At 39.6% G+C, this 72,089-nt stretch overlaps 2 protein-coding genes and 2 long non-coding RNA genes across 4 annotated transcripts; 3 read left to right on the forward strand and 1 right to left on the reverse strand.

Moving 5' to 3' along the window:
* The first annotated feature begins 1,222 nt into the window (after positions 1–1,222).
* On the forward strand, positions 1,223–41,649 carry LOC113018008 (Fc receptor-like protein 5). Its single transcript, XM_080295461.1, has 11 exons — positions 1,223–1,259; positions 1,697–1,732; positions 1,906–2,172; positions 2,861–3,127; positions 6,350–6,616; positions 6,932–7,195; positions 7,394–7,660; positions 8,523–8,798; positions 36,191–36,358; positions 37,199–37,465; positions 41,456–41,649. Exons 1-11 carry the CDS (start codon positions 1,223–1,225, stop codon positions 41,647–41,649), a joined length of 2,310 nt encoding a protein of 769 aa, XP_080151587.1.
* Positions 3,238–6,267, forward strand: LOC145426236 (putative high affinity immunoglobulin gamma Fc receptor IC). Its single transcript, XM_080299828.1, has 3 exons — positions 3,238–3,292; positions 4,657–4,917; positions 5,888–6,267. The coding sequence occupies exons 1-3, from the start codon at positions 3,238–3,240 to the stop codon at positions 6,265–6,267; spliced, it is 696 nt and encodes a 231-aa protein (XP_080155954.1).
* Positions 41,650–46,290: 4,641 nt separating the features above from the next.
* On the reverse strand, positions 46,291–49,927 carry LOC145425432 (uncharacterized). Its single transcript, XR_013906115.1, has 5 exons — positions 49,825–49,927; positions 49,284–49,361; positions 48,399–48,435; positions 47,677–47,772; positions 46,291–46,905 (listed from the first exon to the last, which is right to left on the reverse strand). It is a non-coding gene; the product is annotated as an uncharacterized LOC145425432 (long non-coding RNA).
* A 13,211-nt stretch (positions 49,928–63,138) lies between these two features.
* Positions 63,139–71,065, forward strand: LOC145425431 (uncharacterized). Its single transcript, XR_013906114.1, has 5 exons — positions 63,139–63,399; positions 63,654–64,043; positions 64,189–64,239; positions 64,327–64,383; positions 69,892–71,065. It is a non-coding gene; the product is annotated as an uncharacterized LOC145425431 (long non-coding RNA).
* Positions 71,066–72,089: the final 1,024 nt, after the last annotated feature.

A 72,089-nucleotide genomic window follows, 5' to 3' on the forward strand; every position in this document is an offset into this window, starting at 1 on the left:
TAAGCCGGCTTATGCCCACTCACATCAGACCACTGGCTCGTGCCTGTCCGTTCGACAACCTCGGACCGTCCAAACTTTTAAATTCCACCCCAATACCACAGGACGAGCCACCAAAATGTTAAGGTTCAAAATATCGGGGATGGAAACAAGAGAAAAACCACAATAACAACACTGGTCCGGTCGGGTTGAGTCAAACGATGATTTTTAATGATCACACACGTGGGAGATGGACACTGATGCAGACAGCCTCAAAATCTCAAAATGGTGGAGCATTGCTCAAACTTTTATAGCCTCTGGTGCCTCCACCTTATCATACAAAGCATAAACATTCACATGCTCTCTCTCACACAGCGCCTGAGCTACGACCTTGGCTCCCCGTTTATCTGCTCCTGCTGAGATGGGGCAGAAAACTCTAGTATATTCTGTTCTCTTCTAATCAGACAAATAAGGCGATGACTTTCTGCAAACAGTATTTCTTATAACTCAGCAGTATAATGCATCATAAAACAATATCATTCATTCACAATAAATCAACAGTTTAATATAATGCACATCAGTTTAACTAATGCAATAGTTATCAGCTTCTTCTAATTCAGGAGAATAATGCAAACTAAAACTACATAATAATTCACAATCTTTAATTAGGGGTATAACATGGCATAAAATAATATTAGAATCTAACAATATATTTATTGATATTTACTGTCCTTTATTCATACATCTGTGTGCTTGAGGTTTGGAAATATTTATTAAAATTATAAATAGCCTTTGAAATAATGTAAGACAAATGTTTGATAATACTTACAGTTTATGACAAAGATGATGATGATGATGATGATGATGATGATGATGATTATTATTATTCTTTTTTTAATTTGAATAATATTTAAATAAAATAAAGGTTTTTCACATTTAAAACAAGTCTTGGACTTGTGTTCTCCTCATTTCCTCTTTAACCCTCAGTCAGCTCACATATGTGTAATGAAACTTACTGTCTGTCTGTTATTGGTCAGTTTAGTCTGTGTGTTAAAGGCCTTTTCATAAAAATCTTGTCAGATCTTGTTAAGTTGTTATTTCTGTGTAAAAGGAAGGAAGCAGAGAGAAGTTTTAAAACCTCTTTGTTTCCTTCTCAGCTCTTTGGTATCTGCTGTGCTGCTGCTTCACTCTCTCTCTTTACAGAAAGTTGTAGAAGTTTTCTGACGTGTCACTGCTGGATGTGAGGATGGGAGCCACTTTGCTCTGTGAGCTGGGCCTATTCTGTGAGTACATCACTGACTTCTATTGTTTGATTCATACTGATCCATAAACATGTTTTAGTAAGAAGAACAGAGCATCAGTCATTTGTACCATTGCAGGTCATGTGATCAGAGGACTCTCATGTTTGTTACCAACGTGGTTGTTTGTAGACTGGATTAGATTTTAGTGCACTGACTCAGATCAGAGTGGAGCTGCTTTAGTTTATCTAAGAAAGGTTTGTTTCTCCATCAGTGATAATTTGATGCTTTTGACATCCTAATATAAAATGTAATCAATCATAGTAGACACTGATTAAACATATAACGGCAGTGATTAAAGCCAGTGCTAGATTTAAACAGCCTTTTAACATGTTACATTTCAAATCTAACATCAACAAAACACTCACATGATTTGAGTGTCTTTAGTTTGATAATGTCTGAAGTTTCTGTCTTTATTGTAGTGCTCTGTACGCTCGTCTGCAGTGGACACGCTCAAGGTGACTGAACAGTTTTCACTTTTTCTATTTCTTCCTTTTTATTTAGCAAAGATTATTCTCAACCTGTATGACTCTACATAAATAAAGTATTAATAATCAATCAACATTCTGCCTTGAGCATAAAGTGTTTCAGATTGTCTGTTGTCTGATTGTTTGTTTGTGTTGGATTCTAGTTGCTGTGCTAACTATTGAACCCAGCTCGTCCAGTTATTTCATTGGAGAGTTTGTTACCTTCAAGTGTGACATGAATGAAGGAGAAGACACTGACTGGTATTACACAATCAAGAAGGATGGTCGAGAGTATGCCCCCAACAGGGAGAACAAAGACTGCACATTAGAAATTATCTCAACAGGCCACAGTGGTGAATATCAGTGCTCTGGTAGCAGGAAGGAGTCACATTATATAAAGAACAGTAATACTGTCTTTATAACTGTATTAGGTAAGTCCTCAGTGATTAATGCTGTGATGATTCCTGATAAAATACTCATCTGAATTATAAAAAAATATGTGTTTAATAAATGTTTCATTGAAAGTATTGTATTTCTTATGTGTTGGAACTTTAACAAAGATCCTTGCATTTTACCTAACTTTGTTCACAGTACACACTGCAACCAAAATACTCAGACAATATGTCATTACAGCATGTGCATGTTTTACTGTATAACAAGAATAACTGTGGATGAAACTTAATTTAAATAATGAAAAAAAAAGAAACATCAAAAGATCCATATAATTTAAGGTGACGATGTTTCTGTTGTCTAAATGTGTGTGTGTGTGTGTGTGTGTGTGTGTGTGTGTGTGTGTGTGTGTGTGTGTTTCCTTCAACAGTGAACTGCATTAGTTTACATTCAGTGTGACTTCTTCAGGCCTGAGATTGAACAAACATTCATACTGTGCTTATTTAGAAATCTACAACCTGAATTACTGCAGCTCTGTCACCATGTTGAGACAGAAATCAGAAAAATTTAAAGTGACTTAAACTGTAGGAAAAAAAAATATATAATGAAGACATTTGTAGATTTTATTGGGGGGGGGGGGGGGGTGATTTAAAAAAATGATTTTTTTTAACCTTTTATACATTTATATTGTATCAGGTGTGCATTTTGTTCTCTTCTTTTTCATAACAGCAGATAGACCCAGGGCCACACTGACAGCAGGAACAACAATCATACCAGTAGGGGGCAGTGTGACACTGACCTGCTCTGTGCAGAGCTCTGATGGATGGAAATATGAGTGGTTCAGACGAACCCAAAGAACCTCTGAAGGTAAAATCAGAGATCAACAAAACAGAGATATCAGAGTATCTCAAGGAGGAATCTACAGCTGCAGAGGAACAAGAGGAAACCCAGTTTACTACACTGATAGAAGTGATGATGTCACCATTGAGATAACCTGTGAGTTCAGTCATTTAGTTTGAAATATACATTCACTCATGATTATCAAACATACAATGTGAAGTTTTCTGTGTTGATTTCATGTTTGTTGTGTGATCTCCATTTGACAAATGTCGTCATGGTCAGCACAGGATGAATTCAATGGTCTACAAAGCATGTTACATTGTTAGTCAGACAAAGAGCTGCAGCTGATAGTAGCCTCATTGTAGACAGTTTGTCACCACTTTGTGTCACGAACTTTCAGCTGGTATAGAGACGCCAATGCTGACCTGCTGCTCCATCACCTGAGGACAATAATGACACAAACAGGATAAAATATAGTTCTTCAAACTCCCTCAACAAATGAAAACAAATATGAAACTTCTTTAAAAAAAGAATAAAAGTCATTCAATCATCTCATCAAATACTGGCGTAGATTAAAATTAATCTGAAGCACACACACACGAGTGGGTTTGATAGAAAGGTTTTTGATTTTATTTCTATTGAACTCATTGATTTGCATGTTAACCTCAAAGTGATTTTATGAAAGCAAATCAAACTCATTCCAACTTCTTCCTGAAAAAGTCTCATTTGTACAGAAAACGACTTTGTGGAGAAAAGTGTGTTTATGTTCATTCTTTAAAAATAAGTTTCTGTCTGTGATTCAGCTGTTTTACACTCACTTTATTTGAAAACAAAATAAAATAAAACAAACAAACAAACACAGGTAAACAACAGAAGCTCAGATGTCCCAGTTTTACTGCTGGGCTCAGATCACTAACAGTTACCAGTTCACCCATCTCTGCATAAATAAAAGAATTAAAACAAATAATGTGTTATAATTTTAAAAATTGTACAAATACATGAAAGTGATGAACGTCAGCTTAACATTTTATTTTGCTGTTGTAGTAGCTGTGTACAACATTTAAAATGAAATGTTAAATGATAGAAAATAACTTCCAGTCAGCTTTTGTGTGTGAACTTGATTTTTTCAAATAACTTTTTAGTAATATTTGTAGTAAGACGACTTTAAAAACACACACATACTTCTCTTTCAAACACTCTCCTCCCACTCCGACAGAAAGTAAAGAAGTTGTTCACGGCACTGTAACTATTAAAGCAGTAATGAAAAGAAAACAGAGATGAGGCGTTCAAACTATTTTTGATTTGAAAAAAAAAAAAAAAACTTTTCTAGGCAGTCGAAGTCTCACATGCAGAAAAATTACACGTTGTTTCCTAAATTGGTCAATGTTTAACACATAATCAGTGCTGTAAGAAATTTCTTCCTTAGACAACCAACAATTTAAAGATTAACTTTTTCTGTATCTTATACAGCAAGTAAACCCAGAGCCACACTGACAGCACACAGTTCAATCATACCAGCAGGGGGCAGTGTGACACTGAGCTGCTCTGTGGAGGGCTCTGCTGGCTGCAATACAACTGAAATTTATAAATGAATTAAAGTAACACTATAACTATGATTTTTGTTATTTGTTTTGTGGTTCTTCTTGATATATTTATTTAAATTTTTATATTTGTTTGTTGAACAGTTTGGGCTGCTGTGAATCTGCAGCACAGCTGGTCTCAGATATTCACTGGTGAGACAATCACTCTCAGATGTGAGATTCAGGGAGGTGAAGGAAAGGTGTGGAAATATGAATGGACAGCACCCAACACAAACAGCCCTCCAACATCCAGTGAATACAGGATCAGCAGAGTTTCAGTGTCCCACAGTGGAGACTACAGATGTCGGGGTAGCAGTGACTATCTCTTAACAGGATGGAGTGATGCCTTCAGACTGACAGTTTCATGTGAGTTGGACCATGATTCATGCTGACATTTCATGTTTTCATGTTTACACCTGTCTTAACAGGAAAACTCCAACAATGATCCAGCTGTCTGCAGGCAGCTCAGGACAACAGTTTTTCTCACTGTGCAAACAGAAAGGAGAGACACCATGGAGGCTCTTAAAATATCAGCAGTTTAAAGAGGAATGTACAGAGATGACAGTTTGATAAGAGAATGATAAATCAGTGAAATCTTTAGTTTGTTAGACAGTCTAATGTGTCACATGCAGGTAGGGATGGGAATTGATAAGAATTGATTGATTCTCATTGGCTCCACTTTGAGAGTCGCCACCATCTCTAAGCAGAATATCAAAGACATTCATGCAGATTAGAGGCTGTGAGGTCAAATGTTTGTGCATGTTGGAGGTATTTCCCCTCTTTGTTGTGATCAGTGTTGGGATCATTTCTCAAAAAAAGTAAAGCAAAAAAGTTCTTACACAAAAGCAGCACAAAAAGACCTTAAATCAGTTGTCATGGTGATTCTACAGTAGAAACATGAACAGGTAGAAACGGAGCTGCAGCCTGACTGCTCATCAGTTTGTTACCTGTTGAATTTCAGCAGCAGCTTTGCTGTAAATCACAACTCATTTCTCACAGTGCTGGTCTGGGGTCAGCATTCACTCAGCTTTAACGTCACTCTGGGTTCTTGGCTAGCTTAGCGTTAGCATGCTGTGCTTTAAAGAGCCAAAGTTGTGTTAACAGGTGATTATTTGAATGCAGTTGTTTCTGTCCTAGAACAGTTTCCACTTTACCATCACTCTCATCCTGTATGCTGTAATCCGGCTCTCTACTCCCATCCCTACATGCAGGATTACTAATTACTGTTTGTGTTTGTAGATAAATTAATCAGTGAATGGTTAAAGTGTGATCAGTACTGTAGCAAGTTTATTCTTCATGATGTTTTAATGTTTTACTTATTTTGTTTCTTCAACAGCAAGTAAACCCAGAGCCACACTGACAGCACACAGTTCAATCATACCAGCAGGGGGCAGTGTGACACTGAGCTGCTCTGTGGAGGGCTCTGCTGGCTGGAAGTTTGACTGGTTCAGACGTGATTCAGTCTCTTCTAAAGCTCAGCTCATGAGAGGAAATGAAGCAAACAGAGTCTCACAAGGAGGTCTGTACCACTGCAGAGGAGGGAGAGGAGATCCAGTTTACTACACAGAGGACAGCAGTGACGTCACAGTTACAGAAACTCGTGGGTTCAATTATTTTATTTCTGCCAAACTGAGAGATGTCATTTTGTGTTCTGTGCTAACAATTTCATTCAACAACTATGAGTTTATTAAACCTGAAATGAGAGACAACTCCTGACAAATAGAAGAATTTATTCCGTCTTATTTTTTTTATCTTCATGTTTCTATTTGTCTCTAACTGGATATTTTTCTGTGAACAGTTCCCAGTAAGCCCACTGTGACGCTGCAGCCATCCTGGCCTCAGATATACAGCGGTGAGACAGTCACTGTCAGATGTGAGATTCAGGGAGGTGAAGGAAAGGTGTGGAAATATGAATGGACAGCACCCAACACAAACAGCCCTCCAACATCCAGTGAATACAGGATCAGCAGAGTTTCAGTGTCCCACAGTGGAGACTACAGATGTCGGGGTAGCAGTGACTATCTCTTAACAGGATGGAGTGATGCCTTCAGACTGACAGTTTCATGTGAGTTGGACCATGATTCATGCTGACATTTAATGTTTTCATGTTTACATCTGTCTTAACAGGAAAACTGTTACTGCAAACTGAAAGCGAGAGTTAAAGAACCGATAAGTTGGATCGATAAGCAGGCAGAGACTAATGATTCCCAGGACTTTGACTACTGGGAACCAGTTCCTTACTCCCATCCCTACATGCAGGATTACTAATTACTGTTTGTGCTTGTAGATAAATTAATCAGTGTTTAAAGTGTGATCAGTAGTGTCACAAGTTTATCCTTGATTATGTTTTAATGTTTTACTCATTTTGTTTCTTCAACAGCAAGTAAACCCAGAGCCACACTGACAGCACAAAGTTCAGTCATACCAGCAGGGGGCAGTGTGACACTGAGCTGCTCTGTGGAGGGCTCTGCTGGCTGGAAGTTTGACTGGTTCAGACGTGATTCAGTCTCTTCTAAAGCTCAGCTCATGAGAGGAAATGAAGCAAACAGAGTCTCACAAGGAGGTCTGTACCACTGCAGAGGAGGGAGAGGAGATCCAGTTTACTACACAGAGGACAGCAGTGACGTCACAGTTACAGAAACTCGTGAGTTCAATTATTTTATTGCTGCCAAACTGAGAGATGTTATCTTGTGTTCTGTGCTAACAATTTCATTCAACAACTGTGAGTTTATTAACCCTGAAATGAGAGACACCTGCTGACAAATAGAAGAATTTATTCCGTCTTATTTTTTTTATCTTTATGTTTCTATTTGTCTCTAACTGGATATTTTCCTGTGAACAGTTCCCAGTAAGCCCACTGTGACCCTGCAGCCATCCTGGCCTCAGATATACAGCGGTGAGACAGTCACTGTCAGATGTGAGATTCAGGGAGGTGAAGGAGCTCAGTGGACGTATGAATGGAGAGCAGCCAAGTTAAACACACCTCCAACATCCAATGAATACAGAATCATCAGAGCTACTGAGTCTGACAGTGGAGGATACAGCTGCCGGGGCAGAAGGGACTATTTCTTCTCAGAGTGGAGTGATATCATCACACTGACTGTGTCATGTAAGATCTTTCATCCAGAGTATCTAAATAAGGAAAAAGCACTTCTTCTTTCTTACAGCTTTATAACTGTCTTTCATGTTGGTCAGTAAAATGTTTAGTTTTTATTCCAACAACAAAAACCTGAACAGCAGCTTTTTATTCACAGTGAAGAGAACAAAACATATGAGAGTAACTTCTCTGCTGTGCAGCTCTAATACATGAAAGATGAAATGCAGAACAAATGCTGAATCTGTCTCAGCTGCTCCACCACATCCACTAAGAAACATTAAATCCACTGATTGTTCCTCATGTGTGTTTTTAACTTAGAAATGCAGCAAATTAAATATGAAAGATTAGTGTTGTATTTGTGTGATAGTTGTACAGTTTGTTGCAGCTTCACCATTAAAGTTATGTGATATTTATTATTTCCATATTTCCACCAAGTTATTTCAACTGGTTTGATTCAGTCATTGACTTTTGTTCTTTTTCTAAACTGAACTGCAGATAAACCAAAGGCCAAACTGAGAGCTGATAACACAGCTGTTCCAGTAGGGGGCAGTGTGACCCTGACCTGCTCTGTGAACCCATCATCATCATCTGGATGGAAATACTACTGGTACAGAGATGAGAAATCCTCTGAAGCCCTGACCACACAAGATGCAGTTTTCCACTCAAATGGACAAATCAGTGTCTCACAGGAAGGACTCTACAGGTGCAGAGGAGGGAGAGGAAACCCAGTTTACTACACAGAGGACAGCCAGTCAGTCAGGATTGGGAAAACTGGTCAGTTCAAAGTTAATGAACCCCAAATCACTACCTGATGAAAAGTATCTGATGGAAATTGACCCCTTTTTTCATTCATTTGTTCAATTCCTGAATACAGTGTCAAACAGACCTGTTGTGACTCTGTATCCAAACTGGTCTGAGATATACAGAGGAGAGACGATCACTGTCAGATGTGAGATCCATGGAGGAGACACTGAGTGGGATTATGAGTGGGAAACAAACAGCATGATAAAAGCTCCAAATCAAAATGAATACAGGATTAGATCTGCTTCATCATCCAACAGTGGAAACTATCGCTGTAAGGGCAGAATGAAAAGTTCACAGCATGAAACAACAGAGTGGAGTGATTCAGTCACACTGACAGTTTCTGACAGTAAGTAGAGTCATAGTTCATTTAACCTGGAAATAGAAACAGTTTGTAAAAATGTGTTTTTATTAGTACATGTTGAGATATTTGACATGTTTAGATAGTCTCACTCTTAAAGTTCATCATAAATATTTGTGAGTCAACATTTTAGTGACATTGAATTCAGAGTTAAGAGACGAAAGATTGAGAGCAAATCTTTGTTGAACAGATGAACCCCGTCCTGTCCTCACTGTGTCTCCATCATGGCTGAGTCCTGGAGCCTCAGTAACTCTGAACTGTGAGGTTGAACATCCGTCTGCAGGATGGAGCTTCTACTGGTATAAAGCTGTTCCTGATCTAGCAGAGAAATCCTCCAGTTATGAGCTGCTACCTGATGGCAGTGGGACTGCACAGGACTCCTACATCATTCATGGACAGACACACACAGCAGGATATGTGTGCAGAGCTGGAAGAGGAGACCCAGAGTATCACACTGATCACAGTCAACCAAAGTTTGTCTGGTCTGCAGGTCAGTTTGAGGATTTATAATCTTCATGTTGATGATTTGAAAGTCTGTAAATCTGGCTGCATGACTATCAGGACTCCTGTGAACCACAAAGAAGTCAAACGTAGATGTTCACTGTGATATTTTTAATCCTAACATCTGTGAGCTTTGTCTCTTCACTGCATGTCGTTTCCAGATGTTCATTCATCAGCGTCTCTCACAGTGAGTCCTGACAGAGTGCAACACTTCACCTCTGACTCTGTCTCACTGACATGTGAGGGAAACTTCACTGAGTGGAGAGTGAGGAAGTTCTCTGAGGACGGCCGACTCTCTGACTGTAGGAGAATGACTGGATCCACATGTGACATCAACACATCAAAGTCAGATACTGCAGTGTACTGGTGTGAGTCTGGATCAGGAGAGTTCAGCAATGCAGTCAACATCACTGTACAGAGTATGTTATTATACATTTACTACTTGGATTTGGATGATTTAAACGTCACATGAACATTTGTCCCAGCTTTGCTGTATGTGTGTAATTTATCTGGAGAAATAGCGTTTTTTTAAATACACGAGATCAGATCTTCATGATGAAAAGCATTTGTACAATCTGTTCTTATTACTGTTTGTCAGCTTTTTCTAAAAGTGTGCAGCAGCTGATGTGACTGAAACAATTGTGTGTGATTGTGTCACAGATGATGGTAATGGTCCTATCCTGGTGAGTCCTGTTCATCCTGTGACTGAGGGAGCTTCTGTTAGTCTGAGCTGCAGTTTGAGAACACAAAAAATACTTTCCAATGTGTTTTTCTATCACAATGACAAACTTATTCAAAATGATCCCCGAGGGGAGCTGAAGATCTCTGCAGTGTCAAAGTCTGATGAAGGTTTCTACAAGTGTCAGTACTCAGGAAGAGAGTCAGCACAGAGCTGGATGTCAGTTAAAGGTGAGCAGGATCAAAATATGTGATGGATTTTTATGAGTTTGATGACTGAGAAGCAACATTAGATTTTCTGATTTAAGTCTCAAAGTCGCCTGGCTTAATTTTGTAAAATTATATATATAAATACATATAATTCATCAATGAATAATTATTGTTTCTTGTAACTGTGTCAGGAGCTGACAGCTCTTCATCTCCTGTGTGGTTGATTGTTGGACTGGTTTGTGGAGTCTCTCTCGTTATTATTCTCCTGCTCTTGTTGTATCGCTGCAGACAGTCCAAGTGTAAGAGCCTCTTCTTTTCATGCTGTATTACAGAGTTTATTTACTACACACACTTTAATTATTCACACATATACATATATTCTGATCGAACAATTTACATCACAAACATGTGTAATAACATTTGTCTCTTTCACAGGTTCCTGCTTCACCAGGTTGGGAAAATACTTTTTATTGTTATTTTAAACAAACATCAGTTACTTTTGAGTTTATTGTGTTTATTTCCTGTTTCAGGTGGATCCAGTCTGAGAGTCACAGTCCGGGCTCCTCCACAAATCATGGAGTCAACCAGGATGAAACTCATGAATACAACTCTGTTCATCCTGGTCAGCACTTAAACCGATCTTTATTATCATTATTAATATTGACTTTTCATTCAGTCTCCATTAACAGGAACATTTCTTAGGTTCAGTTTGTGCTCAGCAGCTTTTCAAAGAACATTTATCAAAATCCAGTTGGACAAACATCCAAATAACCAACTGACTACATGCACAAAAGATCAGAAACAAACAGGATTTTACAACCTGATTGTTTCTTTAACTCGACTGAAAGAATCCACAAATGTTGTTGTTTCATATCAGATCAACACAAACAGTAACACCATGATGGGTTCATGCTCTGAAAATATCTGACAGTCCTGGATTTGACTTAAACACAACTAATGAAATTGAATGTGATGTGTTCACAAACATTTTTACATTTCAGGTGCAGATGAACCGCGAGACGTCACATACTCTCTTATTAAACTTCAAAACTTTGGAAAGAAGAGTGAGTACACAAAACACACAGTGTAGAAAAAAGCCTGGGAAGTTTTTAAAGTGTTTAAAATTTTCATTAATCTGATCATCTTAACAGGGAAGCATCATAAACCAGAGCAGAGTGCTGTTTACTCTGAGGTGAAGACAGGAGCTGCAGGTACAGTCACAACAGTCTCATTCAGTGTTTGTACTTGAACGTGTCATCACATCATTATATTGCAGGTAATTATAGGTCAACATGGAGTTTAGTTATTCACTTACTAATCAGTGTTTCAGCTTTACTGAATCACAGCATCCACAGATGCTGACCCAGACCTCAATCACAAAACACACACATGCAAAGCTGAAGTGTCACAGGCAACAAATGATTTCACTCTCTTTCACTGTAGTTGTAAAAAGTTTAAAGTCCATATGTATCCAAAATCTTTGTATCATATCTGTGCTGAACAAATGTGTGCTGAGCTCTGACGTCTCTTTTAGAGGACAGTCTGATGTATGCTGAGGTCAAACAGCCCAAAAAAGAAAAAGCCAAGAAAAACAAAGGTGAGCAAAGTCTGCCATCATCTCCAAGGGACAATCCATCAGCTGATTAAAATCTGTCATACTCAATTATCTTTGCATTAGTGGACACACCCAGTTTCCTCCTGGTTAATGATATTATTGTTTTCAATGATCTTCTCTTCATTCACAGGAACATCAAGTCCTGCAGCTGATGCAGCAGTTTATTCTGAAGTCACATCAGGAAGCTCTCTCAGTAATTCTGCTGCCATGCAGGCTGATTTATTCTTCACATTATTAAATGTCTTCAGCTCATAATATCTTTACATGTTGGAAATCACTTTGTCTCTTTGTGCTTGTCTTACAGGTCAGTGAGGAGAGCTGTAGCAGCAAAGCCAAGAAGAAGCTTTTTATGAAGCCACTCTTGCTCCTCTGCTGCCCAAATATCAGACATGCTCAGCTTTATGTACAGTTACAATATTACATCATAATATCAGACATATTGCTCTCTTATAGCATAAATAAATGCAGGTGTATTCGTGCTCTTTATATTCAGTTTTTTATTAAAGATTTTGTAATAAACCTTGAATGTATCTAACATGTTCCAACAGCAGTGAGAACAAAGTGTGAAATATGTGATCTTTAGTATCTGACAGCACAACTTAAAGTCAGTGTTTGCAGTGTTTCACAAGTAAATACTGATATGGGCACCAACAAATACTTTAACTGTGTTTGTTTACATTATATAAATAAGAATTATATCATAGGCAGTGAATATATTTGAATGTATTTCATGTATATTTTTGTGTTTCTGATCATTTTTCGCATCTTTTAGTTAGAAGGTAGAAATAATTTTTTTTTACATTTGAACATTTTATCTTTGATTTTTGTTTCCTGTATGAGATTATTGACAGACTAACAAAACAAGCGGGTTGTAACTGCGTTATCATGCAAACCTGAAATAAGCAGATGTGAGTATTATTTGCAAAGCGGTCACTAACAGTTCAGAGCATGACAGCAGTCTGCATGTATCTGACCAGAGGTGTGGACTCGAGTCACATGACTTGGACTCGAGTCAGACTCGAGTCATTAATTTTATGACTTTAGACTTGACTTGAAAAAATGTTCTAAGACTTGTGACTTGACTTGGACTTTTACACCAATGACTTGGGACTTGAATTGGACTTGAACCGGTTTACTTGAAAAGACTTGATATTTTACCCCAAATATAAAATTTAACATGCATATTATATAGAGATTGAAAATGTGACGTCATTCACAAGGATTCTGGGAACTCGTGGCAAGCGGTAGTAGCGCACGCAGGCTTTCAATTGAAATCAGTTATACAGCGATAAAAAGAAACACAAAAATGTCAAGAAGCTGTTGTATTATTAACTGCAATAGCCGGTCGCATGACAGCCACGGGAAGCCGACGGGTAAAGAGATCGGTTGTTATCGGATTACGTCGTTGAAGAGAAATTGTTCAAGCCATGTTTCCGAAGTAACAAAGACGCGACGGATGGCCTGGATTGCAGCCATTCAAAGATCAAATATAACGTCCCAGAACACTCCAGCTCACAGGTTAGTCTGCTCCAAGCATTTACACGAAGGTCAGTGTTTTGTAGTAGTTAATACGTCATTTTCATAACATAATTAGTGATATAGGTTACAAGCAAGTCTGGCGCTGAACAGAAATTGTCGCGCTATGCTCCTTTGTTTATTGTGCATAAATAGTGAATTGTCCTGACACAATATTGTGTTTCGCTTCTGTTATTATGGTACATTAACAAAAACATATACTTTTATTCACAGGATAAAACAGTTGTTTTGTATCACTAATTGCCCAGTACGATTACAGCATACAATATTGTTGTCACTGCTACATTTCTGTGATGCTACCAGAAATGATTTCCACTACTAATTAATTACCCTTGAGCTCAAAGGTCCTATTAATAAACGGTTAACGAATGTGTATTTATGACGACGATTTGTGAGACTGGTAAACTTATGATACGTACGATGGTCTTTCGTTCTACACGGTGCATTTCAAGGTCCTGCACCCATCCGTCGGTAAACTGTACCTGGGCTTGTTGCAGTGACCGGAAGTTACTAAACTTCACGAGTGTATGCACTCACTCCAAGAACCGTATGATTATAAATATGCATATAAATATGCTACAATGAGATAGCTGACTTCATCTAACTAGCAAATGTTGTCCAGGCTACGTTGGTGATGCAGTTCTTTTTAATGTGTATGATATTTTTGTCATGCGATTTTAAAGCTGGTCCTACAACCGCATCCAAGAATAACATGCAGCTTATCTCAGAACTGTCGGTGAAAATTATTCTAGGAGCTAGGTTTAATTGAGCTGCATTTTAAAGAGGTGCAATTTCACAATTTGTGTATATTTTCCAAGTTCACTATTTTGTCATGTGTTGAGAAAAACACAGATTTTAAAATTACATGGTCTAATATTTACATTTAGCATAACTGCAACATTATTTTTTCGTTTTTTTTTTAAAGACTCGAAAGGACTTGAAATTCAAAGTTTCAGACTTGTGACTTGACTCGGACTTTTACACCAGTGACTTGAGACTCGACTCTGACTTGCCTGACATTACTTGAGACTTGACTTGAGACTTGAGGATAAAGACTTGAGACTTACTTGAGACTTGCAAAACAATGACTTGGTCCCACCTCTGCTAATTGCCCAGTACGATTACAGCATACAGTATTATTGTCACTGCTACATTTCTGTGATGCTACCAGAAATTATTTCCACTACTAATTAACTACCGTTGAGCTCAAAGGTCCTATTAATAAACGGTTAAGGAATGTGTATTTATGACGACGATTTGTGAGACTGGTAAACTTATGATACGTACGATGGTCTTTCGTTCTACACGGTGCAGTTCAAGGTCCTGTACCCATCCGTCGGTAAACTGTACCTGGGCTTGTTGCAGTGACCTGAAGTTACTAAACTTCATGAGTGTATGCACTCACTCCAAGAAGCGTATAATTATAAATATGCATATAAATATGCTAAGATGAGATAGCTGACTTCATCTAACTAGCAAATGTTGTCCAGGCTACGTTGGTGATACAGTTTTTTTTAATGTGTATATTTTTGTCATGCGATTTTAAAGCTGGTCCTACAACCGCATCCAAGAATAACATGCAGCTTATCTCAGAACTGTCGGTGAAAATTATTCTTGGAGCTAGGTTTAATTGAGCTGCATTTTAAAGAGGTGCAATTTCACAATTTGTGTATATTTTCTAAGTTCACTATTTTGTCATGTGTTGAGAAAAACACAGATTTTAAAATTACATGGTCTAATATTTACATTTAGCATATAACTGCAACATTATTTTTTCGTTGTTTTTTTTTTAAAGACTCGAAAGGACTTGAAATTCAAAGTTTCAGACTTGTGACTTGACTCGGACTTTTACACCAGTGACTTGAGACTCGACTCTGACTTGCCTGACATTACTTGAGACTTGACTTGAGACTTGAGGATAAAGACTTGAGACTTACTTGAGACTTGCAAAACAATGACTTGGTCCCACCTCTGTATCTGACACAGAGGACTGAAGTAGAACATTTACAGAGAGAAGCTCTCTGTGTGCTGCTGTCACAGGATGAAGTCAAAGGAAAAGATAACTTGTAGATGTGATAAATCTCATATGAAAGATGGAGACAGAACATCACAGAGCTCTGCATCAATCATGGTCAGCACGACTCAGAGAAGTCGCAGTATTATAATTTTGCACTCCACTCCATTTACATCATTAACCCTTTACAGCCGATCGGAGCGGGCACGCTCTGTTTTGCGTAACTATTTTTAAATCCCAGTAGCACTGCAACCACGTAAGCTAGCGCAAAAATTTTTTTTGCATATGAAACCGGAGGAGTTGTACTTACATCTGATGCCATCAGCTTGTCCTAGGTCACGGTTTCCTTCCACATAAAGCTTTGCAAAACCTGCATAAAAAGCGCTTGCAGCAACAAAAACATAATATTCCAGAAACACGCTTTGCCGATCCGATCAGCTGTTCATAACACTTCCTACGTTGGAATAGATGTCAGCGCGAACTTTTGCATTTCCGCCATTACCTGCCCGAAACCGGAAGTGACGTCATTTTCGCGGAAATGTAGTCTTTTTTACCATCAGGGCCTCAGGGCCTATACTGCTCTTTTTAAAAGTTATCTTTGACTTTATGACTTTCTGTGTCGTTTCTGGGATGCTTAGGACTCATATTGCACTGCTGGAAATAGTTTATTTTGATGCATATGCTGCTTTTTTGCAAATTTGCAGTATAATATTTATTTTCGTTTTTCCTGCAGTGTATAAAAATTGGTGTATTTCAAAAATAAAACTATGAAGACACTCAAAATAAATTTCCTGTGGTGGGAAACTATTTTGTGCAACTTTTTTGTATTTACAGTTTTGAGGGATAAGCCTCTTAAATTTCTCTAACTACAAATATATGTTAAAAAAGCAAAAACGATTTTTTTGTAGTTTCTTGCACTTTTTTGCAATTTATGTAATTACTATGCACTTAATGAATACATATTATTAAAATCTGGGCTATAATGGTTGTATTGATGTATAGCAACTTAAAATGCTCCCAAAAATGGCTGCACAGCATGTAAAAATATAATATAAGCTCTGGCGGACTTGGTTCTATGGTAGGTCTTAAAGGGTTAACTGATCTCACAAGAATTTCAGAAACATCAGACCTAAAACATTCATTTAAGCTTATCATTGTACTTACATTGTACAACAGGCACATTACTGCTCTACTAGCGCAGAGACACCTCCTACTTTCTAGCAAGTGATGAGGAGAAACAAAACAGCATCTAAACACTAGTGATGCCCCACTGGGTGCCAGTGTGGTCACCAACACTCCTCCTATAGATTAGTATTTATTTATACCTGCTCTGTGCTGTGCTGAAGGAAAAGACTTTCCAACACTTCTTTCATTTCAGCTGACTTCACCTGTGTGAAAACAGAGAAACATGCACGGCATTAAATCAGACTCATTTGTGTTCCAGCACATGTGGATATTAAGGGAAATAAAATGTCAGACACTTTGGCAAAATAGACACTTAAACAAGACACGGTGGGCGTGGAGATGACACTATAAACTTGAAGTAAAAGCACTAAAATTATTAAATAAATGTCAGTAAAGGTGGGACACAGAGGCAGACAGAAGCAAAGTGGATCAAGTGAAGACAACAGGGAAACAAGAAAGAAAGAAACGTTATTTATAGATTAAGAAATGGTCTCATTAAGTGTGACGTTTATAGGAAAGTGTAGGAGTCTTATTTACCATTTCAGCTGCGTAGGTGATAATAAAACACCCTCATATTGGTTTTCAGGCACTAATGAAGGAGAAACAGAAGAGGTGAACGGCCCAATATTGTTTTCACATGCAGCTCTTCACAGCTTAATGTTATTGTGTATTTTTATGTAATTTTTCTCAGCAATGATTCAGGTCATTAAAGATTTTTTTAATGCTGAAAGTGTTTTTATGTGTTTACCCTGAGTGTGTGATTATTGTGCTGCTGTTACAGCCCTCGTTCTGTTTTACTTCGCAGCACAGACATCATGTGTCTGGACACACAGTGTACAGTCAAAATCAACACCCTCAGTTAAAGATGTGAAAACATTTTGAGCTGTTAGGGACCTGTGTAGGTTGCTTTGGACTCATGTTTGTGTCTCTTAATTCATCTTTTGAAAGGTTTTACACGTTACGAATGTTTTATGTTTTTAATTTATTTAAAACTTTTAAAATGCTGAAATAAAACTCCAATAAATTCACACCAGTAAAGTGACTGTTTCATTCAAGCAGCAATACCAAACAATAATAACACATCAAACTGCAAATGTGACAATACAGATCAACATTTTATTCCTCCTGTGCAGCTACGATGCATCTGTATGTGTGTGTGTGTGTGTGTGTGTGTGTGTGTGTGTGTGTGTGTGTGTGTGTGATCCGTGGTCCTTGTCTATTCTGTCACAGGTTTATATTTATCTACTGGCTGACCTCATGGTTTGTGGCTGTATCCCCATGAAAGGAGGAAATGCAGCCTGTGGTTTCAGCCTGAAGTCTTCAGTTTAGCAGTTGTGTAGTTTTATGTTATCAGCTCACAGCAGAGAGTTTTCAGACAAGGAATTCAGACAAAGAGCACAGTGGAAATTTCACTTTGATCTTTGTGTGCATGACACATGTTTATGTGACCTGCCTGTACTGAAATAATAGCAATAGTTATCAATGCTACATTAAAGTATGCATGGCAGTGTGTGAAAACAGACAAAAGTAGCATCATTGTGGTGATGACACAATAAAGAAAATAAAATCTTTGTGGGAAAATATGAAAAGTTTGTTTCTCACACTGGAAAGCAGCTGCCTTTCAGTCTCTGTATGGATGTGCTGTAAAAATGCATCTATGTGTGAATTAAATAAAAATAATTTCTATTTCTACCCTCAAAATCGTAACTTGTAACACATGATGGTTTTGTAACCAAACCTTTATGCTTCACTCATATTTATCTGTCTGCTGGACTCTGCAGTTACATTAAGCTGCTCCATCCAGGAGGAGTTTGGTCTGTGATGGAGAAGCTGAGCCTTTCAGTAAAATCAACATCATCATTCTTCATTAACAATGTAATAAATCTGTAAATCAAACCAAAGTTAAATTATTCAAAACTGATAACTGAAAACCAAAATTTGAGAAGGTTTAACAACAAGCTTACATTTCTGTATGTTTTTGTTCAGTTTTTGCACTTTAAGTACAAGAAAGGTACTTCAGTACTTTTTTTTCCAAAAACAGAGTTTCTTGGATATGTAAAGCAAAGTAAATAAAATTAATTTAAACAGAAACTAACTGAGAAAAAAAAGCAAAAACTTTGTTAAATAGGGTTGAAAGACACTTGTGTATCACAAAACAAGAAAAAGTTTGAACATGAACACGTCACATGACTGCTGTGGTCAAAGCTACAGGAGCTGTTTGAGGTTTGTATAAAAGGAAGGAAGCACAGAGAGGTGATAGAAGGAGGCGCTGAATATAAACTCTGGTCTTATCGACATTAAGTGCAGCTTCTCTTTATCAATGCAAAGTTGAAACCTTTGAGATTAGATGCAGATCAGCGTGCAGGGCTGGACGTGAGGATGGGGCACTCTTTGCTCTGTTTGCTGGGGTTATTCTGTGAGTACAATACACACCTTTACTGTTTGAATGGCAGTGATGAAGGAAAATGTTTCTCACTGGTGACAATTACAGTGTATCACTGCTTTAACCTGTTTACCTGACAGCTTCAACACAGCAGACTAGTTTTTTTTCATGTTTCCAGCCGGTTTCACAGCTAATAGAAACATAAATTTGATGATAACTGTACCATGTGAAGATTTAAAAAGCCTCAGTTTATATATTTATTGTGATTTTGTCAGTTGTATAATGTCTGATGATGTTTCATTCATTATTTTAGTGCTCAGTACAGTCAGACATGGAAACACTGAAGGTGAGAAACAGTTTTTTCTTCCATTTATATCATACGTGTTGATCTTAACTAGTATTTAGCTTCTCCTGTTTTGCTCGTCTGTGTTATATTTTGTATCATAAATCAAACATTTCATTGAGATTATTGGTTAAAATGTTAATATAACCATGTTAACTGTGTGAGCACTCAAACACACACCCACGATGCAAACTGTATATTTGCTGAAGAGCTGTGGCTTCATACATGTGGATTTTCTTTTCATGTTTATCTGATCTGAAAATATCAACAGTGTGTGTAGTGCAGATTATCTCACTGAGTTATGTTGTTGGATTGTATGCTGGATTATACAGCTTTTTTTTTTGATTACCTTATGAAGCTGTAAATATGATACTTATCAAAAGCTCCACACAGATGACAAATTAAAGGAAAAACCAACATGAACATGGTAACCAAATGCTGCTCTGAGCTCAGCATAGAGTTTGTTACCTTCATCCCTCATTTGGTGTTTTGATTAGAAGCTGTTTAACACGTCACTCCAAAGTCTCTGTAGATGTTCAGTGTGTTGAATTGTGTGGCTGCAAAAGATGATTCACATTATTTAAGTTTGCATCAAACATTCAGAGCAACAATTTCATTCTTTTGATCTTTTTCTAAATTACAGAGCTTGGAGTGAAGGCCACTCTGACAGCAGACAGATTAACTATACCAGCAGGGGGCAGTGTGACACTGACCTGTGATGTGAAGTACTCTGCTGACTTTGAATATGACTGGTTCAGAGAACCCAGTTTAAACTCTAACCAGAAGTTCGCAGTAGCTGGTGAATCAAAGAGAGAACTGGTGACCTCTAAAGGCGGCATCTACAACTGCAGAGGATGTATAAAAGGGACAAATTTACTCATAGTAGAAAGTGATCCAGTCACCATTCAGGAAACTGGTGAGTTTAAAAATGTCATAAGAAATAAAACAACATGGATTCCCCAAAGTTTGGAGATCAGAGGGGGATAATATTATGACAAAAACTTATGTTACAAAGTGATTTACGGCCCCAACCTGCCAAGTTATTTCTGATAATATAAACTGTTGTAAAGTTAATAAATAATAAACAATAATGGGGTTATAATATTTGATAATACTGTTTTTTATTTGAAATGAAAATGTTAATTCATTCCTTTTGTGTCCTAATTGAGGAATTTTGCTGTGGAAAGTTTCCAACAGGACTGATGTGACGCTGCAGCCATCCTGGTCTCAGATATTCACTGGTGACACAATCACTCTCAGATGTGAGATTCAGGGAGGTGAAGGAAAGGTGTGGAAATATGAATGGACAGCACCCAACACAAACAGCCCTCCAACATCCAGTGAATACAGGATCAGCAGAGTTTCAGTGTCCCACAGTGGAGACTACAGATGTCGGGGTAGCAGTGACTATCTCTTAACAGGATGGAGTGATGCCTTCAGACTGACAGTTTCATGTGAGTTGGTCTATGATTCAAACTGAAGTTTCCTGTTTCCTGTTTTAAACTCGACATCAAGAAACAATTCAGACCCTCCAACAAACTCACTGTGCAAACAGACTCACAACTGAGTGCACTGTGACTCCACAATGATTCATTAAAGGAGAATATAAAGAATGACATTTTTAATGAATAAATAACAAATCAATTGCGTCTGTTGTGTAGTTTTGAACTAAGACAGATTACCTGTGTGAGATTATAACCTTGTGTTTGGTACCAGTCAGAGTCAGAGTCACACTGAGAGCAGAAAGCACAATCACAGCAGTGATACCAGCAGTTCTTCAGTCTGTTTGTCTTTCAGTGAGGTCACATTAAAACCACCAGGACACAGTTTATGAAATTTGCGGGATCAAGGCCAAAGAAAGAAGCCATTTCATTTCACTGTGTGTAGCTGGTCTGGCCTCACACTGTTGCTGCAAACTCAGCAGCAGAGTTAGCAGTTGCTTTGCCTGCTGAGGCGAGTTTATTCTCCAACACTGTTTAAATGAAAATTAATTAAGTTCAGCAACTTCATGTGATTGGGCTTCTACATGCACAGCTTTGAAAAAGAGAGCAGGAAGGAGAGCAAACAGCCACCTGCTCAGTATAAGGCAGTGTCTATGAGTACAGCAACAAAGATTAGAACCATTTAGCACTTTTACTGTGCTTAACCTCTGTAACAGGATCATTAGCATAATCTCATCTCTCCCCAGCAGGGCCTCCTTCAAAACTACAGGAAATGACATGTGTGGGAAGTCAAAGGTCACAAAGAAAATAAAAGCTTTCAAATACAAAATAAATACACAAAATAACTACATAGATATTTATGACTTCTGTATAAAAAATAATGACAAAACCAAATAACAGACAATGGATTCTCTGTGAAATATAAATAAATATATTTTAATGCATGTTTTACATGTGGATACAGATTACTGTTTACAAATTGTACAAAAAAGTTTCTTTACTATAGAAAAACTTTTGTCCATCGAGTTTTGACTTTCTTAGGAAGCTGTTTAGATTTTCCTTTATCCCTACATTAAGGCTTTGTGTTTCCACTGGAAGTAAACGTCTCTTTTTAAAAATAGCACAGTGTTGCATTCTGGGAAATAGAGTCAAATTTGAAGCTTGGGTTTAAAATGAAGAATTGTAATTATCAGGGGCTATGCTTCTGTAATTGTCGCCAGTTCTTTTTATGTATTTTGGTTTGAGGTTTGTGCAGATTTTCAGGAAAGATGTTTGGCCTCATGAGCACCAGATGCTGCACCTTTATTCAGGTCATAGAAGCCGAACCAAAGACCAGAAAATGGCCTCAGTTTATTACAGACACATTACTACAGTAATTTTTCTCATTACAAAGTTTTGCTCTCAGGAAGCACTCAGGTGTAAGACACTTCACCCGTTGCCTACTGGTGGTGGTCAGAGGGCCCAGTGGCGCCAGTGTCCGGCAGCCTCGCCTCTGTCAGTGCGCCCCAGGGTGGCTGTGGCTACAATGTAGCTTGCCATCACCAATGTGTGTGAATGTGTGTGTGAATGGGTGGATGACTGGATGTGTAAAGCGCTTTGAGGTCCATAGGGACCAAGTAAAGCGCTATACAAATACAGGCCATTTACCATTTACCAGGCCATACACACACACACACACACACACACACACACACACACACACACACACACACACACACACCGCGGGCCAAGGAGGAGTGAGACGGCGGAAGAGTTTTTTTCTTCAATACTTTTACAATAGGTTTTCTCAATAGATAGAAAATGATGACGCTGAGGAGTCAACAGCCGATATTATCATTGCTTGTAACCCGGTAAATAATTTCGTACATCTCCCAATAAAATAAGTCTTAGTGGAAAAAAGCTCATTTTCGAATAAGTTTATTAAAGCACCCCCCCTCTGTGGAAAAGAGTCAACCATGAGGCGAGTTTTGTCAACAGCAATTGTCCATTTGGTAAAACAAATATCCGCCTCAAAGTCGTATTTTACCGTTGCAGAATGTGGAAAACAGACGGCGTTCGCAAGAAGGCAATCAAAAAAAAAAAAAAAAAAAAAGGAAATTTGGTACCTCCAACTCTCCCGACTGCGCGCGCGCGCACACACACACACACACACACACACACACACACACACACACACACACACACACACACACACACACACACACACACACACATACTCATGCAACTGACACAGACACACACAGACTGCTCTCCTAGTGGAGCCCAGTCTGAGTAGAGTCCTTTTTTTCTCCTCCTGTCCCCGATGTTGTGTATTTTCATTGTTTTTCTTAAATGCTACCTATACTGACCTGTAATGTGATGTTTGTGTAATATATGTATGGTCGGAAGAGGTCCATTTTGACTGCAGGCAACAGCAAGTGACAAATATGAACTTCATTCATTCATTCATAAACAGGGAGTCACCAGACCATGACAAATTACTTTTTTAAATACAGCTAAGAAAACTTTCACAGTGTTGATAAAAATGAGTTTATAGTTTATTTTATCTTGTCATCAAAATTTGGTCATGTTCACCATTTCCATCTAGTTTTTTTAAATTATTTAGATTCAGTCATTTATTTGTTTGTTCTTTTTCTAAACTGAACTGCAGATAAACCAAAGGCCAAACTGAGAGCTGATAACACAGCTGTTCCAGTAGGGGGCAGTGTGACCCTGACCTGCTCTGTGAACCCATCATCATCATCTGGATGGAAATACTACTGGTACAGAGATAATACCACAGTGGATGTTGTCTCCCCATCAAATGGACAAATCAATGTCTCACAGGAAGGACTCTACATGTGCAGAGGAGGAAGAGGAAACCCAGTTTACTACACAGAGGACAGCCAAGAAGTTCACATTAACACAACTGGTGAGTTTGTATTCAGCAACAATGTTGAATAGATAGATGATTGCGGATTACTATGAAGATAAACAGCATTATATCTCATGGTAACCTCTTTGGCATTGTAATAATGATCTTATTGGAAATGGTTGAACATGAATAGTCATGTAAAATGTGGAGTCTAGAGAATCAGTGTCAGGAATGTGATCCAAGGAGGGGAGACTAGGTGGGATTATGAATGTGAAACAATCATTTTCAGCAAATCTCCAAATCAACATAAATTCACAATTAGTTCTGTTTGACTGTTTGACATGTTTATATAATAAAAGTTTGTAAAGCCGATTTAATGAAGTCAACATTTTAAGAGGAAATTTAAGAGACTGGGCTTGTGTTGATGTGTTCATTGTGCGGAGTAAAGTCATAGGAGACGCTGATTCAAAGTGATTTCTAGTCAAAGAAAATAGATGAACTAGATATTTTATAAACTGATGTTATGAAATATAAAATATAATTAAGCTTTATTGTTTGTGTTACAGTAACTGTGTCAGGAGCTGACAGCTCTTCATCTCCTGTGTGGTTGATGGTTGGACTGGTTTGTGGAGTCTCTCTCATTATTATTCTCCTGCTCTTGTTGTATCGCTGCACAACGACCAACAGTGAGCACTTTTCCTTTACTTACTACAAACTCTTTATCATTCAAAGACACAAATGCATCATGAGCTTCATGTAAAAGTAAAAGTATTATTGTATATTTTAATAAAGGTGAAGATCAGCAGCAAGTGTACTCCTCTCTTCTTCATGGTTAGTTTGTCATGTAGTTTTAAATATTCTGATCCTATTTGCAACAAGACTGTACTTATTACATCTGCTGCAGCTTTTAATATAAACGTTATTTGCAAGAATATTTGTGTTTCAATTAGTATCACAGACATGATGTGACTGATTTTCTCTGACCTGCAGGTGGTCGTTGTGTCTATGAGACAGTCAGAAGGTGTGAAAACACTGAAAATGGTAAAATTTACACTTTCATTAATATAGAGCTTGTGGAAGCTGGATGATTATACAATAACTCTGTTTATCATTAAAGTCAATCAGATTATTATTTCAGGTCCAGCAGAAGGTGATTACACCAATGTCACATCTGTGATTCAGCTCGAAGTCATTAACAAGACAAGTGAGTGCACAAAATGTGAGATTTGAAATGCAAAATATACATTGGTAATTATTCTCACTGATAATAAATGCATTTGTGGACAAAACAGAGGGAGTTTGTTTTGAAATGCTTTCATTTGATCATCTCAACAGGGCGATGTGGTGACCCAGAGGAGAGCTCTGACTACAATAATGTTAATCCAAATTCAGCCACAGCTCTAAAATCTTAACAGCAGCTCTTTAGCTGTTTTTCTCTTTAAAGTCTCTTAAAAACTCGAAGTCACTTTGAATGAAAAGGAGAAGATTTTGAATTCAAAGCAATAATCCTGATAGTCTGAGTTTATATTTGCTTCAGAAAGAATTTCTCAGTGGGTTTTGCTTTTTTCTCTCCCATTAGATAATAATTTTAATGGCCTTTAATGTACTGTATATCTGTTTTTTATGGTAAATGGCCTGTATTTGTATAGCGCTTTATTATTCCCTAAGGACCCCAAAGCGCTTTACACATCCAGTCACCCACCCATTCACACACTGGTGATGGCAAGCTACATTGTAGCCACAGCCACCCTGGGGCGCATTGACAGAGGCGAGGCTGCCAGACACTGGCGCCACCGGGCCCTCTGACCACCACCAGTAGGCAACGGGTGAAGTGTCTTGCCCAAGGACACAACGACCGAGACTGTCCAAGCCGGGGCTCGAACCAGCAACCTTCCGATTACAAGGCGAACTTCCAACTCTTGAGCCACAATCACCACAATTGTTATCTTTTTAACAATTTCCTTTATTTTTATATATTATAATTTTCTTTCTGGGAAGCACTTTGTAACATTGTTAATAAAAGTGCAATATAAATAAGGTGTGTTGTTGTTGTTGTGTGTCTGTCTGAGAGTACATGTTACAGCTGTTCAGTGTTGTGCATGAATCTAAAAGAGAACATTTATTTAAAGGCACTCATTGTCATTTAAAACAAAGTCAATTCTGGTTTAAGCCCAACAGGTGGAGGAGATGAAATGCAGATACAAAAGCAGATGTGGAATGACAGATAATCTAGTCAATGGGACAGCTAAAAGTGGAAACTACTTGAAATGATTCTTATCAGCAGCATTTGTGACACATATCTCAGGTAGAAGCTAGATTGAACAAACAAGATTGAAATGCATTTTGAAAGTTCCCTTTAAAAAAAATACTATGGTGACCCAGACACATCTTAAAGTGCATTTAACAGAATTAAAATAGAACAGTCAATCCTATCAAAGCTATCAGTGCTCAAACCCAGAGCAGTAACTCATAAGAATACAACATTTACTACTGCACACTGAGGTAATACAGTTTTGTTTTATATGAACCCCTGTAATTAGTCATGGCCTGTTAGACATTCCACATTATGTTGATATGTAAGTTACAGTTACCCTGACATTATTAATGGGAGAAGTGACTTTTTTTTCTGAACAATATCACCAACTTTTGGCTCATAAGATGTCAGTGCAGGTTCGTTAGGATGACTGCATGTCAACAAGTTCCAATATGAACTTCCCCTCGTCAGTGGAAGGACGGCCTCCTTTGCTCTGACGGACAAGTCGCCTTCTGTTGAAACACTAAATGGGTCTCTGGAAAAACTCATCACCTCTGTGGGTAAAGCAAGTCCATCTAATCAACCAGAAAAGTTCTCTTTCAACCTCGCAATGAAATCAGTCATCACATCAGTGACTTGTGCCGGTGATGAGATACGTTTGCGGAGTGTTGGAAAATGCAGCTACCGGCCTGTGCTCAAGTCAGCTGCGAAAAGGTTCAGCTTGACTTGGAATGCACGCATCTGTTCCACAAGTTCCGTGACAGTTTTGCCTCTGCCTTGTAGTCCCACATTGAGGTCATTCAGGTGTTTGAATATGTCGTTCAGAAAGCAGACACCGGCCATGAAGCTGTTGTCCATTATGCGATTCAAGTCTGGTTTTTTTTGCCTGCTGTTGCAGAGAAAAGTTATGATCTCTTTGAGATCACAGACATGATCCAGTGACCTGCCTTTGGACAGCCGCCTGACATCATTGTGCAATAGCAGGTCATGGTGCTCAGCAGACATTTCTGAGAGCAGCAAGCGGAATTGAGGCATCTAGATTTGATAACTGAGGCATCTGCCGTGCAGGTGCGTCCGCACGGCACCTACGACACGCTTCACCACAGTGTGTGAACGCATGTGAATCTAAAAACATTTTGAATGCTCAGAAAGAATAGAAAAGCACCTTAAGCAGCCATTTTATATCGTACAACACTAATTGGAAGGTAAGACTTTTTGTGCCACCATATGGAGCTGCAGGCTGGAAAGCAAATATATTATATATATGTTTGTTATATATTATATAAAATATAGCATATAAACAGTTAAAAATATTCAACTTCACCATCTTAGAAAAACTAAAAAAACAAAAAAAGGACCATCAAAACCATTTAAACCATCAAAGCAGATTACACACAGTGGTGGTGTTTTGCAAATTGCAAGGATGCAAAAAGAAGGTAAATTTTCTGGGACTGGTGGAAAAGAAAGGAAGTTATAACTGAACCTTTCTGTTGAAATAAACACACCCAATGAATAAATAAGAGAGACCATGGTGACTAGGAAGGTTAGAGAAAAAGAAAAAAAATGTGCAAGTCAACACAAATCACATATATATGCTGTGGATGCAAAAGCATTGGACATATTTAATATTCTGCAAATAATGTAATGACATGATATGATACGATTCATTTCGTTTTTTTGTCATGCTATAAAATGAATACAATTCAGATAAACCCTAGTGCTACATTTTGTATTCATGGGCACAATGTATAAACCTACGTAGAAAAAAGAAGTGAATGTCTACAGTGAACAAGAAATGTCACTGAAAAGGGGAAGAAAGGCTTTACCAAGAAAAATAACTTGGTTCCATTTAGCAGAGCAACGGTGCTGAATGTGAGGAAGTGGACCTCTTTGCTCTGCATGCTGGGGTTATTCAGTTAGTTCAATGCAGTCTGGACTGGTTTGATTGCTACAGACTGATGTTTCTGTTGGTTTAACCTGTTTTTCTTAAGTGGGGAATGGGAGATTTTGTTTTTAACCAGTATGATCATGGTGTGTTTAGTTTATTCTGATTTCATTTTCTGTAGGTTTCATAAGGTCTGATGAGATTCAATCTTTATTTTAATGCTCAGTACTCTTTTCCATGGAAATGCTGAAGGTGAGAAATCCTTTCCTACTTTTTGTTTGTTTGCTTTTTCTTTGTTTCTGAATGCATACATTGTTGCATATTTCTTTATTTTTTTGCCCCTTGAATTTGCCAAAGCCCTAATTATCAAATGATACACATACTGTATGAAAGCATATCATATTAAAGGCATAGCGACAGAGCATGAACAGAAACTACTAAAACTCAGTCTGAAGGTAAAATTTTGAATTTAAATATTCTGATTACTGCACAGTAATTTGAAACAGCCTAACAGAGCAGGAGGTAACAAGAACATTCTTTGGTTTCTTTCAACAGGATTACTATCATTAAATATGCAGGGGAATATACAGATGGGACACTATAGAAGAAAGATTATTAAATAAGTGAAATCTATAGAGTAGCTGTACTCATACCACTGTCTGTTTCCAGGGGACACAATACCCTGTATATATAATGCCTTGAAAAAGTATTCATAACCCTTGAACTTTTACATATTTGTCACCTTGCAAACACAAACTTAAATGCTTTTTATTGAGATTTTCTGTGATAGACCAACACAAAGTAGCAGATAATTGTGAAGTGGTACAAAAATGATACATGGTTTTCAAAATTTTAAGCAAATAAAAATCAGAAAAGTGTGGCATGCATTTGTATTCAGCCTCGTGTACTCTGATACCCTTAAATAAAATCCAGTGCAATCACTTGCCTTAAGAGTAATCCAATTAGATAATAGAGCTCACCTGTGTGCAATGTAGTCTCATTATAAATACACCTGCTCTGCGAAGGCCTCAGTGGTTTGTTAGAGAACATTAGTGAACAAACTGCGACACGAAGATGAAGGAAGTTACCAGACAGGTCAGGGATAAAGTTGTAGATAAGTTTAAAGAAGTGTTGGGTTATAAAAAAAATATCCAGAACTTTGAACATCTCAGGGAGCACTGTTCAATCTATCATTCAAAAATGGAAAAAGTATGCTACAACTGCAAACCTACCAAGATACGGCTGCCCACCTAAACTGACAGACCAAGCACGGAGAGCACTGGTCAGAGAAGCTTCCAAGAGGTCCATGGTCTCTCTGGAAGAGCTGCAGAAATCCACTGCTCAGGTGGGAGAATCTGTCCACAACACAAATGTAAGTCATGTACTCCACAAATCTGACCTATACAGAAGAGTGGCAAGAAGAAAGCCATTGTTGACAGAAAAACATAAAAGGTCCTGTTTGGAGTTTGCCAGGACCCTTGTAGGGACACAGCAAACATGTGGAAGAAGGTACTCTGGTCAGATGAGATCGGAGTTGAACTTTTGGGCCTGAATGCAAAGCACTACGTGTGGCGGAAAAGTAACATTGCTCATCACCCTAAACACACCATCAGCACTATGAAACATGGTGATGGCAGCATCATGAATGAACACACACTTTTCAGATTTTCCTTCCATCCATCTTCTTCTGCTTATCCGGGGCCAGGTCACGGGGGCAGCAGCCTAAGCACAGAACACCAAGGCGTTCCCAGGCCAGCCGAAAGATATAATCTCTCCAGCGTGTCCTGGGTCTCCTCCCGGTGGGACTTCCTGGGAACACCTCACTCAGGAAGCACCCAGGAGGCATCCTTGTCAGATGCCTGAACCACCTCAACTGGCTTCTTTTGATGTGGAGCAGCAGCGGCTCTACTATGAGCCCCTCCCGGATGGCCGAACTTCTCACCCTATCTCTAAGGGAGAGGCCAGCCACCCTTCGAAGGAAGTTCATTTCCACTGCTTGTATCCGCGATCTCGTTCTTTCGGTCACTACCCACAGCTCGTACCATAGGTGAGGGTAGGGACGTAGATCGACCGGTAAATTGAGAGCTTCGCTTTTATGCTCAGCTCTCTCCTTACCACAACAGACCTGTACAGGGTCCGCATCACTGCAGCCACAGCACCAATCTGTCTGTTGATCTCTGGCTCTCTTCTCCCATCACTCGTGAACAAGACCCCAAGATACTTAAACTCCTCCACTTGGGGCAGGAACTAGTCCCCGACCTGGAGTGGGCACTCCACCCTTTTCTGGCTGAGAACTATGGTCACAGATTTGGAGGTGCTGATCCTCATTCCCGCCACTTCAGACTCGGTTGCGAACCATTCCAGTAACTCAGCCACCTACAACTTTATTTCGAAGCACCTCACTACAATCCTAGCGCCCCTTGTGGGGAATACACCCCATCACATCAAAAACTCCACTAACTTCACCAACAACGTCCAGAAACACTTGATCCAGATGAAACCATAGTGTCCTTAGATGTGGTCTCACTTTTCACTTGGATACCTACAACTTAGGGTGTAGAGACTGCCAGAAAATTACTACACACAAGAAGACAGTTCCTTAGAAAACAGAACCAGTTTTACCCCTTATCAGATTTGCACACTGTTAGGGTGCGTTCAAACCCAACGCGATAGACGTGACCAGAGCTTCAGGTTTACATGTAAAGTCAATGGAGGAGCGCGATGAAGCATGACTGGGGGTCGCGCGAAACTTCAGAAGCAGGTTTGTGTCGCGAAAACGCTTTTCTGCCTGATTCACGCTACCTGGTTGCACGACTGACGCGTTTGAAGCGCGACTGACGCGTCTGAAGCGCGACATAAAATACGCGCTGCAGTTTGTGTGGTGCATTTTGTGCATTAGCGCGTATCACATCTACTGGTCGAGTTGGAAAAATCTGAACTCCAGCTTCAAGTCACGCCACGACAACCAATCAGGAGCCTAGTGATGTGATGCTCTGACCTTCAAAGGGGCAGGTCCAGCCAAAGCCATTCATTCTAGCAATCAGTAGTTTTCTGATGAGGCAGCGGGCTCTCCAGGGCAGAAACAATGTTTTTATTTTTCTCCTCCTTCTCCCTGAGGCTCTTCCACTTTAAGCTGGGTCCTTTTTATTTTTGTCTCTCTGTAAATAGTTATATTATATATATTTATGTTTAATGTTTTTCGGTTTGAGCATCTTAATATTATTTCAAATAAATTTTTGTAATGACTAATGTGTAAAGCGTCCTTTACGCCGCTGCTCTGCTCTCCACAGTGAATAGAGAAGGGAGACTTTTTCTTCAAACGCCAGATCAACTGCTGCCATCTTGCAAACATACCGTCTGGCACTACTTCCTCCCACATTTCCGCTTATTTTTAATACAACAAGGGTTTCTAAAGACAAAAACATGGATGTGCAATGGACTCCTCAGTGTCACCAATTGTAGCCAAACTTTACATGGAGCAGGTGGAAAGTAAGGCTCTTGGCTCTTTTAAAGGGACAGCATGTAGCCACTGGTACAGATACATGAATGACACCTGGGTCAAAATCAAAACTCAAGAAGTAGAAACTTTCACTGCTCACATCAACAGTGACTAGAAACATAACGTTCACCAGGGAAGATATAAAGGATAATAGTTTGTCATTTCTGGACTGTGCTGTGCACATTGAGGAGAATAGAAACCTCAACATTGAAGTTTACCAGAAATTCACACACAGACCAGTTCCTATTCTTTGACTCCCACCACCCTCTGGAACACAGACCTGGAATAATCAGGATCCTGCAACACCAGGCAGAAAATGTTCCATCTATAACAGAAGGGAAAGGAACAGATACATGTAAAGAAAGTTCCTAAAGCAGTTTTATCAGAGAAACTCAAAGAGTTTTCCCCCAAAATGACATCCCAGTGCACTTCAGACACAGCCACACCCTTAGACAAAAACTGTTTCATCCCAAGGACAAAACAAGCTAAACAACAACATGTATGCAGTGCAGTGTGGTGAGGAGCGGTCCTCCTAAAACTGAAGAATCTTCTCAGATGAGAGGCAAAACGTCTTCAAGAAATTTCCAGAAGATTTTTTTTTCTTCAAGAAGAGAAAATCCAGTGACTTTTCTTTCCAGGCTCCTTAGATTGCCTTGACCTGGATGACTGACAGCCTAGAAAGACAAGCTCTACAGTAGCTTTATAAAATCTAATATATGAAAAGTAGGATACATTATTGAGTGAATGTGTTAAATGTGATAATTTCTTTAAAAAAGTGCTTCCTGAAGGATGTGACAATGTGATATTTTTTGTTTTGTTTGTTTGTTTCTGTAGACTTTCGGCAAAAGAAAGAATTGTTAAAAGAAACATCAGTTAATACGGCCATCTTCTTTTGCTTATCTACCACTACTATGTCCGATTGATTAGCAATCATCATTTTGTCCATCTGTATCTGGAAGTCCCACAGGATCTTAGCTCGATCATTCTCGACTGAGAATGACTATTTTGACCTTGGGGCTTCCAGGCCATACTCGTCACAGATGTTTCTGTATACTATGCTGGCCACTTGGTTATGGCGTTCCATGTATGACCTGCCTGCTAGCATCTTGGTGGTAGTGCGATCCCCTCCGTTCTGACTACCTTCCCTCTCTTTGTTATCATCCGACTACACTTCTCCAGTCCGAACGACTTTCCGATGTCATTGCTGTATATCCAGGTGGTGTGGATCAGTGAATCGATGTCTTGTTCACTCTTGGGATACAGATTGATGTCATCCATGTATAGGAGGTGGCTGACGATTGCTCCATCCTTTAGTCGGTATCTGTAGCCAGTCTTGTTAATGATCTCATTGAGTGGGTTCAGGCCTATGTAGATCCCGCACTTGATGGCGAGTTGTGCTATGGGCTTGAAGTTGGCCTCTAGTGTTGTTCGTCACATCCCCATTGAGTTCCTGATGAAGGCTCTTAGGGTCTTGTTGATCTTGTATAGTTCTAGGTGTTCAAGGATCCTGGGGCATTGAGTCATAGGCCTTCTTGTAATCAATCCAGGCAGTGGACAGGATGGTCAGCCTAGCCTCACAGTCTCATCTGACTGCTCAGTCTAATGGTCGCGGTGGTGTTTTGCATCTCTGGTATTCTTGCCAATTCCTTTCTGTGCCCTGCTCATGTATTGAGCCATGTCCCTGTTCATGTTAGCTGCTCTGATGCCTGACAGGAGCTTCCATGTGGTACTGAAGCAGGTTATTAGTCGGTAGTTGGATGGGACCAGTCCCTTCTGGTGGTCCTTGGGGACCAGGACTGTGTATTGGAGTATTGCATATGTACAGTTACTGATCCACACAGAGCACTTAACGTGCGTATTCTTTCAGACAAACCACCTTTGTTGACGTTGTATTAATTGTTGCTATGGCAATGTGAGCAATGTCCATGTCTGGCTTCTTGGTTTGACTTTTACCAGAATGCCATTCTGGGTGGCCTGGAGCTAGAGAGACAGCTTCTCCACTCAGAGGACCTGTTTTACAGAGTACCCAGCCATTATGTATTGTGTCAATACTATTTCTCCACCCTAAATATGTCATATGAACGGGGACTTTACAAGACACACGTGGAAACAGAGCAGACTTGGCTGCTCCAGCAGGACCATGTAATTAAGCAGTTAGCCATACACAACCAGAGTGCTTTTGTACTCACCACTGAGTCTCTCACCAAGAATTATTTATGAATATGGACACATTCTTGCTCTCTGAAGTTTGGTTCTCAAGTGTTTTTCCTACTCTGCTGAAATATTACTTACAAAAGTAACTACTGGAGACACAGATGTCTGAGAGAGAAGGGCCTTGCCATAAAGTCCAGAAAGTGTCCAGACCACATGTGGAATGCACACACACCTTTGCAGCAGCTGGCCTGCCTGACATTTCATTTGTCTTTTGGATCACCTCCAATTATTGGCCACTTTTCCTAGGAAATTAGCTCTGTAACAGACAACCAACTGTGTTCTGTTGTACTGTGGCCCTGGGTCAAAATAAGTTATACCCTCAATGCCCTGATAAGGCACAACAGGAGCCCAGCAGCCCTTGGATCATCATCTTGAGGAGGGCAGAAGGGGCACAGTTTAAAGGACTGGCTGGTATGGGAAGAGCCCAAGCCCCCTTTGTTTGTTTTGATCTCCTTTGTTGTATTTTGAAGATAATGTTAAGTTCTTGGATTATTATTTAGTTTGCCTTGAGTTGTCTAGTTATGTTTCACCTAGGTCTTCTGAGTTAGTTTCAAGTATTTCTTGTCTGCATGTTTCATGTTGTCTAGCTTGTGTTGTTATGTCTACGTCTCTCAGTGTTTCCTGTTTTATTGTGAAGAGTCAGGTGTCTCCATGTTTTATGTGTTTTGTTTTACTTCCTCCGTGGTGTCATTATGTTTATTTGTATCAGCTGTTTCCTCATGTATTTCCACTTCCCCTGATCACCTCCCGTGTGTAATTAGTCTGTGTGTTTTCTATCAGTCTTTGTCGGGTCATCTGTGTTCCTTCCCTCCATCTAACATAAGGTTAAAGTATTTTCATGATTCTGTTCAGGTCATGTTTTTTTTTTCTCTTCATAGTTCGTCTCATGCACCTGTTCAGAATCATGTTCATGTTACTTCGGCACGGTCTACTTTACCCAGTTTAGATCTTTAGTTTTACTTTTGCTTCTGTTCATTTTCACCTTGTTTTGTGTCCAAGTTTTTCAGCCTACATAAATGACCTGCTTTTGGTTAAAATTTCAGTTCATCTCTCTAGTGTCTGCTTTTGGGTACGTTTCACAAACACACTGGTGTACACCGCCGTGACACCCTTTTCTGTTTCTTATAAGTCGCTGCCATTGTAATTTCCATCATCAGTGGTCCATTGTAATCCTTAACTCAGGGAGAAAATTACAAAGAGCCAGATAGGTATTGTTGCACTGTGTGCTGACACTTGTCCTTGTGAACTGCTTCCTAGCCAACAATGCAGGCATCTGATATCACGACCCAATGACAAAGGACTGGTCCCAATGTGCTTCCCCTATTGAAATAGGCTGGTTGCTCCTACCAACAGAGAGATTCCTGTAACCTAGACATCACCAATAATCTGGTCTACAGGTTCTTCTGAAGGCAATGCACCAGTCCGAGGAGATGGTACTGAACAGCCCGCATGCTCTGGAGTGCGAGTGGGACAGAATGGACTGTAGCTGCAATTAGCTCCAGTAAACATAAGCATAACCTCCAGGTCAGGGCCAAACAAAAATGGGACAATGTAGGTTAGGCCTGTCACCGGTTTCAGGGAGAGTGTCCCTGTACTGGAATCCAGCCACATGCCTGAGACGTGTGTGGCTTAAATGGGCTAAAACCTGCTTTGTGTTTTGTTGGGACAACAGCCTTGATGCTATGAATGCTGCAGGCTAGAGCCTGTTTGCACCAAATGCCCCTCCACCTGCTTTTTTATAGAATAGAATTGCCTCTGAGGGAGATCCTCACCCTCTGAGACATAGTTAAAACATCAGTTTAACCTACATCCAACACATTCGAAATAAAAGAGGCCGATTTGACACTTACTTTCTTCAGGAGAGAGTTGGAGCACCAGACACACAGTGGAGATGAACCCACAGCAACACCGTGGGCCATCCAGGTGGTATGGACTGCCACCTGGTCCGTCCGTACCACACTCCCAACTATCTTAACCTTTTCCAGCTCCCTATTCAGAGTGGCTTCTTTCACTTGAGTTTGATAAAGGAATTTATGTATTAGGTCGGATCTCTGCTAACCACTCATGCAAGGTATGGGCCTAAGCAATGTACACAATTATCATAGATAAGCTCCACAGAACTCTTTTTTCCGAGGCCTAAACAGGTGTGGTCCACTCTTCTAGCAATATTCTGCCTGGCAGATTGCTTATGTACTGAGGGACTATGCACTCAAGGCATAAAGCACACCTCATGTGCTTAATGGCACAAAGGTTTGCCCAAGAAAGCTATGGGTGTAAGGCTGCTTTCTGCTGCACTCTCGGTTAGCCCACAACAATTCAGCTGCAGCCATCCTGGACTCAGATATACAGCGGCGAGACAGTCACTGTCAGATGTGAGACTCAGGGAGGTGAAGGAGCTCAGTGGCCGTATGAATGGAGAGCAGCCAAGTTAAGCAGACCTCCAGTATATAAAGAATACAGAATTGGCAGAGCTTCAGATTTTCACACTGGAGAATACAGATGTCGGGGCAGTAGGGGCTATTTCTTAACAGAGTGGAGTGAACCTGTTAATTTGAAAGTGTTAGACAGTAAGTGAAGTCATAATTCACACATATTGAAAATATAAACAGCAAATTATGAAGTTATTTATTGTGTATTTGGTAATAGTTGAAATAATAGTGTAAACTGTTGACTGTTAAATAATAATTTCGCTGCATACAAATACTGCATGGCATATATACATTTATACATAGTCAATCATCACTCTGAGAATGTAATGTCTCAACAGAACCCCGTCCTGTCCTCACTGTGTCTCCATCATGGCTGAGTCCTGGAGCCTCAGTAACTCTGAACTGTGAGGTTGAACATCCGTCTGCAGGATGGAGCTTCTACTGGTATAAAGCTGTTCCTGATCTATCAGAGAAATCCTCCAGTTATGAGCTGCTACCTGATGGCAGTGGGACTGCACAGGACTCCTACATCATTCATGGACAGACACACACAGCAGGATATGTGTGCAGAGCTGGAAGAGGAGACCCAGAGTATCACACTGATCACAGTCAACCAAAGTTTGTCTGGTCTGCAGATGAGAGTTTTTGTCTCTCATTATTGCTATCCATCTGTTTTTTGTAAATCCTGACATATAATTAGATTAATAGCCCATAGTGAAAATTCATTTGATCATAAATAACATAACTGACATACCCTAACTGTTCAGACCTGATGATGTTTCTTGAGGAAGCAATTTTCCATTTGTCTCATTTAACATACTAAAATAGGCTGAATTACTGTTTCCCTCCATTTATTGATATGAAAAAAAAACCCCCCAAGAAAAAAACAGGTTTCTATCAGTCAGTAAATTGTTTTAATTCATCCCAGGAGACAAAAAGATGCATTATAAACCACAAAGAAACAGACAACCATTTTTCCACTGTTATAATCACCCACCCACGTCAGGGTAATTAGAAGGCTGGAGTCCATTAAAGCTGTATAGGGAGAGAGGTGGTGCCAAGGAAACAACCAACCAAACAAATCATTCTCCTTCCTTCTAATTCAGTTGACAAAAGGAGGAGAAAACCACGAGAAAGAAGAAGATATGCAGAGGTAGTCATTGGTGGAAATTTGTGTGTTTGCAAAAAAAACAAAGAATTTGCAGCACTGTACTTACTGTAGATTACAAAAATGGACCTGAAGTAATATACTTAATGAAATATCTGAAACTATCTGAAATAACAACCCGAGGAATGCATTTTTTACTATGAATTTTGTTGTTACTCCTTTTATATGTTGGTTTCAGATGTTCATTCAGCAGCGTCTCTCACAGTGAGTCCTGACAGAGTGCAACACTTCACCTCTGACTCTGTCTCACTGACCTGTGAGGAAAACTTCACTGAGTGGAGAGTGAGGAAGTTCTCTGAAAAAGGCTTCCTATCTCACTGTCATGACTGCCAGAAAATGAATGGATCCTCTTACAACATTCACAGCTTACACCAGGGTGTTACAGTGTATTGGTGTCAATCCGACTCTGGAGAGTTCAGTAACGGAGTCAAACTCACTGTGCAAGGTATTCATTAGTTTTTTTTTCTGACTTTACATTCTTCACAAATCCAATTGTGCTGTTTAACATTCCAGAGCCACCACTCTCCGCAACCTCCTATACCTTATATCATAATATTTACTCACCCATTATAAAACTTTGCCCTGAATAGTTTCATATTTGGAGGTAGGGTGTCAACCTCCTTGCCAGGTACAGAAAGCAAAAAGCAAAGAGAGCACATGCATCATCTCCCTCTTCCTTAGTGGAGGCAGTAAGAAAAACAGCAAAAATCAGAGCCAGACAGGTGGGTTTCAAAAAGGGCAGAAAAACTGTAAAAAGGCTAAATCAGTTCATAAAAACAGAATGTTGTCGTGTGCTTTATATGAATTTGTTTATGTAATTACTAAAAGAAAAAAATGTAGTGTCTATACAGACAGTCAGAGCAAGATGTAGGAAACTACATTTTCTAGTGCTTATTGCTGTGTATTTTGTTTTATGCATTTAATAACAGGCCAGTGTATTAAAAAAGGCCACCTTTCAGTTATAAACTGTGTTAGATTGCTTAGCCAGACTGAAACTGTGCAGAATAGGAAGCTTTGTGCAGACTTACAGAGAACATTGCCTATTTTCATGCTGCTAAAAGAGAATAAGAGGAAACAGCTTGGGGTGAAAGAGCGTTGAGACTGTGAGGTGTAAACATTAGTGCCTTAGAGGGGGTTGAAGTTAACTGTCACTGTTGCATGATAATAATACTTTGCCTATGCAGACAGGGCGTGTTCAGCCCTTTAAAATAGTGAAGCCTGTGTGCTTCCTCTTGGAGAGCAACACAGAAGGTGGTATTGTGTACATCTCCACATGCATGTGCTTAATAAATAATTGTGGTTGACTGGACCTGCTCTGAGTATTGGTTGTTTGTTCTCAGCACATCATCAAAGAATCGGGACAGTGGTCTCCAACTTGCTTGTCACGTCCTTTGAGCCGGGTTGTGACAATAGCTCATAATTTATGCTCCACGTTTGTGCCATAGTTCACAGTTCATATTTGTCATATCACAGTTTGTAAATAAAACTCAGTAATTACATCTAACAGTGTCTCTGTCGTTGTTTGCATTTGAGTTAATTCTCCTGGTCTGCCCTTCTATGGCGTTATTTTTGTGCCTCTATTCTGAGGGCATGTAAATAATTTTTGTAAGTACAAATATTGCATTTTAAGGAGAAAATTATTCTGAGCAAAGAAAAGCTTAATTTGAGCGAACTGAATTCATTTTTGCGTACAAGAAATGTATGTCAGTGTTTGCTATTATCCATATACACACAATAACAGCCCCTGTCGCTCAGGTGTTGGCATTTGCTGTTGCTCAGGTCCCTGCTCGGTGTGCTGAGAGACCAACGTAGTATGTTTCATTTTGAACAGAATTACATCATTTTGATTGACAGCATTACTTTTCTACACAAGTATATTTGTCTTATTTCTAGTCAAAATATCTCATTATACTTCAAATAACACACAATAAGCTAAAGAGTAAAATTTCAGTAAGATATAATTGTTTTTAGACAGTGAATCATAAAACTAGAAAATTTTCACTTGTTCCATTGTCAGATTTTGCACTTATTTCAAGCAGAAATATCTTGTATTAAGTGAAAAAACCTGTCAATGGAATGAGTGGAAATTTTCTAGTTTCAAGCCTGTCTTAACCTGTCTTAAAACAGATTCATATATCTTACTGAAATGTTACTCTTTAGCCGATTGTGTCGTATTTTAAGTGTAATAAGATATTTTGACTAGAAATAAGATAAATACACTTGGTGAGATTTTGAGCTTTTCCAGTATACAGCAGATGTTTAAGCTCAGTTTAAAGGGGAAGGAAGAATGGAGGCCACTGAGAAGAAGAAGTTACATTCTTATCTATACGAGGAAAACAGCGGCTCTTTCTTCTACTTATTTATTTTTGGAAACGAAAACACTTAAAGATTAGCTGTGGATCAGAGTGCAGCAGAGCTGGATGTGAGGATGAAGTACTCTTTGCTCTGTGTACCGGGGCTATTCTGTAAGTACAAAACTGATTTTCTCTGTTTATATGACACTGAATAAAGAAAACAGTTTTTCATTGTGTAACTTGAGAGTTTTTGAAGGGAGAACAAGTTTGTCTAAGAATTTGATTGGCGCTACATTGTGTTCAATTGTCTTATATCAGTTTAAAGTCTATAAGCACATAAATTAGAGAATGAGCATACAGTGTAATCTTCACCTTTTTATAAATGTTTTAGTTCATAATGAGATGATTTTCTGTCACTTTGATGATGTTTCAATCTTGATTTTAGTGCTCAGTTCATTCTTCTATGGAAATGCTGAAGGTAAGATGTGTTTTTTTTCTTTTGTTCCTCTTTTTTTTACATTAACAGTATAAATTATCAGGTAGTATATTTCTATAGATACCAAACAGGTCGCTGTAAGAAATGTGGGGGGCTGGTTATCCATGGAGAGAAAGCCCCTGGCTCTCTGTGTCTTTCTGGTTTGATGAGGAAAGCCAGGAAGTGGGTGCATTAGAATAAATTCGGGGTTACCAACAGGAAGTAGAAGGGAGAAGTGAACCAGCTGAGTGAGGCCAAGTGGTCAGGATAGATGAGAGTCTAAGAGAAAACAGAGATGGGGTCAGTAAGAACCGGAGTGAGTACAATTTAACTGAGTATTTGATGTGGCAGTTTGGGGATTTAGGTGCCCAGTATTTAAGGCTGGAGCTGCAGTGCTCCCAGCATACGTGAAGCTTCAGCTGTACTGGATCATAACAGAAAGTGAAAAGTGGAAGAGGGAATTACTGGAGGATGAGGTTGAGGGAGCTGATCTAACAATTTTATACGATACATTTGAAATTAAATTTAATAAATTTCAGTTTTAAAACTACCAGGTGAGAGGCAGAGTGTGATTTACTGATACAGATGTTTCTTTCTGTGCACTTATTTCATCATTTTTACAAACTGAATTAGTAATCCAGTACCACTGATGCCAAAAGTAGAACAGATATATTGCCTCACCTGTTTGATGTATTGGGGTACAGACTATCACAATGTACCTTTGTTGTATTAACTGAAAGACTCAAAGGTGTAAAAAAAAAAAAAAATTAAAAAAAAAAAATTAAAAAAAAAAAAAATATATATATATATATAAACAAAACACACAAAAAAAACTATACATACAGACAATAATAGGAATAAATACTCTTGGAATCTGTGAATTGCAAGGATGAATACAATTCTCTGGCAAAGACTTAAACACTTCCAGGGATTTAAATAAAGCTGCAAGAGCAGAATATGCATCACAAGACCCAGAAATTCAGTTTCTCTTCATATCTTCATCTTTCTTCTGTGGATAGATGATCCAAATAGTCTTGACTACTTTTTCCCAGCAGTATTACTGACTGTCCACTATTGGACATCCTGTTTTGCCCACGAGGGTAGCGAGTCAGTCACATGACTGAAGACTATCAATACTGTATGATGAAATAAGTTTAAATTGAATGTGTTGTTTCAATAGAACAAGAACAGAATTAAACCCAAATTCAACAAAAATCTCTCAGGTTCGAATCAAAAATACACTTGGAAACTGGGTCAAAAATGATTCAGATGTACAAATATCAGTGCAGTTATTGAAAAGATTTTCAAAGATCAAATGGGCAAATATCATATTATTATGAACAAGAGCAGCTTAAAAACAGAAGAAGAATCTAACACATTTCAAGGAAATATATTCAACCCTCTGAACATTGTAGTGTAATATGATGGCTCTGGGGACCTGCTGTCTATTTTTAGCCACAGCAATCTTAAAACTGCCTGCTCCCAAAAGAATTGCTTTGCATCCCGCGGGACTACAGTCCCAAAGCTGGCTCTAATGCTGAGCTCCTGGACAGTGTGGCATGATATTTAGTGTCTGATGGATGGAAGCATAATATCCCAGAGGTGTTAAGCAGAGGATTCCAATGATTGGTGGGAAATCAATGGAATCAATTCCTTCACCCTCCAGGAACTGCCTGCATAGTCTCATCACAGGAGGTTGAGCATTGTCGTGAACCAGGTGGAACCCAGGACTCCAGCACAGGGTTCTACAATGGGTCCAAGCATTTCTTCGTAGTACCTTATGGGAGTCAGGGTGGTGTTGCCTGGCCTGTAGAGTTCTGTGTGTCCCTCCATGGATATGCCTCCCCAGACCATCACTGACACTGAAAAAGTGATGCAACATTATTTTCACAGCCTGTTTGATATAAAATGTGAATAATGATCTTGTTTTGTTGTATTTCTAACTTTCAGAACTTGGAGAGAAGGTCACTTTGACAGCAGACAGCACAAACATACCAGCAGGGGACAGTGTGACACTGACCTGTGATGTGAAGGAGTCTGCTAAATTAAAATATGAATGGTTCAGACAAACTTCATCTGAAGAGAAGTCCATAATAACTCATGAATCAGGCAGAGTGATATCTGTCTCTAAAGGAGGAAATTACACCTGTAAAGCTGAAGGGAAAAATGTCACCATAACAGAAAGTGACTCAGTCACCATTCAGGAAACTGGTTAGTTTAAACATTTCATTTGGAATAAAACAACAAAGTCTTTAAGAAATCAGTTTGAAACTGTGTCTGTACAGGCACAGATAGAAGAATTCAGTTTTCTGTCTGCTTCTTGCTCAGGATGTTTTTACACATTTTTTATGTGTGTAGAAAAATGTATACACCTTTAGTTGTTACTGAAAAACATTAAATCATAATTCATGCAGTGTAATCAGTGAATTAACAATGTATAACAATATATTTATTGATCTGAACAGAAAAGTAAATAAAAATACAATGAAACAAAAATAACATATTCATTCTGGATCACTGTATGTTATTTTAACTTACCTACAATAATATAATAATATGTTTTATGGAAACCATTCATCTTTTAAATTTTTAATCAGCTTGCAGAGGAACAAACACAGCTTATCAAAATCTTAAAGTAGTTAACAGATGAGAATCTGCACACTGAATGAATCCTAAAATCAATATATGAGTTAATTTTAAAGATTGCTGCACAACAAGTCATTCACATAATTATGATAAAAAGCTGCTGCTGGAAACAGATATGTTTTTCTTTCCCAGTTCGTAACAGCATTACAGTGAAACTGCAGCACAGCTGGTCTCAGATATTCACTGGTGAGACAATCACTCTCAGATGTGAGATTCAGGGAGGTGAAGGAAAGGTGTGGAAATATGAATGGACAGCACCCAACACAAACAGCCCTCCAACATCCAGTGAATACAGGATCAGCAGAGTTTCAGTGTCCCACAGTGGAGACTACAGATGTCGGGGTAGCAGTGACTATCTCTTAACAGGATGGAGTGATGCCTTCACACTGACAGTTTCATGTGAGTTGGACCATGATTCATGCTGACATTTCATGTTTTCATGTTTACATCTGTCTTAATAGGAAAACTCCAACAATGATCCAGCTGTCTGCAGGCAGCTCAGGACAACAGTTTTTCTCACTGTGCAAACAGAAAGGAGAGACACCATGGAGGCTCTTAAAATATCAGCAAGTTTGATAAGAGAATGATAAATCAGTGAAATCTTCAGTTACAGGCTAATGTGCAATTAATCTTTGTGTTCATAGATACATTACTCCATGAATGTTTAAAATGTGATCAGTACTGAAATTTGCTCTTAATGATGATTTAATGATTTAATGGTTTTGTTTCTTCAACAGCAAGTAAACCCAGAGCCACACTGACAGCACACAGTTCAGTCATACCAGCAGGGGGCAGTGTGACACTGAGCTGCTCTGTGGAGGGCTCTGCTGGCTGGAAGTATAACTGGTTCAGACGTGATTCAGTCTCTTCTAAAGCTCAGCTCATGAGAGGAAATAATGCAAACAGAGTTATTAGTGTCTCACAAGGAGGTCTGTACCACTGCAGAGGAGGGAGAGGAGATCCAGTTTTCTACACAGAGGACAGTGCTCCAGTTACAATTCAGAAACAAGGTCAGAGTTAAGTTTTGTTGTGAAGTAAAACACAAAATAATGATTAAATTGAAATTAGAATTTATAACTATGATTTTTTTTAATTCATTTTTTTTGTTTGTTTCCTGTTGATTTTTCTTTAAATGTTTGTTTTTTTGGGAACAGTTTTGGCTGCTGTGAAACTGCAGCACAGCTGGTCTCAGATATTCACTGGTGAGACAATCACTCTCAGATGTGAGATTCAGGGAGGTGAAGGAAAGGTGTGGAAATATGAATGGACAGCACCCAACACAAACAGCCCTCCAACATCCAGTGAATACAGGATCAGCAGAGTTTCAGTGTCCCACAGTGGAGACTACAGATGTCGGGGTAGCAGTGACTATCTCTTAACAGGATGGAGTGATGCCTTCACACTGACAGTTTCATGTGAGTTGGACCATGATTCATGCTGACATTTCATGTTTTCATGTTTATATCTGTCTACTACTCTTTGGTGTTTGTGGATCAAAAGGTTAATTACTATTTGAGGTATGATTTTTTTTATTATTAATTAATTTATGTTATTATTGTTATTTTCCCTGAAGTAAATGATAATCTAACGTACCCCCCCCCTTGTAAACACAACAGCAAGTAAACCCAGAGCCACACTGACAGCACAAAGTTCAGTCATACCAGCAGGGGGCAGTGTGACACTGAGCTGCTCTGTGGAGGGCTCTGCTGGCTGGAAGTTTGACTGGTTCAGACGTGATTCAGTCTCTTCTAAAGATCAGCTCATGAGAGGAAATGAAGCAAACAGAGTTATTAGTGTCTCACAAGGAGGTCTGTACCACTGCAGAGGAGGGAGAGGAGATCCAGCTTTCTACACAGAGGACAGCAGTGACGTCACAGTTAAAGAAATTTGTGAGTTTAAACATTTCATTTAGAGTAAACAATAAAGTCTAAAACTCTGAGAAAATTCGGAGAATTGCAGTCACCCTCTTCTTATTGTCGATTTTTAAAACAACATTTTTTTTAAATCCTTGCTACTTACAACCATTAAATCATGTTGTCATGCAGAGTAATCAGTGGGTTAATGATGTCTAAAGTTATTGATCTGAACAGAAAAGTTTATATAACACATTCATTTCAGATCACCACATCTGCTTTCTTTAAGGTTTTAAACTGAATATATTAAAAGGTTTGACTTTGACTATTTTTATAGAAGCCATTTGTCTTTGAAATTTTCAATCAGCTTTCAGAGGAACCAACACACAGAGTCAACTACAGTTTATTAAAATGTTAAAGTTCTCGGGTACTAGGGCTGCAACGATACTGATCTGATACCGATACTTTGTACAAAAACTTAATGTTTTATTGTACACTGGAAAAAAGGGATTGGCCATCTCTTGGATTTATGTAAGCATCTTGCGTGTATTCAACACAATTGCCTCATGCTTTAAAGTTAAGTGTAACTATATAGTGTAGAAACTACATGATATGCAGAGAAGGTATATTAAATTGTTCATATCATGTTCGAGTAAAGTAAGTCAATAATATAGCAATGTTAAATCTCACGACACCGCACGTGATTTCATCTCGCACACTTTGGATCATGGTTTGAGGAAGGCATCCATCTCAGTCAAGTCGAGCAGCCGCCTCTATTTTTGGTATACCGAAAGAAGGACTGTTGGGTTTCTTAAAGTACAAAACCCCGCTGGAACACAAGACCAATAACTGCACGACAAAACAGGGCAAGAAGGTGCTCTTTGTGTTTGTGGCTCGCGAGGCAAGTCAGCCAAAGTTGAGGAAAAGATTCCTTCATCTGAACTCAGCCCACTTCGACTGATTCCTTCACTACAGCCCTTTTTATTGTCAGCAAGCAATCATTCATGAATATGCAATTACAAATACATTCTTAAGCAGGCATATCTGAACAACATCAGTGTCTGTATTCTGTGTGTGTGTGTGTGTGTGTGTGTGTAGGTGCATGTGCGTGTTTCCAACCATACTATACATAGACATACAACCTTTCAATGAACTTAAACTATGTGTATGAGGTATGCAGAAAAGCAGAACTAAGTGTCTCGCTAAATGATAAGAACGGGAACTTGCAATAGGTCATGTCTCCATGTCGCCCTCCATGCATGGTAAGGAGCAATGTTTAACATGTTTAACAATGTTTTACATTTTTACATTTTTCATGTATTATGAAACACACGACTACATATTAGTTTGTTTGTTTTTTTTAGACTTAGACAGTGAAATACAATAAAATTCATATTCGAATGTTAGGAGGTGATCGTGGCTGAAGAGTTGGCAGTTCATCTTGTAATCAAAAGGTTGCCGGTTCGAGCCCCGGCACCGACAGTCTCGGTCGCCTACTGGTTGCCTACTGCCTACACTGTAAACCCGAACAAGTTGACTGAACTTAAAACTTTTGTGGAAACTGATTACCTCAAAAGATTTAAGTACAAAAACTTATATCTTCTAAGTATGGGGTACTCAAAATTTGTATTTATTGTTAACCTAAAAATTTAAAATTATATTTTATATTTTATTAATTGAGCTTTACTCAAAGACTGTATACTTTAATTTCAATATTTTTGTGTTTCTTGTAGTTTATTATTTTGATGCAACACAATGCAATTATATTACAACCTAAACTCAAATTATCTGATTATTAATTAAAAGATATTTATGTTTCAATGTTTGAGTGTAGACTACTAACAAAAAAAAAAAGTACGGAAATTCAGTTACTTTACATTTTGTTTATTTAACATTTTTTCATGAAAATTTAAAAACATCACAAATGTTTTTATAAAACAACTAACATGGACATCGGCACCATAAAGTGAGCATTATAAATTCTGTGTAGAAATCTTTTTATCTTTTTATAAAATCACAAAGGACGACATCAGTCCTAATTGCATCTTTCTCAAAATACACAAAAATGCAAAACAAAAAGTCAAATACTAATCACTTTTTTTTTAAATAGAAATGAAAAACAATTTTTTAAAATGGGTACAAAGACGATCAGCTTCCAAATAACCAGATAAGGCAGTCAAGTATAGGAAAATTAGGTAAACTGATGGAGTTAAATCCACCCAAAGCCTGTAGTAAACTTAAAGTGCTTAAAGTGCTTCAAACAAAGTGCTCAGTAACAGAGTGCGTGTCCTAACAAACATTGCCTTATATTCCTTAAGAGCATGTAGGCAGGGGTTTCAGGGGTTTGCCGTCATCAAGCCCCATGAAGATATTTTGGACAAAGGCAAATGTGTGAACCAGCTTCCTGGGGTAGTCTAAATGCAGAGCATAGATCAAGCCAAACAATAAAGAAAATGCATCTGCAAATCTGGGAATATCACGCATCACCTAGCCGCCTTTCACCACAACAGCCATGCTTGAGGAAGTAAAATGGACTGGACTGGGAAGCGCCGTCGGTAACCACTGTGAGAAGGGCAACTGAAGTGTCAATGAGGGTCGACTCATCCAATGCGTCCGCCTGCAATAGACACAGTATCAATGGTAAATGGCCTGTATTTGTATAGCGCTTTACACATTCAGTCATCCAGACATTCACACCCATTCACACACTGGTGATGGCAGCTACATTGTAGCCACAGCCACCCTGGGGCGCACTGACAGAGGCGAGGCTGCCGGACACTGGCACCAGCGGCCCCTCTGACCACCACCAGTAGGCAACGGGTGAAGTGTCTTGCCCAGGGACACAACGACCGAGACTGTCGGAGCCAGGGCTCAAACCGGCAACCTTCTGATTACAAGGCGAACTCCCAACTCTTGAGCCACGATCGCCCCAATTAAATAAGTAAGGTTGGTTTGAGAGAATGTGACAAGCATGACCTGTAATCTAGCAAAACATTCAGCAGTGTAGTGGGTTACTTTGTAACGAGTTAGGGTACTCTACTTTTTTTGAAAAATGTACATTAACGTGTTAGCTTCTTGCATTACATAATTTGTATTTTTGTTATTTTTCTAAAAAAAAAAAGTAATTTTTTATTTCATGACTTTATCTCAAAAAGAAACTAAATCTTGACTTCAGCCTGGTTTTTGGGCCACCTGCAGCATAGCCATAGTGCTGTGATACGCCTCTGCCCTGCTCCTGACCTGTGTGTGTGTTTGTGTGAGGGTTTTCTAAAGAGAGGGTATTTTGTTTGTACAATTTGGTAGCTGCTAGGGTATTAAATTATATTTAAAAAAATCCATAGAATTTTATCTTACTGGCAGAATTTAAGTAATGCAAAAATACACTTACATTACATGTCTAAAAGAATTCTGGGTCCTCCTCCCGCAGGTATACAGGAAGGGCACGAAGTACTGCAGTGCGTTTCACATTGATATCAGGCGCCTCCTAAAAAGGGAAAAGAAAAGTTCATTTAACGCAAAGTTTTCAGGTGTCATTCTTTGGGGAGAATACATGTTTATGAAACTGCATGACATCAGACTCTACTAAATTTTGGAGACTTTTCTTTTAAGATACAACCTTTCTGTCTCTTGTGACAGAGAGTCTGTTTCTTAATCATTTGACAAAAACCCTACACAGTATTTTAAAATAGTGTTCTCCAGATCAGAGCTGTAATCTATATAGAACATGGGGTTCAAAGCAAGTAAAAATTGTGTGTTTATCAGTGAAACTTTTAATTTGTGTTAATTTTATCATTATCAATATATGAAATCTTCACCTTAAGGGACTTAATGAATGGTTTCTTCTAAAAATTAGAAATGATTGAGTCATTTCATATCATATGAAAATATTAATTTTTAATACAAATTTGGCCCTATAAAAATGGAAACTCAGTAACAAAGATAATGGAGATTCTCTAAACACGAGCGAATATCACAGTAAAATTGTTGATTGTGATTTACACAGTGGATGTATCCTCAGTGATTTGGTACAATTATACAACATTTTATAAGAACTGAACAACTGATGAAACAACTTACTTATGTGACCACATATGAAGTGTTATAACTTACCACAAAAGGTGAACTGTGCCACTGACCCTTGGTAGATCTGCACATGATAAAAAAAAAAGCATTATAAATACTAACACAGCTATTAATAATTAGGGGTACATTTAAGATGTTAATGTCACAAAATAAAATAGACTGGTAGAAAGAAGTACAAGGAAATGGTAATGGGGGAGCCATGAAAATAGATCTTTTCAACATGATTCAGTGTGACAAAGCCAGGGCATGATTTAAAAAAAAAAAAAGAAACAGGTTGTCACGGTCCTGGGTCAGTGACCCAGTGTTTTGAGTTTCTTGTGCCTCTGAGTTTTTTGTATTATGTTCTTAGTTCTCTTTGTTGTCCCAGCGTATTCTTTAGTGTAGTGTCTTAGTTTGGTGTTCTTGTATTCTGTTTAGTTCTGAGTATTTGGTAGCTGCCCTCTGTGTTTCTTAGTTGCTCTGTCTCCCCTAGTCTAGTTTGCGTCTGTGCTAATTCCTGTTTTACTTTGAAGGTCTGTGTCTCATGTGAGTGTATCCTACTTTGCTCCCTTGTCTCGTCAGTTCTGATTTCTCCCAGCTGTGCTCTCCTGTGTCTCATTCCCCTCGTTACTTCCCATTGTATTTAAACCCTGTGTTTCTCTGAGTCAGTGCTGTGTCGTCCCTCAAGCTGTGTGTTTCCTCGTGTGCCTCTCTGCAAGCTGTGAGTTTATATTTTCCCAGTTTAGTTTTGTATGCTCGTTTTCTGTGAGCAGCAATTAAAGCTGTGATTTTGAGTTCATCCCCTGAGTCTGAGTCCTGCATTTTGGGTCCAACTCCTGCCTGCCGCACAGCGATTCATGACACGGGTCTTTTAACCTAAAAATGTTTTAATGGCCATGAAGAAAGGTCTCTTCAATAGATCTTTCAACTCACCTGTGTTTACTGTCTCCACCTGAAATTAATTGCAGTCTGAATTTTTTTTCTTCTGTCTTTTTGTCTTTGGTCTTCAGCCTTGGAAGAAAAAATAAAAATATTGAAAACCTTATCAGCACACTAAATATACAACACCTTGCTATATTTCAATTGTTTTAGATAGAAGTTACCACTGCTAGCTAAGTCACTTTTGAACGATGCTAATGAGAAGGGAAAAAAAAAATCCTGCCGAACAATGAGGGTGCTGTTGTAAAAATGCCAACTTTCTTGCGTTGGCAAGGGGTCGTTAAAATATCACTAAGACCCTTTCTTTATGTGTGATTCTTAGTAAAACTGTGTTTTAATCGGTTAAAACTGTAAAACTGACGACATAATCTATGTTTGAAAAAGAGCGCGAACAACAGCGAACAACAATTCACCACCTGGGTCTGTGCTTTTTAACACAACAGCGCATTCGAAAACAAGTTATTGGCTGCAACATATTAATATACTTGCTTTTTTACGGAAAAAATAAACATAACGAAGGTTCCGTTTTACTTACAAGTTTCTCCAAATGTGTTCTCCAGTCGCTCGAGAAGGGCAGCCATATTGAACAGAATTTTCTGTCAACGTCGTTCAGGTTAGAGAGAAGACGTCATGACGTCCACATGCGGAGCTCGGAAAAAAACATTTACTCAAAAATCATAATTAAGAAAGCAGTATTTACTCTTAACTTCTAAGCCATGTACAATTATAACTGTTTGAATCGTTAACCGAACAGAAAAGTTTTAAGTTGTTTCAACTTTGTGAGGAATTTTAATTGTTATATCCACAAACTTTATAAGTCAGGTAGACTGTTGGGGTTTACAGTGTACTGGTGGTGGTCAGAGGGCCCGGTAGCGCCAGTGTCCGGCAGCCTCGCCTCTGTCAGTGCGCCCCAGGGCAACTGTGGCTGCAATGTAGCTTGCCGTCACCAGTCTGTGACTGTGTGTGTGAATGACTGAATGATTCACACACACATTCAGGATGACTGAATGTAGTGTAAAGTGCTTTGGGGTCCATAGGGACTAAGTAAAGCGCTATACAAATACAGGCCATTTACCATATTTAATATTAAGTAGAATTTTGATTAAGTTCAGTTTACAATATTAAGTAAATGGAACAAAATTTTGGATTAACTGACCATCTATATTTCAGTTACATTGACCAAGCATGTCAGTGTTATTTACTAAATTTTTTCATGTTTGTGTAACAGCTTAAATTGTTTATTTCAACTTAATATGTTTAAACTTTAGTTATTCAATTTATCAAGTATATTAAACAGATTTGACTGGTTTCCAATCTACTCAGTATTTTTAAGTGTAAAAGTGTTGCCTCAAAAAATTTAAGTGAATGTGAGTTTTAGTTTTTAGAATGTAGTGCTCCGATTACCACTGGGACCACTGTTACCTTCACCCTCCACATCTTCCTGAGCTCTTCTCTGAGCCCTTAGGATTTCTCAAGCTTCTATGTTCCTTCTTCCTGATGTTGCTGTCATTTTGAACTGCTACATCTACCATTACAGCCGTCTTCTTCTGTTTGTCTACCACCACTATGTCCGGTTGTTTAGCCACCACCATTTTGTCCGTCTGTATCTGGAAGTCCGACAGGATCTTACCACAGTCATTCTCCACCACCCTAAGGGGCAACTCCCATCTTGACCTCGGGACTTCCAGGCTGTACTCGGCACATATGTTCCTGTACACTATGCCGGCCACTTGGTTATGGTGTTCCATGTATACCCTGCCTGCTAACATCTTGCACCCTGCTGTTATGTGCTGGATTGTTTCAGAGGCATATTTACACAGCCTGCACCTGGGGTCTTGCCTGGTGTGGTAGACCACAGCCTCTATGGATCTTATGCTTCTGTGCTGTCTTTCAGTCCAGCTTTGTCCAGACGCTGGTAGGACTTCTGGATGTCAGCCACTTCCTCTATCTGCCGGTGGTACATATCATGCAGGGGCCTGTCCTTCCATGATGGCCCCTCCTCTTCCTCGGGTTTCTGCTGCCCAATATTTTTTTTAAATTTAATTTAAGTTTTTTTTTTTGCCTGTCCCGTTCGGTACTTTAGCAATCAGAATTGTTGTCTGAAGGCCAGGAAAGATGCCCAATGGATTTATTTTTTCAAGTGGACAAAATATGCCAATGCCACATTGTTCCACTTGATTAATCTATATTGTCATTGTTTATTTATTTATTTTATTTTAAGTTATTACAATTTGGACAGACAATTATACGGAAAGGGAGAAAGAGAAAGAAAGAAAGGGAGAAAGAAAATAGAGGGGAAGGGGGGAAAGTAAAAGAAGACACTGTGAAAATCCGTTGGATCACCTGTTAAAAGAAGAAAATAGCAAACAAACACAATATAGCCCCCAGAGCATGAAGTTGGCGTGGAGGAGACCTGGGCCCGGACATCCACAGCCCAGTGGCTTCTATCTCCTTCTTTGGCCAGCCTATTACCCCAGCAGGGTACCTGATCACGGGCAGGGCGTAGGTGTTGATCGCCCAGATCTTGTTCTTACCGTTCAGCTGAGTCCTCAGGACTTGCCTGACCCTCTGCAAGTACTTGAAGGTTGCAGCTTTCCTAGTGGCCTCTTCATGGTTCCCATTTGCCTGTGTAATCCCCAGGTACTTGTAGCTGTCCTCTATGTCTGCAATGTTTCATTCTGGTAGTTATATCCCCTCAGTTCTGTCTACCTTCCCTTTCTTTGTTACCATCCAACTACACTTCTCCAGTCCGAACGACATTCCAATGTCACTGCTGTATATCCTGGTGCTGTGGATCAGTGAATCAATGTCTTGTTCACTCTTGGCATACAGCTTAATGTCATCCATGTACGGGAGGTGGCTGACAGCTGCTCCATTTTGTAGTTGGTATCCATAGCCAGTCTTGTCAGTGATCTCACTGAGTGTTTCAGGCCTATGCAGAACAGCATTGAGGAAGGAGCATCTCCTTGGTAGATCCCGCACTTGATGGTTACTTGTGCTCTGGGCTTGAAGTTGGCCTCTAGTGTTGTACGCCACATCCCCATTGAGTTCCTGATGAAGGCTCTTAGGGTCCCATTGATCTTGTATAAGTCCAGGCATTCCAGGATCCAGGAGTGGGGCATCGAGTCATAGGCCTTCTTGTAATCAATCCAGGCAGTGCACAGGTTGGTCAGCCTAGTCTTGTAGTCTCGGGCGACTGCTCTGTCTACCAGTAGCTGGAGTTTTGCACCTCTGGTATTCTTGCCAATCCCTTTCTGTGCCCCACTCATGTATTGACCCATGTGCCTGTTCATCTTAGCCAGTATGATGCCTGACAGGAGCTTCCATGTGGTACTGAGGCAGGTTATTGGTCGGTAGTTGGATGGGACTGGTCCCTTCTGGGGGTCCTTGAGGATCAGGACTGTCTGGCCTTCGTCTCTCGTCAACTAGCAACTGGTTCATTTGTGCTGCCAGGCGCTCATGGAGTACAGTAGGCTTCTTCAGCCAGTAGGCGTGAACCATGTCAGCTCCTGGTGCTGTCCAACTCTTCATACTAGACACCCTTTCTTGGATATCTGCCACTGTGATGGTTACTGGACCCTGTTCAGGGATGTTGCTTTGGCCTGCCCTCAGATTCACTAGCCACTGAGCATTGCTGTTGTGGGTTGCGTCCTTCTCCCATATGCTCTTCCAGTATTGCTCCGTCTCCAGCCTTGGTGGTGCTGTTGTCATATTGTTCCCCTGCCACTAAGACTACACCTTAGCTGGTTCTGTGGAGAACAACTAGTTTATTCTCCTGCCTTCGATCTCTCTGGTGTACCTCTTCAAGCGGCTGGCCAAGGCTGTGAGTCGTTGCTTTGCAGTTTCCAAGGCCTCAGGTATGGACAGCTTGCTGTACTTCTTAGGCACCTTCTTCATCGCACCTTTCTGCAGCTCTGATAGCTGGCTAACCTCCCTCCATGCTAACTTGATCTTAGCCTCTAGTCTCCTTCTCCATGGGGGGTATTGCTCCTTGTGGCTGTTCAACTTGTAGCCAAGCATCTCAATGATCACTGCTGCCGTAATGTAGATCAGCTTGTTAGTCTCGGTAATCGTGGCGGTAGGGTTGTCCGTAGCATTCACATCATTTAGTAGACCTTCTGAGGGTACTTCACGTAGTCTTGGTAACCAGCTATGGGGGATCCAGGTTTCAAGCTTCGCCATGATCCTGTCTTTCAGGTCAGTTACTCTCACATTCACTGATCCTTCTATCGCACTTGGGGCTTGGTGCCCGATCTCGGATGTTTTTTTTAAAGTATTTTTTATTATCCTTAATGTGGGTTGGAGATGCAATGACCTTAAAGCTGCAGGTGACCATCTTCACTGACCGCACCATCTGTGACGGAGGACTCATCTCTCCTGGTGTCCTGCAAGCAAACAATCGTATTTTTTAGAACACCAACTAATTTACTTTCCTAAAACATTATTTTCTGCATTTGCTATAGAATAGACCCCAATTTAGACAATCTCAGGCTCCCTCCCCACCAGAAAGGTGACATTCAATGTCCCATTTGTCAGTCTGGATAATTATCAGTCAATTTGGGCCTAAAGAGATATGTGCTTAAAAAAAGGCCCACCTAATTTAAATGTAATCATTACATGCTTGGCAGCACGGTGGCACGGTGGTTAGCACTGTTGCCGCACAGCAAGAAGGTCCTGAGTTCAATTCCAACATCAGGCCGGGGTCTTTCTGTGTGGAGTTTGCATGTTCTCCCCGTGTTTGCGTGGGTTCCCTCCGGGTACTCCGGCTTCCTCCCACCGTCCAAAGACATGCAGCTTGTGGGGATAGGTTAATTGGAAAATCCAAATTGCCCATAGGTGTGAATGTGCGAGTGAAATTGAGTGTGAATGGTTGTCTGTCCCTGTGTGTTGGCCCTGCGACAGACTGGCGACCTGTCCAGGGTGTACCCCGCCTCTCGCCCTATGACAGCTGGGATAGGCTCCAGCGCCCCCCGCGACCCTGAAAAGGATAAGCGGATGGATGGATCATTACATGCTTGTTAAAAGCCAACTTCCAATATGTAAAGTTTCTAATCAGAAAAAGGACCAGATAAACCATATGGCAGTGTTTATATAGGCAACCCCAAAATGTTTCTTATGATTCAACTGTGGGATTTAATTTAATTCTTTAGAAAGACAAGTTAAAATTACTTTATTTTCAAATATAATGCCAACCTAGACTTTAAGCTAGACTTTAAGTATTCAACAGGCCACTAATCTGGTTTATGGCTTTGTATGGCATTATTTTTGTGCCTCTATTCTGAGCACACATAAAAAAGAATTTGCAAACGCAAATGTTGCATTTTGAGGAGAAAATTATTTTGAGCGAAGAAAAATTTAATTTGAGCATCTAAAATTCATTGCTGCATGCAAGAAATGTATTTCAGTGTTTGCTATTATCCATATACACACACAATAACAGCCCCTCTCACTCAGTTGTTGACATTTGCTCTTGCTCAGATCTCAGCTAAATCTAGTGGAGTGGTGTGGTTTAAACTAGATTAAAACCAACAATGGTCTTAAAAAAATATAAATTTTAAAATAAAATAATTAAACATACTAACTGAAAATGGATTTAGCTACATACTGGATACATACTTCCCAGAATGCAGTAGCTAGCGAGCTGATTGGAGACAGTAACAGCAAGGTCGCATCCTTCAGCTGACCGGGAGGTCGAGGCACGATGTGCCGGCAGTGCAGTATTCTCACCAGCTCTTGTGAGCCTTGACTTTACGGTCAGAGGTCTCTGAAAATTGACAGACCTGGGCATCAGTTCCCTCATCTGCAAATGGTTACTGGACTTCCTGACCAACCGCCCCCAACATGTCCGGCTGGATAACCACTGTTCATCTACAATCACGATGAACACTGGTGTACCACAAGGCTGTGTGATGAGCCCTTTCCTCTACTCCCTCTTCACCCACCTATTCGGAACCATGATAACAGGGTTCATGCTGATCGGCGTTGGCTTAGCCCTGGTTTATCAGAGAAATAAGAGAGCGGAACCGGCTGTTCAAACCCCCACAGGGCTGCCCGCTGGATTCGAAGCGACGGGACGAGGCGCGACCTCTCACAACGAACGTAATATGGTCAACACCTTGGAGACGCTTACAGCTGCTGTGAAGGCTCAAAACAACACCATTGAGCGTATGAGGGGAAACATCAGAGAAAGGCCTGCTCAAAATGACACCCTTGAGCGACAGTTGGAAAACGGATCACTGCAGTTGTGAGGTCTCAGAATCAAAAGACTGACAACACCATGGAACAGAAGTTTGATACCATCATGGGGAGGCTCGCGGCTCTCCAACGGGAGATCGAGGGACCAGTGTCAGAGTGCTAAATTCGAGCTGCTCACAAAGGAGAAATCAACAATATTCAACATTTGGACACCACGGCGCCAGCTGCTAGGCCCAAGGCTGGAGCCCACCAAAACAACTCCCTGATAACGACTGTGTGATGACTATTCTTCCCGTCCCATGAAGGCCACCTGGGTTGGCTGGCAGACTGTTTACTTAGCCTGATAGAGCGAAGGACACTGTCTCCGCTGAACTATGGACACGCACACACATACACTTACACTGATAGGCACTCACTCATCCCCCCTCCCTTTCCAACGCCTTCGATGCTTGTTTCCGGCGAGGGAACACGGCGGGTCTGTGTGCCGCGCTGGAATGATAGCGCTGTGCAGGGTGGCTGCTGTGTTTCTTCGGATTACTCCTCACCCCCCACCCACCCCTGTGGCTTGTCATGTCTTCACAATGTTGTGCTGTGGACATTTATGTGCTTTCTTGTGCAAAGGAGTTTTTTTGTTTCCTGTTCTCATCCTGTCCTACCATGGAAGCACAGCATGAGTAGGGGTCTCTTTTTCCTCTTGTACTTTCCCCACTGTAGTGTACATTTCAATGTTTTTTCTCTGATTCTACCAATCTCCGACCTGTATCCCCATGTAATGTTTGTGCTATATGTGTAAGGTCTGGGGGGGTCCCATTTCACTGCAGGGCAACCTGCATGTGACGAATAAAGCTTTGATTGATTGACGACTGCAGACCTGCTGATGGTTCCTACACCATCATTAAGTTTGCAGATGACACCACGGTGATTGGCCTCATCAGTGACAACGATGAGGCCGGCTACAGGGAGGAGGTGGATCGTCTGGCTGAGTGGTGCGACAGAAACAACCTGCTGCTTAACACCGAGAAGACCAAGGAGCTCATCGTGGACTACAGGAGGAATGCTGACCCACATCCACCCATCCACATTAAGGGGACGGCTGTGGAGCGTGTGAGCAGCTTCAAGTTCCTGGGAGTCCACATCTCCGAGGATCTCACCTGGACGACCAACTGCTCCAAGCTGGTCAAGAAGGCTCACCAGCGCCTCTTCTTCTTGAGGACTCTGAAGAAGAACCACTTGTCCTCAGACATCCTGGTGAACTTCTATCGTTGCACCATCGAGAGCATCCTGACCAACTGTATAACAGTCTGGTACGGGAACTGCTCTGCCTCGGACCGGAAGGCGTTGCAGAGGGTCGTGAAAACTGCCCAGCGCATCGCCGGAGCACCACTTCCTGCCATGAAAGACATCTACAGGAAGTGGTGTCTGAAAAGGGCTGGGAAAATCATCAAAGACCCCAGTCACCCATCACATGGACTCTTCACCCTCCTGCCCTCTGGGAGGCGCTACAGGAGCCTCCGGACTAAGACCACCAGGTACCGGAACAGCTTCTTCCCCACAGCTGTCAGACTCCTGAACTCCGCCTCCTGACATCTGACCCACGTTAACACATGGACTGAACACACACACACCCACAATGGACAACTGTACCCTCAAACACACAATAATAACATGGACTGAACCACCACTCACAACCACTAGCACTTTATATAGCCTCTGTAGGAATTATATCTCACTTATCTTAACTGCACTACTGTATAGCTCTGTGTAAATAATCATTCTGTACATACGATAATTTTTAACCCTACAACTGTTTACAACTTGCATAGTTCCCATTTCTGTATAGCTGTATATCTCAGATTTCTGTAAAGTTATTTATTTCATATTCTGTATAGTTTTTCATATTTATATCCTGTTCATATCCTGTACATAGCTTGTACTCACTACAGCCTGTACATACTTATAGTTATAGAATATTCACAACATACTTCATACCGTGTACATTATAACATACCATAATAGACCCATTTATGTAATATACTCACATATCTATATTATTGCTAATATATATTGTAATATATCTATATCACTAAAGCACTTCTGGATGGATGCAAACTGCATTTCGTTGCCCTGTGCATGTGCAATGACAATAAAGTTGAATTCTAATTCTAATTCTAATTCTAAAATATCAGAGCACTTTTGCAAATATAAATATATGTTATGTCTTGATAAACTGAGCAGATATTTGAAGTTTACACAGCTACATTCTTGCCTGAAAATATCTTAAAAGTTTATTTTGTGACCCAGTAAAAGTAATATTAAAGCTAAGTAGCTACCACCATTGTTGGAAACTGGAATTGGCTGTGAATTCTGGGATAGGTTGGGCCACGAAGGACACATTTGGAGCAGACTCGAATGAAGAGCCTTCGTCGCCTGGCTGTGACATAATCGGCCTTCAAATGCACCCTTCAATGGATGCGCCCTATTTTGCGCGATCCTGCAAAAGTTCATTTTCATTTTTTTTTCCTCCAATGTCCCTTGCGGGGTTTTGTACAGATGGGGTTTGAGCTGCCAGCTTCGCACAGATCTACAAATGTAAAATGCGTTCAAGCCCCAGTGTAAAATTGGGATATCTAGGCTTCCAGTGTATCCCTGCGTTTCTTTTTCTAAATAAACGGAACAATTCGTAACCCCTTTTACTAGAAAACACAGATTTACCAATTACAGACACTCAACAGTAGCCTATAAATGTTTTCGTATTAGGCTTTTTATATGGTTTTTGTAAGTGAGGTGTTGATCTTTTTTTTTGCTTGGAAAAGCCAGCCAGTCAGCAGATGGAGGACACATTGGTTGCACTTCACTGTGGATCATCCTCTGCAGTGAGTATATGCAAACTAATCTCTGTTTATTTTGAATATAGAAATCATCCAGGTGAAATGGAATAACACTTTGATGGTAATCTTACCATTCTCTAATGAAACCAGGCTAAGATTAATGTTATCCTAATGAATAATCCTAAACATGTCAGGATATGGCAGGCTATTGTGTGGTGTCTGTAGATAATAAATATATGTTTTCTCGTAAAAGTGGTTACATGTAGTTTCGTTTATTTAGAAAAAAGAAACACAGGGAAACACTGGAAGCCAAGATGTCGCAGTTTTACACCAGGACATGAATTCATTTTACATTTGCAGATCTGTGCAAAGCCGGCAGCATGAAGTTAGTTTCAAATCTCCATGTGGGTATCAAGCGATTTGTCCACGTGTGTTAAAGGTTTTTTTAAAAAGTAAAATTATTGGATTCATGATGTTGAACTTAATAAATCGTACATAATTGATCAGTATTTATTCACTTTTGGATTTACTCATTTGTAAAATAGATTTATGTGTGGTCAGCAAAGATGGGCAGTAACGCGTTACTGCAATCCGATTTACTTTTTTCAAGTAATAAGTAAAGTAAGGGATTACTATTGCAAAAAAGGTAATTAGATTACTGTTACTTTCCCGTAAGCACGCTGCATTACTGCGTTACTAAAACCGTGATTTCTTTTGCCAGTGTCTCATGAAAATGAAGTAAGTGAGTGCGACGTTCGTGGCAACAGCTGTGTGCAGATCAACAATGGATAATAAATGGAGTGCAGAGAGAGTATGAGCGTGCAGCGTTTAAAGCGTGGAAGTACTGAACTTTGAGTTTGATTCCGTAAAAAGTGACAAAAACATTAGCGTCCGCTGTTCACTGCGTGGGAAGAAAACTTCTTTTTACAGCGAAAAAACCCCTTAATTCCGAGCGAGCACGAGTGCGCTATGACGTAATGGGAAACTCACAGAGAAACTCGCGTATCCTTCCACTGACCGCTGCGGCACACCTGCACCAGGGCAAACATCCGCCTGCTATACAGGTGAAAACAGAGCAACAGGACCGCTGAGTCTTTGATTTTATTTATTTTCTGCTGTGTTTCACTTGCATTTATTTGAAAGACTGAGTGTAAACACCAAGAAAATATTTTATTTTATGTGCTGGAATGTGCAGAAAATTGGTTTATATGTTAAACAAATTTCTTCCAGTTAGAGAATGTTGCATATAATTTAATTTTTGCTTGATGCATAAAGTTAAAAGATTAAAATTAATAAAACAAGTTTTAAAAAGACTTTTCCATTTGATTACATTTTGTATGATGGATTATGCAGAAAAAGTAGAATTGGGCTGAAAGAGCTATCGCTTTATCACCTATTCAGGTTGTAAATAGTGTTTTTAAAAAGTAACTAAGTAACTAAGTAATTAATTACTTTTGAAAATAAGTAATCAGTAAAGTAACGGAATTACTTTTTGGGGGAAGTAATCAGTAATTAGTTACTGATTACTTTTTCAAGTAACTTGACCAACACTGGTGGTCAGATTGCTTTGTATTTGTGTGTGAGTCATCCAGGCGCTCTCGAGTCTTTGAAAGTTACACACTTATTGTACACATCTGTAGATATTACTTTACCCTTCTGGATTATGTTGTACACATTTGCAACACTTAACACTTAAGGCAAATTACTCTCCATACCGATATTTATAAACAACCCAGGAGTCCTGTAATATGATCTGAACAGGATTGATTGAAGAGTTTAAAATTTGAAGCAGCCAATACACAAGTAGCCTCAGATCACCTGTATATCAAAGATGTGAGACTCTGCCTCGCACCTCTTTTCCCAAATTGCAAATCACTTCACAGCTGTACTAAGGGTAATGTATGTGGCAGTTATGCCTCATGTGAGCCCAGCATTTTTCTCCTAATTGGATATCTATTTATTTTTCTGTGAACAGTTCCCAGTAAGCCCACTGTGACCCTGCAGCCACCCTGGACTCAGATATACAGCGGTGAGACAGTCACTGTCAGATGTGAGATTCAGGGAGGTGAAGGAGCTCAGTGGACGTATGAATGGAGAGCAGCCAAGTTAAACACACCTCCAACATCCAATGAATACAGAATCATCAGAGCTGCTGAGTCTGACAGTGGAGGATACAGCTGCCAGGGCAGAAGGGACTATTTCTTCTCAGAGTGGAGTGATATCATCACACTGACTGTATCATGTAAGTTGGAGATCTTTCATCTATAATAGTTAAAAAAAAAATGCTTCTTTTTGATACAACTTTGTAGCTGTCTTAGTGATGCTCACTAAATAGTTTTTGCTTTCAGTGGGCAAAGATCTTAAACAGATACTTTTTTCATTTTTTTTAATAAACTTAAAAGTTTTTTTTCTTTTCTGATGTTGTTGCACACGTGGATTACAGAAACTTGCAGAAACTGTATTACGATGTAGTTAGTTCAGGTCTTACTCTCTAAGGCCAAGGGGACACACAAGTTTGTAAATGTGATAACTAAAGAATGAAGCGACATGGCAGTTTGAAATTGATGCCATAGGTGGGTCTACTGGGAGGAATCCATTGTGTGATGTTTACATCTTCCCTTATGGGAACGCTGGCATCCTCCCACAGTCAAAACAAGTTTTACAAGTACACAACTCCAGAGATGTTGATTTCCACTATTCTTCTCACTGTTAAAGAAAAACCTTAGAATTAGAAAGTGTTCATATCTCTGCAGTAGAAGATATGCTTCTTCTAGAGTCTAATCAGTAAATTATTTCATACTTCAATATAATATTTACTATCATTTCAACAAATATATCTCTAAAACAATCAATTAAATATTAAAGATACAGTGCAGCTTACACTGAAATAAGAGCCTTGAGTGAGTCTGGCTGTGAGTGACACCCTGGTAAACCCATGATGGAATTGCAGGTGTAGAAACAGGAAATCCTCTTTTCCAGTGAAATAGACAAATCAGTCTCACAGTAAGGTTTCTGCTGAGGAGGAAGATGAGAGTTTGCTACACAGAGTATAGCCAGTCAGTTTAGATTAACTTCTTTTTTTAAAATTTGGGTTTAAAACACAATACAAGGTGAATTCATGTTTCTAAATTTCATTGAAGACCAAACAGAAAGACATTTGTTTAACCTGTTTGACATTATGATGTTCATATGGGAAATACTTGACTTGAATTATAAGTGGGAACAAAACAGCAGGATAAAAGCTCCAAATCAAAATGAATACAGGATTAGATCTGCTTCATCATCCAACAGTGGAAACTATCGCTGTAAGGGCAGAATGAAAAGTTCACAGCATGAAACAACAGAGTGGAGTGATTCAGTCACACTGACAGTTTCTGACAGTAAGTAGAGTCATAGTTCATTTAACCTGGAAATAGAAACAGTTTGTAAAAATGTGTTTTTATTAGTACATGTTGAGATATTTGACATGTTTAGATAGTCTCACTCTGAAAGTTCATCATAAATATTTGTGAGTCAACATTTTAGTGACATTGAATTCAGAGTTAAGAGACGAAACATTGAGAGCAAATCTTTGTTGAACAGATGAACCCCGTCCTGTCCTCACTGTGTCTCCATCATGGCTGAGTCCTGGAGCCTCAGTAACTCTGAACTGTGAGGTTGAACATCCGTCTGCAGGATGGAGCTTCTACTGGTATAAAGCTGTTCCTGATCTATCAGAGAAATCCTCCAGTTATGAGCTGCTACCTGATGGCAGTGGGACTGCACAGGACTCCTACATCATTCATGGACAGACACACACAGCAGGATATGTGTGCAGAGCTGGAAGAGGAGACCCAGAGTATCACACTGATCACAGTCAACCAAAGTTTGTCTGGTCTGCAGGTGAGAGATTTTGTCTTTCCTCTCCATGACTATTTACCCTCTATTTCCAGTGACAAAGATAAAATGAGATTTAAAGCCCATATTGGCAGATGACTGGTACTTTTATGTTTTCTAATTAGGTATTTCCTAATTACAACCTTTTCTCCACCATGGAAACATGGAGGGCAGATTACACATGGGGGGAGTAAAATGAGGAGATTATTTTGAAAAGAAGAGGACACAGACAGGCCCAAAGAAACAAACATCCACTCATCTGTTGACTTCCTTAACTCTAATTCAGGGTTGTGGGGAACATTGAGTCTATCCCAGCTGTCTTGAATGCTTGGAAAGAAGGAAACAGTTACCTTCTTTTCAAGTGCTCACGACTACGATGACCTGAGAATGACTGAGGACCCACAGATGTATCTCAGCTGTCACAGGGTGGTGAGAAATGGCCTGTATTTATATAGCGCTTTACTAGTCCCTAAGGACCCCAAAGCGCTTTACATATCCAGTCATCCACCCATTCACACACACATTCACACACTGGTGATGGCAAGCTACATTGTAGCCACAGCCACCCTGGGGCGCACTGACAGAGGCGAGGCTGCCGAACACTGGCGCCACCGGGTCCTCTGACCACCACCAGTAGGCAACGGGTGAAGTGTCTTGCCCAAGGACACAACGACAGAGACTGTCCGAGCCGGGGCTCGAACCGGCAACCTTCCGATTACAAGGTGAACTCCCAACTCTTGAGCCACGATCGTCACGAAATGGGGCCCAAGAAATGAACAACAAACTAAAAAAGATGAAAAAGACTGAATCAGAGAGGAAAAGAAAATACTGGTAGAAAAGAGGATAAATAGATGAACACAGAGACTGAGTGTTAACGTGTGACAAGAAATAAAGATTTGGAGACATGCAGAGGTTTAGTAAAAGGTTTACAATATTCACTTTTTCAGATGTTCATTCAGCAGCGTCTCTCACAGTGAGTCCTGACAGAGTGCAACACTTCACCTCTGACTCTGTCTCACTGACCTGTGAGGGAAACTTCACTGAGTGGAGAGTGAGGAAGTTCTCTGAGGACGGCTTCCTGTCTCACTGTGACTGCCAGAAACTGCGTGGATCCTCTTATAAGATCCACAGCTTACAGGAGGGTGTTACAGTGTACTGGTGTGAGTCTGACTCTGGAGAGTTCAGTAATGGAGTCAAACTCACTGTGCAAGGTATTCATTAGTTTTTGTTTTTCTAAATTTAAATTCTTCACAAATCCAATTGCGTCAATACAAATTTAAAAAAATTCATGCTGTCTGTTAGAGACACCACTCAGCAGGTTCTAACAACTGACTCTGTCATTTGTTTCTTTCATTATTAATTTATATATTTATTACTTCTCTTGGATTTTAGCATATATATATATATATATATATATATATATATATACCTATACCTATACCTGAAATGAGTTTTCTCATTTCAGGTTTTGGACGTGAAAGAAGTTCATTTATCGTTCCGTTCATCATCGGACTTGTTAGTGGAATTATTGTCGTGCTGCTGCTGATGTGTTGCTACAGAAAAATAAAGAGTGAGAGATTTTCTGATCGACTTTAATTTTTTTTTTTTTTTAATGCTGCGACACTTTTAAACAAACTGATGTAATAATGTTTGTGTTTTTTACAGAACCCTGTTGTAAAAGGTTGGTGCAGCAGTTTAGTTTCATTTTAAACACAACAATAACTTTGAATTATTCCTCATTAAATTTTCATTATTTGTTTCAGTCTCACTCAGTCTCCGAGCACCAATCAAAGCTCTGCTTCACAACAAACATCCAACCAGAATGAAGCTCAGGTTTACTCCTCTCTTCTTCATGGTGAGACCAGAAATGATTACTTTTCTCTTTATTACAGTTTTTAACACTCAGTTTCTTATCAAGAAAAAAAAAACTATTAGATAAAAACAAAAATAAATCATTATATTTAACTTCTTTTATAACTCCTATTTTCAATGACTTGTAGGTGATCTTTCAGTCTATGAATCAATCAGAGGCTCTGGAAACACTGGAAGTGGTACAAACAGTATAAACTTTGATAATAGCAGAGCTGTAAGAAATGTAAATATTTATTCTGACTGATCAAACTTCATTATTATTTCAGCAGATGAATACAACAACGTCACATCTGGATTTCAGCTTGAAGGTCTTGATAAAAGGAGTGAGTACAAGAAACATGAAATGTAATAATTGGTCGATTGTTTTTGTAACTTGTGTAATTTTAGAGGAAGACAGTCTCCATGTTATTAAATACAATAATCCATCATCACAACAGGCAGACATGATGGCACAGAGGAGAGCTCTGACTAGGGATGGGTATCGAAACCCGGTTCTTGTTGAGAACCGGTTCCCACTGTTTCAATTCCTTGGAATTGTTTGCCATTTTTGCAAACGATTCCCTTATCGATTCCAGTCGCCCCGAATGACGTCACCACGTTGCGGACCGTCATTTACTAAGCGGCTCAAACGCTCAAAAGTTTGGTTATACTTTACGAGACGACAGGGCAACTTGCAATAGAGATTGAAAATGTGACGTCACTCAGGGGTAAAACTGCAAAGAATTCTGGGAACTCGTGGCAAGAGGTACTAGCGCACGCAGGCTTTCAATTGAAATCAGTTAAACAGCGATAAAAAGAAACACAAAAAATGGCAAGAAGCTGTTGTATTATTAACTGCAATAGCCGGTCGCATGACAGCCACGGAAAGCCGACGGGTAAAGAGATCAGTTGTTATCGGATTATGTCGTTGAAGAGAAATTGTTCGAGCCATGTTTCCGAAGTAACAAAGAGGCGACTGGATTGCAGCCATTCAAAGACCAAATATAACGTCCCAGAACACTCCAGCTCACAGGTTAGTCTGCTCCAAGCATTTCCACAAAGGTCAGTCTGCTGTTGTAGTTAATGCGTCATTTTTCTTAACATAATTGGTGATATAGGTTACAAGCACGTCTGGCGCTGAACAGAAATTGTCGCGCTATGCTCCTTTGTTTACTGTGCATAAATAGTAAATTGTCCTGACCAGTGTTGGGTAAGTTACTTTAAAATAGTAACTTAGTTACATTATTAGTTACTTCTCTCAAAAGTAACTCAGTTACTTCAAGTTACTCGTTACTTTCAAAGTAACTGAGTTACTTTTAAGAGAAACTAACTTTGGTTTTACTCAGAATTCTCTTGTTAATGTGTTGCTTCCATAACTTTGCCAGTCTTCTAGCTTGCTTACTTGCCGCAAGTGCACTGTGCCACCTACCAATAGAAAGGATATGATAACGTGCATATTTCCACGAGAGAAATTCCACGCCTGGACCGTCATTGACTGCTGCCATGATTCTAGCCTACGTCACAGTGTCATGTGCGCCTTTTACATCCAACACAAAAACTGCAGTTGTGGTGCTTTGATTGTACTCAGAACTCGGAAATTCTGCCTTCTGAATAGGAAGATGTAGGTAACACCAGACTGCAGATGAGCTGCATACAGAGCTGGACTGGGACAGAAAATTGGCCTGGGCATTTTGACTAGAGACCGCCCACCATTATAGGAAAAATCATAAAGCCTTTGAATGAAAATAAACACTGTTTTGATGGTATATATGCATCAATCTATCAATCGTTTGTTGTAAGATTCAGATAATAATTTTTTTAAATGCTAGACATTTTAAATGAGAATAAGAAAGAAAAGTATTTCATTGTGGCCCCCTTTCCCTGTTAATGCCCTACATGCCCCCCTGGCAACACTTTGCTAGACCCGCCCCTGCACAGTTACCAGCTGTCAGCTACCTAAAAAAGGATCCTGGGGTTATTTGTCTCTCAGAAACAGTTCATAACTTCCCTTCAACTCATTCATGTCACCTAAAAGGTAAACCTGTTTCTCCATCACCTGTTCAGCTCTGATGATCCAGTAAGGACATCTCCTGGTTTCATCTTCATGTTTCCCTCTCACCAGATATCCAAACCATATCATGACCAGCAGCTTTTTTGCAGCTGTGGCTCCAGCAAACATCAGCTGATACTAGAAATTAATATTAAATAAATTCTAACAATAGCTGATCAAGCTTAAACGTGCTGCTGTTGTTTAGCGCGACATCCGCTGGTTTCCTCTTTCGGCGCAAAGTGAGCGATAAACAAACAAGAGAGAAAAGACGATCAGCTGATCATTGATCAGTTTCATGATTGAAGTAGAAATGGGAGAGGGAGGGTGAGAGGATGAGAGAGGAAGAGGCAGCTGTGCAGCAAAGACACAGAATAACTCCAGCTTTGTGCCTTTTTCATTGTAGCTGAATTATGGGACAAACTGTTCCTTTTCACCTCAATAAGAAACGCGTAATATTTTCTCTGAATACGAGACGGGATGGTTGGCAACTCTAATAACTTATGAACAAAATAAAGTTCAACATCCTTAACTTCATAGCACCCACCCAGCTGTATAGAAACTCCGTCATGCTAGCTAGCACGCAGTACGGAAAAAGTCAGAATAACGAAAATAAACTCCACCTAAACTTGGTTTATATCTGACCCAGAGAGACTGCAGGTCATAACTTCTTACCTGAAGTTCAGTTCACACTTGGACCGGCGGCCGCCTCGGGTCTCTTTTCCTTCTGCGTCCCTTTTCCTTCATCCACCTGCTGGCTTCCACCACTTGCTAATGTTACTGAATCTGTGGAAGCTCCGCGATAGCCACCACACGAAGTAACGAGTAACGAGCCTATCTAAATCCCAGTAACGAGTAACGCGTTCCTGATTTTGGCACAATAACTAGTTACCGTGCTCGTTACCACAATAATAACGTAGTTACTGTAACGCGTTACTTAATAACGCGTTAGTCCCAACACTGGTCCTGACACAATATTGCGTTTCGCTTCTGTTATTACCATGGTACATTGACAAAAACATATACTTTTATTCACAGGATAAAACAGTTGTTTTGTATCACTAATTGCCCAGTACGATTACAGCATACAATATTATTGTCACTGCTACATTTCTGTGATGCTACCAGAAATAATTTCCACTACTAATTAATTACCATTGAGCTCAAAGGTCCTATTAATAAACGGTTAACGAATGTGTATTTATGAAGACGATTTGTGAGACTGGTAAATATGTACGATGGGCTTTACTTTCTACACGGTGCATTTCAAGGTCCTGTACCCATCCGTCGGTAAACTGTACCTGGGCTTGTTGCAGTGACCTGAAGTTACTAAACTTCATGAGTGTATGCACTCACTCCAAGAACCGTATAATTATAAATATAAGCGTGGTGAAAGTTGGGCAGCACGCTAATGTATTTTGTCCCTCTGTGTGCTCGTAAGGGTCTGACCCTTTCACTGGTTTGATTTTTTTCCTCGTATCTTTTCTTTGTCTTTTCATCAAGTCTGTCTTTGTACGGACCGGCATTGTTCTCCTTCGTTTTGTACATACCTTTTTGGGGGGCAAAGAAAAAGCAAGAATTCATTGGAACCGAAGAATGAACGTTTTGCGGTGCTGCAAATGCTTGCATTTGATGCAGGTACTTGGATTGTTTTGCCACGAGTTCCCGGCATGCAATGCACGAAAGTCACGCGGTCTGTCAATCTCTATACTTGCAAGTAGATATTTCTTTTAAGGGAGGAAACACTACGAATATGCAAAAGCATTTGCTCACAAAACACGCAATGACCTTAAATGAATGTCGTGTTTTTAATTCCGCTCCGGACTCATGAATCTCAACCCAGCAGCAGCGGTAACGTTTGTATGTCCTCTCCCGTTAATGCGGCAGGTAAATAATCAACTAACAGCGCATATTATGTTAGCGTGATCTGCCTTATTACAAAACCTGCCATTAGTGTGCATTTAGGCGACCATGATGAGAGAGACAGACAGAAGCTGTGTTCCAAAACGTCGGCTGCATCCTTTGGAGGACCCGGCCTTCGCGGTCTACGTGGGCTGGGTCCTTCGAAGACCGAGAAGGCCGGAAGTGCGAGGATGTGAAACGGAACGGTCTAGCCTTCAGATTTGCGTCTAGCCTTCAGATTTGCGTCTAGCCTTCAGATTTTCGTCACCGCTGTCTCGGTGGAGTTTAATAAACTTGGCCGTCTGCTCCTTGCTATCTAAAATATAACAGGACACTGGCGTAAATTCTCGACAGTCTCACACTTCTGTTTAATCAGTTTTCTGTTTGACGTTTATTCAGCTGTGTGAAAATCCTGGAGGAACCCACCAGATAGATTAATAACGTTTTATTTAATCTAATAATCTAATAACTTTGATCTCAGCCAAACCGATTTACTCCGGAACCAATAAAACACAGAAAAAAGGCAAACAATTACATTTTTAAGTTATCCGAGTGACTTATATGTCATGTTTAACCTGAGTAGCGAAAGAGCGGCGGTCTGAAAACGACGAAGCCGTGATTCCGCTGCTCTCGCCGGCTCGAGTGACCACTGAACCCCCCGGCTTGCTATCCAGCAGGTGGCTAACAGACGTCTCCAAAAACGTCAGCGCACTTTTGCAAATATGCGATGTCTTGATAAACCAAGCAGATATTTGAAATTTACACAGCTTCTTTCTCGCCTGAAAATATGTTAGAAGTTTATTTTGTGACCCAGAAAGATTAATAAGAGTAATTTTAAAACTTAGCAGCGGCCGCAATTGTTGGCAGCTGAAATTTGGCTGCGCCGCGCTATGAATTCTGGGATATGGTTGGCCACGAAGGACACACCCGACCCATCCTTCAAATTCGGGGAAATGAAGGACGCATTTGTCGGCTGCATTTGAAGGAGTCGACGAATTGGTTGGCTCAGATGCTGGCAGTTCTCGCTGCAGTCTACCGTTAGCGTCTCCTTTCAGGCCAGGATATACGAATGCCACCGAGCAGTGTCTAAGTTTGTGGTAAAAGGCTTGCACCCATTTGCACCCAGAAGTGTGAGACGGTCGATTTTCGGTAAGTGAATGTGTTTAATTGTAGGCAGGGACATTACTGGATATTCTTGTGTAATTGCTACAGAAGAATATTTATTTTATTATTTTACATTTACAATTTTTTTTCCTGGGGACTCCGTGACACCCCATTGAAGAGCCATAGGCTGGATCTCTTAAGATCTCACTGTTGGGTTTGTAAGGCCATGTTACTCCTAAATTTCTATCTTGTTCAAAGAGAAGATATAAAACAAAGTTCTAAGCTAATCGACCTTAGTGTTCTCCTTTAAAAAAAAAAAAAAAAAAGAATCGATAAAGAATCGAATCGTTAAACAGAATCGAAAATGGAATCGGAATCGTGAAAATCTTATCAATACCCATCCCTAGCTCTGACTACAATAATGTGAATCCTGAATCAGCCTCAGGTACAAATGTGAACTCTACACACACTGAATCATTAGTAATCAGATTACATGTGCAGTAAAATGTGTGACATCACTCTTAAAGTTTCAGAGTTTTGTAAAACTGATGAGCTGAATCACGACTTTCTTTAGTTATGTTGTGTTTCTGTTGTGGTGTCTGAATAAAATAATGAGCCTCTTAAATTTCAAACACACATGCAGCTAAAATGTGGGAAAGTGTAAGTTTCCCTGATGAGATCAGTTCTGTGTGATTAAAGGATGAAAGTGTAAAAGGTCAGAAAGCATCATCACATCTTTGGCACCATTATTTCTTTGTTTTTCATTTTTGAAGTCGTATTTGTTCTGATTTTGTTTCAGGTCCATAAAAAGATTATTTCAACAAAACTCAAGACTCACGAACAACATCAGCAACAAAATCCAACTCAGAACATTTTGACAACGTTTAGAGAACTGCCAGCATCCAGATCAACAGCAGTTATATTAAACAATGACATGCTGTTGGTTTAATGTCAGAAGACTGATAATATGGTTCATCTTTGTATTCAAATCTTACTGTGTTTATTTCTGTTGTAATAAGTGGAGGTTGGATGGTGTGGGACATTGTTTCCATCATGACACAATTTCATGATTTGGTTCTGTGAGTTTGTTTCAGTCTCTTATTTAAAAAAATATCTTTATTTATCTTTCACTCACTTCCTCCTGGATTTTACCTGCGATCTTTAAAGCTTACTGTATTACATTTTTATTGCATATTTTTGCATATCAGTAACAACAACAAATAATAATAATAATAATAATAATAATAAGAATTAATAAGAATTAATAATTTTCATGTTAATTACATTACTTGTTGCCAAATTGTGATGCACAAAAACTGTATAGTCATTGTTCAGATTTTACAGTGTGATTCATGTCATCACTGAGGCCATGAAAGAGAAAAAAATGTGTTTGATCAAAATGATTGTTTCTGTAGGTGATGTTTGTGTCTTTTCTGCTGTGTACAGTTTGATGTGTGTAAAATAATTTTGGTGCTTTAAAAACTAATCAAAATAATATCACAACAACACTTCCTCTGAGTGACCCGTTATGCTTACATGTGTATAAAAATGTTGTTTCTTCTTTATCCATTTTATTAAACTGCTGAAAATGACTCATGATTTCTGGCTGAGCTCCCAGAAAAGAGGAAGTGCAGCCTGTGGATGAAGAGAAAAATGTTTTGTTTAGTAAATGACTTGTTTTAGCAAAGAGGCAACAAGAAATGCAGACAATAACAGCACAGTGGTGTTCTCTTGACAACTTCATGCTGACATTGTCAAATATAAATATAAAATATTTTCTCAGTTGAAGGGATAAAAAGTGTCAGGTGTGCCCCTGTAGCTCTGCACTTGTTCTCTGTGTGGACTGCACATTTTTATATGATCTACCTGTACTGGGAAAAATACCACACTGTGAGAACTGATGAAAACTCTCATTTAGAAAAAAAATCAGCATATAGTTGTCAAGTGAAACTGTAAAGAGCATGTTTCTCACACTGATAACCAGCTGTTTTTATGATTATTTATGATATGTTCAGTTAGTTATTCTGTTTTCACTTTATTGCTGCCCGACATGTTGCTAACAGAACAAAGAAGTAATCCGTTCTCCACATCAGAGAGACATCAGTGTTCAAGGTCCTAAAGGACCCTTTATTTACCAAGTAGCCGCCTGGACTTATTTGGTCATTTTGGCTGTAAGAATCTCAGAATCAAACTATAAGTGAATACTTTTGCCCTTTTTTCAGAATAACCTCAGCGTTCAATATCGGGCAGTCATTTCACATTATTGTATTGTCATGAGTGGAACCACAGTTTAAAGTGGGAAAGAAAAACAAACTGTTTTTTCAGATTTATAGTTATGTCGAAACTGATATTCAACAAAATGTAACACAACATAACTTTAAATATGAACTCTACTAAATTGGTACAAAAACGTTTTTGAACCTATTCCACTTTTTTATAAATCATCCCTTTTATATTACAAATCTCCAGGCATTTTGGGGCGTTGCCACCTCTCCGCACCCGCCTCTCTGTTCCATGTGTCATCAATTCTTCCCTGTGATTGGACCGTCTTTGCACGTGCATTCTAATGATGCACTGTAAAGTTTCGTAATGCTCATCTTCTCATCTTTCAGTAACCGTTTGAAATGTCTCTCTTAAACCAACTGCTCGAGGAGTTACAGTAGTGTGGGTCAGCCATGGTAAAACCCAGCGGGAGTTGATTTTTCTGTGTTCAGACAGCAGCAGCTTGTGAAAGTAATACACCAAGTATCCCCGAAAAGCTCAGCTTCTGTTCTTTTCTGAACCATTCACATTTTCCGCTGGAGGGCCCAGAGTAAATAGGTCTAAGTGTCAGTGTGGATATACAGATATACAGAAGTACAATCACTGGACTGTGTTTACAGCTGGTGGCCAATAGAGGGAGACATTAATCAATTTATAATTTATTGTAGCTGTCATGGTCTCCCAGTCCTCCTGGTCAACCAACACGTTGTCTCTCCTCACGAGTATAATGAACTC

Source organism: Astatotilapia calliptera, chromosome 3 (assembly GCF_964374335.1).
Source record: "Astatotilapia calliptera chromosome 3, fAstCal68.1, whole genome shotgun sequence".
Classification (NCBI taxonomy): Eukaryota; Metazoa; Chordata; class Actinopteri; order Cichliformes; family Cichlidae; genus Astatotilapia; species Astatotilapia calliptera.

Excerpts from the sequence above, each read along its gene's own strand:
- LOC113018008 (XM_080295461.1), top strand. The coding sequence starts at position 1,223 with ATGGGAGCCACTTTGCTCTGTGAGCTGGGCCTATTCT. Across the intron at positions 36,359-37,198 it reads TGAGCTGCTACCTGATGGCA|ATGTTCATTCAGCAGCGTCT; the intron begins GTGGGACTGCAC and ends TGTTGGTTTCAG. Across the intron at positions 37,466-41,455 it reads AGTCAAACTCACTGTGCAAG|GAACTGCCTGCATAGTCTCA; the intron begins GTATTCATTAGT and ends TTCACCCTCCAG.
- LOC145426236 (XM_080299828.1), top strand. The coding sequence starts at position 3,238 with ATGTCGTCATGGTCAGCACAGGATGAATTCAATGGTCTACAAAGCATG. Across the intron at positions 3,293-4,656 it reads TCTACAAAGCATGTTACATT|TTTGGGCTGCTGTGAATCTG; the intron begins GTTAGTCAGACA and ends TTTGTTGAACAG. Across the intron at positions 4,918-5,887 it reads CTTCAGACTGACAGTTTCAT|CAAGTAAACCCAGAGCCACA; the intron begins GTGAGTTGGACC and ends TTTCTTCAACAG.